The following is a 72,089-nucleotide window of genomic DNA, read 5'->3' as shown; positions in this document are numbered from 1 at the left end:
TGCATCAACTACTCCGGTTCCCAACAGAGCATGGGATTGAAGAAGTTAGAGGGGATCAACTACAAGCCAAAACTTGCTCCATGGCAGCAATAAAATCCACCTGTAGTATACGGGAGCCAAAGAAAGCAGAAGTTGAAGATGAGGACATGGAAGTCCTAGAAGACGTCGGGAAAGAACCAGCTGAGAAAAGCGAAGAGGCGCTAAAGAAAATCCTCGTCCAGGAGGGCGACGAAGAACGATTTTTTCTTCTCGGCTCAGGCTTAGCTAGAGAAGAGGAAAAAGAACTGGAAGATTTTTTAAGGGCAAACATAGAGGCGTTCGCCTAGACACCTTATGAAATGCCTGGCATTGACCCCGAGGTCACCTGCCACAGTCTGAATGTCGACAGATCGGCAAAGCCTGTGATTCAACGAGCCAGAAGGCCGACGTTGATGCACGTCGAAGCAGTAGAGGAAGAGGTAGACAGACTCCTTGAAGCCAGGGCCATCCGAGAAGTTCAGTACCCAACATGGCTGTCCAACACAGTAGTAGTAAAAAAGAAGAATGGCAAGTGGAGGGTTTGTGTAGACTTTACCAGCCTCAACAAAGCTTGCCCCAAAGACAGCTTTTCTCTGCCCAAAATCGACCAACTGGTAGACGCCACTTCGGGACATGAAAGGATGAATTTTTTAGATGCATACAGAGGGTACCACCAGATTGCTATGTACCCTCCAGATGAGGAGAAGACCGCGTTCATCACCCCGAAAGGCCTGTACTGTTACCAGGTAATGCCTTTTGGGCTGAAAAACGCAGGAGCGACCTATCAGAGGTTAGTGACAAAGATGTTTAAACACCTGATTGGCAAAACGGTAGAAGTTTACATCGATGACATGGTCGTAAAAACCAAGAAATCAGAAGGTCACCTTGCCGACCTAAAAGAGGTCTTTGACATACTCAAAAGATATCGGCTCCGACTCAACGCCTCAAAGTGTGCCTTTGGAGTTGGGTCAGGTAAATTTTTAGGATATCTGGTAACAAGAAAGGGCATTGAGGCCAGCCCAGACCAAATCAAGGCCATCCTAGAACTACAAAGTCCAACATCGGCAAAACAAGTTCAAGTGCTTACTGGAAGGGCCGCAGCCCTAAACAGATTCATCAGCAGAAGCTCAGACAAGTGCAGACCCTTCTTTAACCTGGTGAAAAAAGCCACAGACTTCCTATGGACAGAAGAATGTGAAGCTGCCTTAGCCGACCTAAAAAAGTACTTGACCACAAACCCGGTCCTTTCTAACCCAGTTCCAGGGGAGGAATTGTTTTTATACTTAGCAGTCTCTGAACACGCAGTTAGTGCAGTGCTAATCCGAGAGGAAAAAGGGGAGCAGAAGGCTGTCTATTATGTAAGTAAGACTTTGGCTGACGCAGAAACAAGATACCTACCACTGGAAAAATTAATGCTAGCCTTGGTAATGGCTTCAAAGAAATTGAGCCATTACTTTCAGGCACACAAGATTGTGGTCCTAACAGAGCACCCACTGAAGTCCTTGTTACATCAAGGAGACTTAACAGGAAGGATAGCAAAATGGGCAGTAACACTGGGCCAGTTTGACCTAGAATTTAGGCCGAGAACAGCAATAAAAGGCCAAGTTTTGGCCGACTTCGTCGCAGAACTCACACCTGAAGCCATCGCACATCGGGCTCCGCCGAGCCAAGATGAGCATTGTCCCAACAAGCAAAAAGAATCCCAGTCAAAGACAAAAAAGCAAGAGAAAGAAAAGCTCAGACCATGCAGCATCTACATCGGCGATTCATTCAGACTATTCGTCGATGGAAGTTCGAACCGCCAGGGAGCAGGAGCAGGAGTACTGCTGATATCTCCAGATGGAGAAATTGTAGAACAGTCCATCCGTCTGGGGTTCAAAGCCTCCAACAATGAAGCAGAATATGAAGCATTAATTGCAGGGCTAAAGCTAGCAGCAGCAGCAGAGGCAGACGAGGTAATTGTTTTTTGTGATTCACAACTCATTGTTAACCAGTCAATAGGAGAATTTGCAGCCAGAGACGAAAGAATGTCGGCATATGCAAAGGAAGTCGTCCGACTGGCAGCCCTATTTCAGAACTGCAGATTACTCCAAGTTAGCCGAGATGACAACACCCACGCCGACGCGTTGGCTAACCTGGCCAGTTCAATTCAAACTGGAAAAACAAGGGCAATTATGATCGATTACATGTCGGCCCCGAGCATAGACAAACAAAGCACCAAACAAGAAGCAATGTGCGTAGACTTGGGACCAAGCTGGATGGATGCAATCATTGCATTCCTAAAAGAGGGGAGGTTGCCAGAAGACCATAAAGAAGCACATAAAATTAGACTGAAATCGGCCAGATTCAGTCTAACAGCAGAAGGCCATCTCTACAGGAGGTCCTTCACTGGACCACTTTTAAGGTGCGTACACCCTTTGCAGGTTGAAGATTTTCTTTACGAGATTCATGAAGGAATTTGTGGAAGCCATGCTGGGGGCAGATCGTTAGCCCACAGGGCCATTACCCAGGGGTATTGGTGGCCCTACATGCAAAAGGATGCCGAAGCCTATGTAAAGAAGTGTGAACAATGTCAAAGATTTGCACCTTTGATACATCAGCCAGCTGCCGACCTAAACCCAGTATCCAGCCCTTGGCCGTTTGCCCAATGGGGCATGGATCTGGTTGGACAACTTCCCCAGGCAACTGGGCAGAGAAAATACTTGCTGGTAGCAACAGACTACTTTACAAAATGGATAGAGGCAGAACCTCTTGCCAAAATCCGAGATGTGGACGTCAAGAATTTTATATGGAGAAATATTATCACAAGATTTGGGATTCCAAGAGCAATAGTTGCCGACAACGGAACACAGTTCGACAGCAAACTTATCAAAAACTTCTGTGCAAAATTCAAGATCAAGAATTATTTCTCAACACCAAGTTTTCCTCAAAGCAATGGGCAAGCAGAGGCATCCAACAAAGTAATCCTGGATGGAATAAAGAAGAGGCTGCAGGCAGCAAAAGGAAAGTGGGTGGACGAGTTGCCCAACGTACTTTGGGCATATCGGACTACGCCGAGAAGATCAACGGGAGAATCCCCCTTTGCCATGGCCTATGGCACAGAAGCAGTCATCCCATTGGAGATCGGCATCCCAGGGATCAGAACCCAGGGAGTAGAGAATGGCACCAATGACATACTCTTAGCCCGACACCTGGATTTGTTGGAAGAATGAAGAGAGAAAGCTGCAATTCAGCTAGCAGTATACCAGCAACAGCTTGCCAGAGCTTACAACAAGAAGGTTAATCCAAGAGATTTTCAAGTTGGCGACCTAGTCCTAAGAAAAGTCGTCGGGAACAAGAAGGATCCCAGGGAGGGCAAGCTTGGCCCAAACTGGGAAGGACCCTACAGAATTACTTCAGTATTAGGCAATGGAGCTTATCGGCTTGAGGACAATGAGGGCAAAGCATTGCCCAGACCTTGGAATACTTGTAATTTGAAATTTTTCTATCATTAGAGATACATCATTGTTTGGCCGATATTATCAATAAAGTCTTTTCAGAATCCTTTCAACATGTATGAGTGATAAAGTTATGCATTGATGAGTATTGAAGACATAATTAATGTGAACCCAAGTCAAGCTCAGGCAAAATTAAGCCGAGATTATTCCTTAATTCACTTGTTGAAATTTGTAGCAATTTACAAGTTGGAATTAAGCTGATTCCTTATCTTCACTTGTTGAAATTTGTAGCAATTTACAAGTTGAAGTTAAGCCGAGATTATTCCTTAATTCACTTGTTGAAATTTGTAGCAATTTACAAGTTGGAATTAAGCTGATTCCTTATCTTCACTTGTTGAAATTTGTAGCGATTTACAAGTTGAAGTTAAGCCGAGATTATTCCTTAATTCACTTGTTGAAATTTGTAGCAATTTACAAGTTGGAATTAAGCTGATTCCTTATCTTCACTTGTTGAAATTTGTAGCAATTTACAAGTTGAAGTTAAGCTGAGATTATTCCTTAATTCACTTGTTGAAATTTGTAGCAATTTACAAGTTGGAATTAAGCTGATTCCTTATCTTCACTTGTTGAAATTTGTAGCAATTTACAAGTTGAAGTTAAGCTGAGATTATTCCTTAATTCACTTGTTGAAATTTGTAGCAATTTACAAGTTGGAATTAAGCTGATTCCTTATCTTCACTTGTTGAAATTTGTAGCAATTTACAAGTTGAAGTTAAGCCGAGATTATTCCTTAATTCACTTGTTGAAATTTGTAGCAATTTACAAGATAGAATTAAGCTGATTCCTTATCTTCACTTGTTGAAATTTGTAGCGATTTACAAGTTGAAGATACGCCGAGGTTATTGCTTAAGTTCTCATAGCAATGTGTGGGTTGCTTAAACCCTAGGGAGGATGCTTAACACTTGTTGAAATTTGTAGCAATTTACAAGTCTATGTTAAGCCGACATATGATCACCCGCTGAGGTATACAGAAATTTGCAGGTTGATATAAAGGCTAAGTATATTGTTTACTACTTGTTGAAAATTTGTAACAATTTACAAGTAAGATAGATCAAGATCACTGTTTGATACTTATTTGAGAAGAAACTTGCAAAATTTACATTCAAAAATATATGTTTTATACTTGTTGAAATTCATGAAAAGTTTGCAGGTCGGTATCTTGCCGAAGTTTGAGTTTTATAGTTATACCCGAGGTATGTCACCCCGAGAAGATTGCACAAAGGAAGCAACATGAAGAAGCATGCAAAGAACTTCTAAATACAAGACTATGCAGAAACCAGTCAACAGAACATCACAAGATTAAAACAACCATAGAAAAGAACAGTTGCAATTACATATTGAAAAAACCACGTCGGCCATAAGAAGAAGTTTTGCATTGACCAGAAATTAAGAAAAGTACAAAAGTGCAAAGTACAGAAAAAGAAGGAAAAAATACAAAAGGCCTTTTTCTCAAGCTTCTTCAATGTTCGCCACTGCAGGGACTGGGACCTCGGACGATTCTGGTGGAACCTCATCGGCCACTTTATCCGCTTGTATCTCAGCATCAATCTCTGCTAATGATTCCTCAACACTTCTTTCTATCAAGAGAAGATTGGACGATAGATGCCCAGTGGCAGTTTCCTTGGTTGCCTCCTTGGCCTCATCACCCTCCTCATCCAAAGTTAAGTCCATAACCTGCTCAGTAGGAGGAGGGGACTTGACTACGACGGCATCCTTGGGTTTTCTCACCAAGGCTTCTTCATTGGTTTCCTTATCTTCATCCTCGGCGTCAGCATCAGATTCTGATTCACCTTCAGGTGGAGGTGGGGGAAATGGCAAAGGGATGGCATCAGCATTCCGAAGGGGCGAGTCAACAGGGAGATCAAGCTTCTTTATCAGGGACATCCAACCTAGGGAAAATCCCCTGTTGCATGCCTGCCTGACTTGAAGCTTATAATCTTTTGCGACGTCAGCCATACCTTGGGCGTAGGCCTTTTCATCGGCCTCTTTGACTTCGGCCTCTTTCGTGGCCAGAGCTTGCTGGAGTTCTTTCTCCGCTTGGGCCTTCTGAGCCTTGGCCTCTCTTTTCTCGGCCTCAGCAACTTTTCTAACGGCCTCAGCAGCTTCGGCCTTCTCAAGAGCTAAAGTTTGAACTTTAGTTGCAGTCTCGGCTTGATCCTCCAGTTTTTTCATTTTTACTTCAAGGGACTTTATCTCTCTCTTCATGGAAGATGCTTCCCTTTTCATATCAACCAACCTTTGACGATTTTCAAAAGATTGCATTGAAAATGAATGGGCATGCTGAATGGCCTGCAGAAAAAACAGAAATGTGAGACAGTACTCTCAGTAAAGAACGGAAGAAAAAATCACAAGTACAAACAGAAATACTTACTTGAACGGAGTGTTGGAGCATGAGAGCGTAATTCTCATACTCACTAAGCTTAGCATTTCGTTCCAAGTCATTCCGAAGGAGAAGAGCAGTGCTGAAGGCGACACCAACGTTAATGTCGTCAGCACTTTCACTAGCCATAATAGGCCTATCCTCCAGGGATAGATTAGGGGCCTAGGGGACGTCGGGCTTCTTTGAAGCCGAGGTCGTCGCAGACGATGACCTTGGCCTCTTTGATTGAGTAGACCCTGAGGGTTGACCCTCAGCTGACCTCTTGGTGGAAACAGAGGTTGATTTTTTGCTTTCTACCAGCTTTGAAATAGGCACAGCATCCTCAACTTCGGCATCTGTAGCCTTAGCTTTAGGCTGAGCCTTTTTAACTCTCTTTGGTTTGGGTGGGAGCATTGATTGCGTTGGTGCGGCTTCGGCGTCAGTTGGAAGATCGGCGAGAAGGTCTTGAACGACAGGCCTTGGACGAACCATCTCGGCAGTCTTTACAAGCCTTCGTCGACGTTTACGTTCAGGAATTGGTATTAAGTAGGGGGCCGAAGTTGATGGAAGATCGGCTGGGTCAGATGTGGACTCTTGATCTGTTCGGGATGTAGAAGCAGTTAAGGTTGTGGCTGTGGGTAGAGAAAGACTCTTCTTCCTTTTTCTTGGGACGTCGGGTAAAGTGGATTTGTATGTAGGGATGAAGTTTAGTAACAGTGGGGCTTTTCGTTTATGGATTGGAAGGTTAAGAAGTGTTTTTAGATCTGTTCCTGGGAAGAAGGATTGACGAAAATTTTTCGGTGGCTGACGAAGATCCACAGGACAAAGAAACAGACGTCAGAAACCAAAAAAAATATATATATTAAAGACTTAAATAAAAACAACTAAGTGTTGACTCAGGGCTCTTACTCTTGCCCTCTGTAATTGTTCGAGGAAGAGGGTAGAGGTGGACATCTTCATCTGGGCCAAATTCCCAATTTCCAGAAGCAATGAGAAAATCATCTCCAGCCCCCTTGTTGGAGTCTGGGAGGTCGGCTACGATTTTGTACTGAGTAGATCTCGGTTTAAGGTAATAAACGAAACCCCTATCCTTCAGGTCAAGAGGGCACATGGTATAGCAGTATTGAAGGTCAGCCAGGGTAATTCTAAGGTTCTCTTGCCTAGCTAAAGCAATAATACCGTTAATTACCCTATAGGAATTGAGAGTAAGTTGCATAGGGTTCAGCCTATAGAAGTAAAGAACTTCGCGAAACAGGGGATCAAGTGGAAGCCGAAGTCCACATTCGGTAAAAGCTACTATAGGGAAAGGCATTGTATGATCTGTGGGCATGATGGTATCATTATCCCCGGCTAGTTTAAGATGAACATCGGCTGGGATAGAGAATTCCTGCCTAAAGTATTCTAGTTTTGTTAGGGTATTTACCCTATGCCTCCACATACCCATTATGTCGGCTTAAGCTAAGAGAAATATATTTCAGAAGATGGGCGTTTTTTGAGAAGGATTACAAGAACCTCGGCAAAGATCCAGGAAAGGACTGATAGGGCTTGTTTCAGTTTTCCCTAATTTGAAGGTTCTACGCACAAAACCCAAACCTAAGAACTATAAAAAACAAGATCGAAGGCACAGATCTGGGGCAGATACAAAAAAGAGAAAAAAAAAGACGAAGTTTCAGATTCAAGAACAGAGGTATAGTTCTCAGAAACAATAAAGATACAGAAAAAAAAGAAAATCAAGAATAGTGGCAAGAAGAATGGTGAAAAAAGTATAGAAGTTTAAGGTGTAGCCACAAATCCAAGATACAAATAAACCCAAGGCTTCGAACAAGATCAGTAATGGCAACAGGCAGACAAAAGCGCAGAAAGAGAAATTAACATTGAAGGGAATGAATCTTACCGGAACAAGTGAAGCCGGGGCAATGTTCGCCGAGCTCAGAAATTGGTTGCAACAGCAAAGAAGGCTTCGCAAGAATGAGGGATTAAGAGCAGTTCCAGAAGAAAGATTGAAGCGATGGCAAATTCGAAGAAGAAAGAGCTTTCAGAGAGAGAAAGAGCAAGAAGACAGAATGAAAGAGTAAGGGAAAAATAGAGGCAAAGGAAAAGTTTTGTCAAAAACGTGAAACGGCGGCAAAAATAGGGCAATTATTGCGCCTAGAGCAACGCACGCGTCAGACGGCGCAGACGAACGAACAGACAGCCTTCAGGCGCGTCCCTGACACGCTCCAATGAAGACAAAACACGTGAAAGGAACGGTTAGATATGCATGACGGCTCATGCGCATGGGAGAGTACGATCGAAGCCTTGTTCTCCGAAGAGAACACATCGGCTGAAAATGGATAATCTAGGCTAATCGGTTTTTGAACCATTACTCAGAAAAGAAGTGGCAAAATATCGGAATAGGTTCCATCACCTCAGAATTCTGAGGTAATAGAACCTAGGGGGCAGTTGTGGGGATGTATTTTCTGAATACCAACACGTGGCATGGTGACGCCGACGTGTCAGCCGAGGTGCCACGTGTCCTGGTCGTAACGCCGAAGTGATCTCGGCAAGGCCGAGGTTATCTCCGAAGATATCGGAATCCGAGATAAGCAGATAAGGGACAAGAGTCCTAAGGCAAAGAGGGGACTTAACCAAGATAAGGATAAAGCTCTTAAGGAGTTTTTATCTTTATCTCTTATAGAGTCTAGAGTAAGCAGTAAATTGGAGTTCATAGAAGTCATACTTCTAGTGGGACTTGGATTGAGTATATTATAAAAGAGAGGCACCCCCATGGGTCTAAGGTATGTAATTTATGTTTTGAGTATTCAGTTTAGCACTTGATTATCTTTGAGAGATATACTGACTTGATCGTCGGAGTGCCCCCGGGTGGAAGAACCACCGCCGGAGCTTTTTCTTTTTGTTACAAGTTGCTAAAGCCATCTATTCTGCCTGTGCTCTCCAGCTGATCACTAAACAGGCAGTGTGGCCAAATTTTTACCCACACAGTAACATAGAAATATGTAATATGGTATATATAGAAAATTATATATGTGAATACTCCTATTATTATTATCAAATAGGTAGAAATAAAATTCATTTAACCATGTTTTTTCATAAATTATCATATCCTATAAATGTTAATATAGAAGAAAAATATGAAAAATGGTTAAAAGAATTAGGAGATACCACAAGTGACACCTTGGGTCATAGAATTAAATATCTAAGAGAATGGATAGAGCAAGAATACATGAAAATGAAGCAAAGAAGAAAAATGAAAAAATAATATTTATATTGCTAGCAAACATCTAATTCATGGGGATGTGAGCCTTCAAGAAGAAAAACATATAATAAGATAAATTAAATATTTTATAAAAGAAAAAGTTTTAATAAGCAAAGAGGAGAAAAATATAAAAGAAAATATTATAAAAAAACCCTATAATTTCAACAAAAGAAGAAGGTTTTTTTAGAAAAAATAATTATTGTCCAGAAGGAAAAAAAGACCTGTAAATGTTAGACATGTGGAGAAATAGGCCACTTTGCTAATCGATGTAGAAATAAAAAGAATAACAAAATAATAGAAGTCTTAGGAAGTCTGGATTATGTGGAATTAGAAAAAGAAACAGCTTTAGAATTAGCTTTAGAAAATAATAAATGAATAACAGAATTAATTGAAGAAGAAATAGAAATAGAAGACGAAGGCTATAGCAACACCTAGGAAGCATCAAATTTTATGATGACAGAAAAAACAAGTATAGAAAATTTGAGATGAGAACAATTTGTCATAGAAAATTCTCAAGAAAAAGAAATAGAAAAAGATTAGATATTACCAATAATAAGAAAGGACGAAATATATCAGAAATCAATATTCAAATTAAAAAGTAAATATATATGTGAAAGGATGGAAGGAGATATTGAAATTAAGGACTGTGAATATGAGGTAGGAGAAATAAATTTAATAAATTATGAAAATATATTAAAGAATAATAAAGATAATAAATATAAATATATGCATATAGGGAGCGTACAAATACAAATAACACCGTTATTTAACAAAGGACAAGATATATATATATATATATATATATGCATTTTTGTGTGATATTAGACAACGAAATTTTGGAAGATCCATAATCAGTGGAATAAAAAGTAATCTATGTGGAGGACCATTAGGTTTTAATTGTAGACCAGGATATTATATTAACTTAAAAGATGGATTCATAAATAAATTTTTAACTCTAAAAATAAAAACCGTAGGAATCGATATGCATGAAACCACCTATCCATTAAGGATATTCTGGAAAATAATATACAAGTTAGATAATACCATAGATCCTAAAATGTAGCATAAAATTATAGAAACAGATAAATTTGCACCCACCAATGGAACACCAATAGATAGAATTACACCCAAAAGAATAAATCCTAATGAGATCAAATTAGAAAATCTATGGATAGCAAGTTTTAATAATCCTAAAAATATTAGAAAAAGAAAAAATATAATTAAAATCGATAATACTGGAAATATTAAAATAGAAACTTCTAACACAATAGAAAATAATGATGAAATGGATAACGTAAGTATATCGTCAGGAAGACGCTCTATAGATAATTCTAGTATACAATCTGGAAGGAGTTCAGTTAGCAAAAGAATAATAGGTTATAGAACTACCAGCGTACCAGTATATGAAAATGAGAAGAATCTTATGGCATGGACAAAAGACGATGAAGAAGAAGCACAAAAAGAATACAATACATTTGTAAAACGGTATAACAAAAAGAATAAAGAAAATAAAATGTCATTATCATTCACTAATGTTAATAGTATATATATATACCAATAAAAATACACATAGAAGGATTTAATACCTACGAACTATGTGCTTACTTAAATAGTGGATGCTCAGTATGTTTTGGGAAAAGAAAACTCTTTCCTAAATATATGTGGAAAAAGCAAAATCCACCATTAACAATTTGAATAGCTAACAATAGTACGATGATACATACTGATGCCATAGAAAATTTAGATATCCAAATTAATTCAGTTAACTTTATCATTCCTAAACTTTGGGCAACCGATCAACCATCACATAATGTAATTATAGGCAATAATTTTCAAAGATTATACAGCTCTTGCACACAAACGTTACACTCTGTTATATTTACAAATAATCATAAGCCAATTGAAGTCTTAAAACTAAAGCGGCTATTACACATCACAATATTGACTTCGTACGCAGCAAGTGTGGTGAGGAGCTAATCTCTCCAACTAGGCGCAAAACTACGCTAAGTATTAAAGAAATTAGTATTCAAGAAGAAATTCAAAAAGAACAAGAAGAAATATGTAAAAATTTATATAGTGAAGATCCATTAAAATTTTGGCATAAAGATAAAAGTATAGCTAAAATAGGCTTAATCGATCCTAATAAAATAATTAGAGTAAAACAAATGGTATATACTTATAATGATATAGAGGAATTCAGAAAAGAGATAGAAGATCTAAAGCGAAAAGGATTAATTAGAGATAGTAAAAGTCCACATAGTAGTCCAGCATTTATGGTTAGAAATCATACTGAGATTAAACAAGGAAATGCTAGAATGGTAATAAATTATAAAAAATTAAATGATAATACTAAAAGAGATGGTTATTTTATTCCGAATAAACAAGTCTTTCTCAACAGAATATAGGGCGCCTCCTGGTTCTCCAAAATGGACTGTAAAAGTAGATACTGGCAGATAAAAATGGATAAAGATAGCATCCCACTAACAGCCTTTAGTGCACCACAAAGACATTATGAATGGCTTGTAATATCATTCGGGTTAAAAAATGCACCTCAAATATTTCAAAGAAAAATGAATAACATCTTTAAAGAATTGAATAATATTTGTCTTGTATCTATAGATGATATTTTAATTTTTTCCAGATCCATAGAACAACATAGAATAGATATTAAAATAATAATAGAAAAATGTGAAAAACACGGAATAATATTAGGTGAAAAGAAATGCGTATATGTACAAAAAGAAAAAGAACATTTAGGACTTGAAATCAAAGGAGGAACAATAAAAATGCAAAGTCATGCTCTCGAAAAAATTAATAAATTTCTTGATAAAATCACGGATAGAAAACAATTAGAAAGATTTTTACGATGTTTAACATATGCCTCAGATTTTATAAAAGACTTAGCCAAAATAAGAAAACTTTTACAAAAGAAACTAAAAAAGGATGAGAGTTGGACTTGGAACTCAGCTGACTCCACCTTAGTAAAATTCTTAAAAGAAAAATGTAAAGATTTACCTACCCTCACTCTTCCTAATGAAAATGATGAGCTACTACTAGAAACTGATGCAAGTAACAATCACTGGAGCGCAGTTTTAAAAATAAAAGAAAATAATCAATTATGTAGATATTATAGTGGAAGTTTTAATCAAGCTAAATGTAACTATTCTACCATAGAAAGAGAATTATTAGCCATAGTAAAAGGAATATAAATTTTTTTAATATTTTTGGCACCAAAACCGTTTTTAATAAGAACTAACTACAAAGGCCTACTAGGTTTCATAAATAAGAATTTATCTAACATGAAAGCGCAAGGGAGGCTTTTACGATGGCAACTTTGGTTAAAACAATTTACTTTTGATATAGAACATATTAATGGTGATAAAAATAGTTTAGCAGATACTCTAACTCGAGAACTTGCAGATGGCATCCTCATCCGCAAGACTTACAACGCCAGAGAAAGAAACACTCCTGGTAGAAACTCAAGAAGTGATGGACTTGGTGACACAAGACAGTGCTGAAATTATCAGAAAAATGCAGGCTGCAGAAAAGAGCCATTCTGTGAACGAGCTTATTAGAACGACCCATTTGGTAGCAAAAACCTTTTTAAGACTAGAAGTATTATATTCGTTTCTTCAACTCCTCGCTGACCTCCAAGATAAAATTAAAAAAATGTACGTTTATCAAGTTATTTATGAAATGGTATAAAGAATGTGTCACCTATTTGGGAACTCAGTGGTGCTACTTCAACGGATGAACCACATTGTACAATTATAGAATGTAAAAGTTTCATTAAATCCAGACAAGGTCATTAGCCCAAATGATCTTTTGGTTCAAATATGGAAATTGGGAATAATCAATACATTCGAAGTTCCACCTCACCCACAGAGTACTATGTTCACTCAACTCACCAAATTCCAACAATTCATGTTCAAAAGAATTTATAAAGTCTTTGAAGAATATCCAAGCATGGCACCCATCACATTTACAATTGCCCAGACAGAGGTAAAGGATGAGCGTCTAAATGCAGCTCATTATCTGATAAAAGTCAAAGATAAGAAAGATGTAATTCCCTACAAATGTGATTGGGACGAACCTTTCATATTAGATCCAACAGAAGCAAGGGCGAGACGATTTTTCCTAATATCTCACGAAACTACAGAATTAGCAACGGTTGGATTCAAATTAGTTCATTATGAAAGAACTACGTTTGCCATAACACCATCCTTGGCAGAAAAATTAATTGTTCCCGGATTGCCTTATGAATCAGTATATGATTATTTGGAACAAGTAGAATCAGGGACATATTTATCTGAAAGAGGATGTAAAATTCTGGAGAAATATTTTATGGAACAAGATCTAGACGAATGTGATGAAATGTTTGAAGAATATGACAAGAACTATGATCTTAGTAATATCATGGGTGATGAAGGGGTGTGGAATCTAGACAATGCAATGGGTTGACAAAACCATGGGCAGTTTGGCAAACCATGGGCTGAAGACTACACTTCCATTTGACTACCTCACCAGGTGTCTCTTGTAACCATGCCACCTGCTTGTCTGTCTCTTATTTGTCTTCTAGTAACAATAAAATATTGTACAGAATAGATTGAAATCCGGACTTAGAAGTCCACAAGGTGCCTATATAAAGGCCTTGAGGGAGAGAAAAAGGGGACAAATTACATGGAGTATACTTGACACTAAGAAAGAAGTCTGGTTCTCAGGCCTTCTTAGAGCAGCAAACAATACTCTAGCAATCCAGCAGTCTACAGGCACCCCTTTCCTTGTAAATCTTTGTTTAATAAATAAAAAAAGTTTTTCATTTTTAGAGGAGAGTGTTATTACGGTATATCAAGTTGTTGATATACCAAAGAAGCAGTTTCTGAAGTTACGGTCTGAGGTAGGAAACGAAACAGATCTGTGCTGAGCCTAATCTAAGGAAGGAAAGGTTAAGGGTAGCTACCTCTGTAAACTAGAAGCTTGCCAACGCCAGAGCCCTACGCCAACTACGTTCAAGTAACGGTCAAAATCTTTAGATACTATTCTTATTTTGGAAGCATAGTGGGCCTATAATCAAAACACTTAAAACTTTTTCCTTTTTATGAGTCTTTATCACCATTTTTATATCCAAGACCTGTTGCTAGATCGTAATCAAGTAATAATATTAATAGTAAATTGTCACAAATGACGTAAATTTTTACAAAATCAACTAAGTACTGGTACTGTTAAAGATATAGAAATTACTAGAAAAAGAGTTGACAAAATATCTGAAGAAATCGTATATTATCAAGAACAACTAGGTTTAGTATAAATAAATAATAATAATAATAATAATAATAATAATAATAATAATAATAATAATAATAATAATAATAAAATCAAATAAATAAATAAATAAATTATAATAATAATAATTTTTCACATCATCGCTACATCATTTGAGCCAAGTTGAGCCACAAAAATTAGGACTACCTAACATCACCCATCGAAGCAAGAGGATCCAATCCCCCTTATTTTTTAGAGGGAATTACATATTAGTAGAATGACAAAAAATATTAAAGTAATAAATATTAGTAATTAAAATTATAAAAAAATTTACTATTTTTAAAAATATTTCTTGTCTTTTTCACTGATGTGTAATTCTTCCTATTTTTTTTATAAGACTTGCAAACGTTAGATTTTGTTCAAATAACTAATAAGTTGAGATTTATTTATTTTTTATGATCATACGCTTTCATTAGATTGAATTAATAACCAAAGCAAGCTAAATAAAATAAGTTAATTATTGGGAAACATGAGCAATGTTTTAACTTTTATATATATATATATATATATTTTTTTTTGATACTAAAAAATGGATATGCAGATAAGTTATTCCAATATATCCGTCAGGAAGTATTACCCCTTAGCACCTACAGCATATCTGCAGGAAATCCCACCGCACCTACGTCGGAGCCGAAGCTGAAGTTTTTTTTTTAACTTGTTAGAAGTTGAAACAAACATGCCATAGGTGTTTAAGGTTTGTTTTGTGTTTTGCGTTTTTTAAAAATACTGAAGAAGCAAAAAAATCTTGACACAATTTCAAAACAAGATTATTAAAGATAAAGAAAAAAAAATTAAAAAAAATATGACTTATTTAGAAATTCTCAAACAACCACACCATTTATTTGGTTGACAACTCAATTTTTGTTTTTAAAATACCGAAATAATGTTTGACAAATTATTTTTGAAAATTAATTTTATTTATTTATTTATTTTTACTAGGGAAATATTAAAAAAATAATGGGCAAATTACAAACACCCCCTCGAGATTTGGTGAAAATACAGATTCCCCCTGAGATTTGAGAAATTACATCCCGTCCCCTGAGATTTATATTTTCATAACAAATTGCCCCCTGAAGTTTTTATTTTTATACAGATTCCCCCTTAATTTCCCCTAATTTGTTATGAAAATTTGACCCTCAGGGGGCAATTTGTAATTTCTCAATCCTCGAGGGGAATCTGTATTTTTACCAAATCTCGAGGGGGTGTTTGTAATTTGCCCAAAAATAATTATAAACACATAAAAATGCAAATAATGTATATATTAAATTGTATAAATAAGTATTGTGCTTTTATAAATTTGTAATTATTTTTTTTACTTTTCATTTTTTTGATATTTCCCAGATCTTACGAGTTGTTTAGGATGATTTAAATAAGAATATTTTTTTAAAAATAAATAAATAATAATAATATAAATCAAAAAATAAAAAGATTAAAAAATCTATATAATGAGGCAAGAGGCTTTTTGAAAATGTCTTAAAATGTATGAGAGATACATTTTGAATCAAGAGCTGAGATGAGTTGTTTTTAACCATTGAGGGCTGAGATGTTTTGTAATATTTTCAATTCCCGCCCAAAACAATCCTCTCTCTCTCTCTCTCTCTCTCTCTCCATCCAACTTCTCAAGTCTCAAATTTTGTCCTTAGAGATCTCTTTCTTCCTCTCCCTTCTCTTCACTGTCGAATCGTCTCCACCATCGTACCGCTTCCGATCTCCTCTCCAACTTTTCAGGTCTCAAACTCTCTGTCCTCAGAGATCTCTCTCTTCCTCTCCCTCCTCTCCACTGCCGCTCCGCTTCCACTGTCGCGTCGCCTCCGATCTCCACCGACAGCAACTACGGCACATGAGTTGCAACTTGGAACATGAGTTGCAGTGAGAAGAACAGAGGAGGAGAAGAGGGGGAATATGAGAAACCAGTCCTACAAAAGTCGGTTGAGGATGACCCCAAGTTGGTTTCACAGAATGGATCAATTACTGCCCCACAGTTAACAATTGATGAGAGGTGAAATTTATTTATAATGTTGTGATTTGTGTTCAAGCTTTAACCTTTCTGGTTGCTAAATTATTGCTTTATAAACAGTTTTACTATGTTTTGATTAAAGATGTCTCAATTTTATTATTATATCTTTTGTACGATGTTTGAAAAAAGTTGTCGTGTTCATACAAATATTGTTGAATTGCGGATGTAACTAATAAAGTGTAGAAGTTAATGTTGGTAACCACTGGATTCCGTGACCAACTATAATCGTCTTTACGACCATGTGAGCAAACTTTATTGTATCCTTGCTGGGACAAAGTTATACAAAAGGTCAAAAGTTGATTGTTCCAAGATATTGTAGTTTGTGAAGTTATTAGAACTGTGGTCATTTATGAAATTATTTGAACTAGGTTCTAATTCTAATCATGTTAGATTGGGCTTGTTGATATTTGTAGTGTGCTTGGTTTAAAATTATATTTAAGCTTGCCAATCTCAAATTGATTAATAGAAAGAGCTGTACAATCCTGATATTTCTATGTCTATCTCTGTATTTATTTATTTGTGAGTTCCTCTCATTTGTGGTCATATGAACTTATGAAGGTGTTGGATTTTTAGCTTTCGAAGGTTACTTTTGTAATTATGAGCGTGCCAGCAAGGATCAATCAGTCCTTACAGAATTATAATCGCCAAACAATTATTCAGACGATTGTGTTATGGTTCTTTTGGCCTCAATAAAGAGGACTTTTACTAGTGGCTTACTAGTAACTTGACTTCAGAGAACTTGAGCATAAGAACAGTTAAATAAACTGAAGCATTTCATTAGTATGAAAAACTTACAATGATCTTAGTTCCGTAGAGAATTACAGCGGCAATATACTCAAAAACTACTCCTACAAATGAAGTGCAGCGCATGAACTTAAAGTACAGAAATATAAAGAACAGGAAATAACACTGGAATATGTAAAGTAATTCTTTAGATCTTTTTCCCCTTTTCTCTGAAGTCCTTCCTGCTATTTATACTTTCCGAAGATAACCATCGAATTGTACTTCAAACCGTCGAACTGCTCCTCCGTAATCGCTGATCATGCTACCTTGTAAGTAGTTCCACTACGCCTTCACTTGCAGTTAGGCTTCCCCCCTATATTCGAATTTGAATGTGAGCAACCGTTGAAGCCACGTCACCGTACGTCTCTTTGTTGATCCGCTACTACTCAGATCTTATAACAACCAATATTGATTGCCACGTGTATGATCAGGATCGAAGACCTACCTGGTCTCCCCATATTACCCTTACTTTGCCACGCGTCGAATTGTCACTGGCTAGCACAAAATGTGTAGCCAACATTACCCCCCGCACTAATATACCCAAGACTTGGTGATATTAGTGGATCAGAGTCCCTTTTCCCACGTCTTAGAACGTGCATGGGTTTTGCATCTTCCCAAAAATGCAACTGTCACACACCATCTGTATTAATACTCTCGTCTTGATCCTTTAAGTACTTTCACTGTCTTATTATTCGAACAGACTGATACATTTCATGGCCAAATTAATTCTTTCCTCCAGTGATGAAGCATACGAAGAGTCATATGTCGATGCTATTTCTCATCGAAAGCATGCATTTATTAGCCACATTTACCCACCTTTCTATATTCAGGTCATGGATGCCTTTACAAATTACCGACCTTTGGATTACGAACACATTGCTCTTAATCCTTCGATTCAGAAGGCTACAAACATAGACATAAGAATTTTCCCCTCTGACCTACCTTTACAGTTCGAACAATCTGCTCTCAAACCTTTGATTCGGAAAATTGCAAATATGGATTTGAGCAACTCTTCTTCGCAAATTTCTGCATGGGATAAAGCTGCAACTTCTTCCTCTTCTAGAGGTTCTGACTGGACAAGCTGGTCAGTACCTGAGACTTATGATTTGAATGAGCGAATCAACCACCATTTTGTTGAGTTCACTGACCCTTTAGAGTTTCCTTCCTATACTCGAAGTTCAGTTGTTTATCCTTATGTGCCCATTGACCATCGGCGTAGTCTGGAGGAGAATGTTCTTGTAGCATGGTATACATCTTCCATGCCTACAAAGATAGTGCACTCTGCCCCTCGCCCAGAAGAAGCACAAGGGTATAACCCATCATTCTTAGCCCAGAAGGCGAAGATCTGTTCTTCTGACTAGCTTGATTATATTAATGCCTTTGTTCCTTCTGTTCCCGTATCATCCTCGAAAACAGAAGCGTCCACACCTTCTTCTTCGTCTCCCGAAATTGAAATGTGCATACCTTCTCCCCTACCAATTCCTTCCTGGACAGAGAAACTGAAGATTGCCCTATCCATGGAGAATGTCTTTCCACCTTATAAACCTCTGCCTCCTCCTACCCCAGCTGAGCGGAAACAGGCTCAACTTCTGCTTGCAGCCTTCTCTCACTTGCCTTTTAATGTACTCGAGGACGAAGTCCCTCTCAAGAACCTTCGATGGGCTTGTGATATCATGACTAGGGGCCATGTCCTTAATCCCCTTGCTCAGGCAGAACTTCATATGTTTCTGGACCAACTTCCATTGCTCCTTTACTGGCATCGCAATTCTGTGGCTACTACACAATCTTTAGATCAACTTTCGTCCCTTCGAATTCATGCTCAGTACGAAGCAGAGAACTTTATTGAAGAATTCAATGATTTCAAGAATAAAGATTCTACGTATTGGGATGACTTAGACATTGATGAATTGGAACAAGGATTAAGAGAGGTGGCCTTCAAAATAAAGGCTGAAGAGCTCTACTATGAAGTGAGAGCACATCAACTTATGCAACCAATGCTAGAAAATTTAGAAGATAGAATAAGGAAAGAACAAAAGTTCATTGATCATTGTTGGACTAAATTTCATGATCTTGTTATTTATTCCATTCCTTATTTTTATGAGCTCGAGTTCATACCGAGATAGGGTCAGCTGATGTAATCGCTCTGATCTTAATATAAACAAAATTCTTTTTCATTTGTCTTTGTTTGACCCTGTCTTCACTTGTGTTTTCACTTGTGTTTTAAAAGTCAACTCAGAGCTTCGAACTTCGAACAATTTCATCCCTTGAATCTGGACTTAATTGTTTTAAATTAAACACTAAATGAGCCAATTGTAAACCTTTCCAATTTGTGGAATAAAGTTTTGGCTGACTTTCAATTGGAAACAGTGCTTCGAATCTAGCAATCTTACACTTAAAGCCTGTTTTGACCATAATCAACATCTAGTCGTTGTCATTATTGCTTTTGATGTTTCAAACACCAAATCCCATCCTTAAAGAATCTCAAGTTTTTCTTCGAAGGACATTACCTTTGTTAAAAAACCTAAAAACAGGTCTTTAAACTCTTTTAAGTGAAATAAACACTCGAGTATTTTTATTTTTTGGGTATGGCAACCTACTTCGAAGCTGGCTTCTCTGTTTCGAAGCCGTTTAACTCGGCTTCGAAGCAAAATATCTTACTTCGAAGCTAGTCTTAACAACTGGGCTTTGTTTTTCCCTCCAAAAGCATCAATATTGAAGGAAGCTTTTGTATTCGTACTTTTAATACTTAACAGCTCATGTAATATATTTTCAAAAGCGAGGACTTTAAAAACCCTTTTGTTTCGTGTTCTGAAATCACTTGCTCTTCTAATCGCACAAACCCCTATCATTACCGATCGTCGATTTCTCTCTACTTCCTTTCCTGGTTTCATTGTCGAGAAAAGCATACCGTCAATGGCTTCTCCTTCAGTATCAGTCGTAGAGCGTATGAGCCCATCTGTGGCCCTGAAGAGGATTATTGATGCAGAATGCGAAAAGTACAAAGCTGGGGAGAAAAGCGCTATTGATGGACGCATCTTTGTCCCTCGTCGCCATGTGCAGTTAGACTACGTGCTTGGGCCCATATTCAAAGAGGTCCATACTGAGCTCCCAGCCCTGTATCCCCGACTGGAAAACCAATGTCTTCTCTATGAAGGTGGTCTTGACTGGAGGAACTGGAGGATAAACCGCCCTCACCGATGCTGGCCCACAGTGAGACCAGAGTGGCAAGAATGGTATGATCGGGTTATTCCTGCTAGGACCCTGGACCTTCAAGAACTCTGCCTTCTCGATGCTCTCAGACTATCTAGGGTAACTATTTCAGAAGACCCTTTCCTTGTTCCTGCTGCCCTATGTTTTTGGAATCCTGTTTTTAACTTTTTTCAATTTAAATGTGGGATGATGGCCCCTACTGTTCTTGATATTTGCCATTTACTGGGACTATCTCCCATTGGCACCCCTTTTGGACCAGATTATCCTGATTTAGCAGTCCCTTTCTCTCTTCCCTCCCTTAACTCATCTTATAGTGATTTTGCGAGGGCTGAGAATAAAAGAGAGGGCCCTGTGACTGATAGGGAATTCTTTTCTTTCTTACTGTATTGGCTTTGCAAATTCCTCTTTTGCACTTCTTCTCAGAGAATTATGCCTGAATTTGCCCCTCTTGCCAAAGCCTTTGTTTTACAGAAAAATGTGGCCTTGGCCCCACATGTTCTAGGGCACGTATATAGAGTCTACTCCCTTTTCTGTGAGAAACCCTTAGATGCTAATCAAGGGGGGCCATTCTGGATCCTTCAGTTTTGGCTCTTTGCCTATTTTACTGAATTACAATCCAAATGCCTTAAATTTTCCGAGCCAAACCCTCTTACTCATGACATAAGGATGGCCAATGCTTCAATTTACCCTTCTACCTTTGCCTTTTACTTCTCTTTCTTTCACCAGCTTCCAGCCTCCCTTCCTACTTACCGCTTTCGTCCCTTCGAACCTTCCATTGGTCCAACTTGGTTGAGAAATTTTTTAAGTGACCAGTCCTGTACTTCACCTATTCACAAGGATATATGGGCTTCCATTCTGATTCCCAGAGAGTTATTTATCGGGACTTTGAACCCAAAGGCCTACAAATGCATTGCTGAACCTTACTGTCCAGCTCAATTTGCTAGACAATTTGGCCTCACACAAGGGGTCCCAATACCTCTCTGTAGCAACACAAACCTCAGCCTTACCAGAAGGGATCTGAAAGTCCGGAAATCCAGGCTAGAAGAGGCGACTTTGAAATTTGTAGATGACTTAGCCAACTTTGAGTACACCCCTTTCATTCCTCAAGGTACCGTGTTGAAGACGTACCAAAACTGGTGGGAGACTAACATGGAGATTTATTTGGCCATTTCACCTTTAAGCCTGCTAACGGTGTTAGATGTGACCAAGCCCAAAGAAACTAGGGTTGTCACTTCTTCCACTGCTTCAGCTATAGCACCTGCTGCTCTTGCTGCTTCAATTTCTCCCAGAGTCACTCGAGCTGCCTCGAAGAAAGGTATACCCTTGTCTCTTCTCCTTTTGTCTTTCATAATGTATTTTGCCTTATCTTTAATTCTTCTTTTGTGGAGGTGGTCAATTACAAAAGAAAATGAGGCTCTTTGAACTCGAGAAGGGAACATCCAATATTCAAAGGGAAGAAAAGGAAGAATCAGATGAAGAGGAAGAGTTATTTTTGAAAAGAAAGAAGAAGGTGATCGTCTTTTCAGCCGACTCGGTTAGGGATGAAGCAACTGCCAGAGAGTCAGAAGATGAATTCATCTCTTTGGAATCCAGATCGCAGCTTGAAGAACTTGAGGGAAAAGTTGAGAAAGAAATTGAGAAAAAGCAGACCCTGCCAATACAGAGGAAAAGGAAAAGAAAGGTGACTGTCTCTCCTTCCGATATGGTCGAAGATTCTGATTCTGAGACAATCGCCAATGTCATAGAGAAGAGAAAAAAGATGTCTGCTTCCGCTCCTGTCTCAGTCAAAGATACCACTCATGAAGCAGCCGTCAAGACAATAGAGCAAGAACATCCTAAAGCCATGATTGTCTTCGAGAGAGCTGAGAAGAGACGGCAGCAACAATTTCTGAGAGATGAATCTGCCACTGCTGACATACTACAAAGGGAAACTGTAAGAAGACAACAGACTGCCAGAGATTACACCCTTCGTAGTTCCCCCATTATCGCTGATACTTCTGGAGCAGGTAATATTTATGCTTCTGCGATTTTTCCTCTATTAGCCTTTGGTATCAAGGTTTAACATTGCCTTACATTTCTTCCTCTTGCAGCGGTAACTTCTGAGTTCATATTTCCGATAAGACCTCTCTCAGTTTCACTCGAGGTAGATCAGATGCAGGATGTAAGGACTACTCAGACCATACTTCCATTTTTAGGGTCTACATTTTCTACACTTTTCTTGAGGCCAAGCATTCCTGCACCTCTTCCTCTTGGTTTGACTCCCTATCTTTCTTACTTGACTCTTGACTTTCCTCAATTTACTTCTTTATCGAGTCTTGCCTCCCTTTCTCCTTCCAAGGAGATTCCAACTGCTACCTTGTCTTTGATGGGTGCTGACAGCTCTCCAATTCGTGACTTACCACCTTTACCTAGTTCCAGCCCTCCTTCTCTTGATTCATTGGTGACTACGACCATGGAGACCATTAAAGATGCTCCACCCATTTCTCCTATCGCTATGCAATCTTCTGTGTCTCCCATGGCAACTCTCTCTGCGCCCCTCATGTCTACTGATGAGATTGATATTTTTGAAGCAAGATTAGCTAGTCTTTTTGACATCACTTCTACTTCTCCGACATTCGATGAGGAGGCTAAGCCATTAGTTTTAGCTGATTCTTTGCTGGAAATTTTTGAGAGCTCTCCTTCCTCCAGCAGCCAACCTTCTGTGCCTTCGATAGACTTGGACACCTGTCTGGACCTGCTAATTTCTTTTTCGAGGATTCCTTTCGAGGCTCTACAAAGGCCTACAATTAAAAACGGGTTTCTTCAATGCTGCAAACTTGCTGAGCAGTCTGGTATGGATATCTCTAACCACCTATCTCAAGCAGCAGCTACCGTCGATTTTTACATCAGCATCTGTCATGCTGCCAAGGCCGCAGACGAGAAATTAGTTAGAGATCAAAGTTTTGTTTCTCAAGTGCATACTGAAGTATCGACGCTTAAGGAACAACACTCCTCTGCCTCTCTCTTCCGAACTCAACTGCTGAAGAGGAAAGCTCAACTCGAAGAGGAGCTTTCTGCAGTGAATCAAGCTTTACTCCGAACTGACCTCAAACTGCAAATCACCAATCAAGGACTGGCTGATCAAAAGAAAGATATGGCTGCAGCTATTCAACTGTTTTCGTCGTTTACCAATAGGAGATCTGTTGTACAAAAACAGCTAAAACATTGTAATGATTTTTGGGCCAACTTGTGGCATAATGTACTTGACTCTTTATAAAACATTCCCTTGTTTACTATCTTATGTTCTTGTACTCAGTGTTTATTTTATTCCCTGTGTTTCCCAAATAGTTGGAAAATAAGGTTTTAAATATCTGCCATTAATCTTTTTGGGATGCACATAACCACTCAAATCTTTCAAATGGTGTGCCCCAAAAGGCAAAACTCTATGAATTTGATATGGTCCTTCCCAGTTAGGTGACCATTTGCCAAATCTATGGCTTCTAATCCCTATTGGGAGTATTATCTTCCACACTAAATCACCTTCATCGAAGCCAATGTGTTTGACTTTCTTATTATAATTTTTGGCTGTTTTCTTCTTCTGAAAGAGAATGCTATTTAATGCCAAAATTCTAGCTTCATCCATATCTTCTAACTCCAAGCACATACTCTGATAGTACTGTTCAGGATCCAACTGGTCTTGGCATCTTACCCTTAAGGATTTAACATTGATCTCCACTGGTAACACGGCATCATGCCCATAAACTAAGGCATAAGGAGTGACTCCTGTGCTTGACGTTGGGGAAGTTCTATAAGCCCACAATACATCTAACAATAAGTTGTGCCAATCTCTCGGATTATCTTCCACAACCTTTTGTATTCCCTTTTTTAAGGACTTGTTAGATGACTAAGCTTGACCATTGGCTTATGCGTAATATGGAGTGGAATTCACAAGGCTAATCCCAAACTCAGCCACAAAAGACTTTACCATTTTCCCATCAAAAACAGTCCCATTATCGACCGTTATCGTTTGTGGGATACCAAATCTATGGATCAAATCTTTAATGAACCCAATAACCTCCGTCTGATCTACAGCTTTATATGGTTTGGCTTCGACCCATTTGGTGAAATAATCAGTGGCTACCAAAATAAAACAATGATGCTTCGAAGAGGGAGGGTGTATTTTCCCCATCATATCCATGGCCCATCCTCTGAATGGCCAAGGCTTTACTACTACATGTAGATCAGTTATGGGCACATGCCTTATTGTACCATGCTTTTGACATGCCTGGCAGCCCTTTGCATATTCTATGCAATCTTTAAGGATAGTCGGCCAATAATAGGAATGTCTTCGAAGCAGCCATCTCATTTTTACACCAGGCTGATGTGCACCACAGATACCTTCGTGAACTTCAGCCATAGCTATTAATGCTTCTTTTGGCCCTAAACATTCTAACAATAGACCATCTCCCCCTCTTTTGTAGAGATCATTGTTGTATATGATGTATTGCACAGATTGCAATTTAACTCTTCTGCTGGCTTTCGAGGATGGGCCAGCCAAGTATTGTATTATTGGATGTCTCCAATCCTGTTCCTGCAGATCATTATAATTGATTTCTAGGACCATGTTCCTCTTACTTAAAGGTGGTATAGGTTTTTGGTATGTCGTTTGGCTTACATCCCAATGGGTACCATCTTTACTCTTGAAATTCGAAGCTTTCTGTGCCACATCATTAGCTCTATTATTCAAGAATCTCGGAACATAAGTTACATTTACTATTTCAAATTGAGAGAGCAAATGTAATGCGACGACATAATATGGCAGCATACTTATACTTTGACACTTGAAAATCCCTTTTACTTGGTTAACGACCAATTGAGAATCTCCAAATATGTCAACTGCATGCACTTGTAATCCAATAAGAATTTCCAATCCCACTACTAAAGCTTTATATTCAGCTTGATTATTAGAACAAGCAGTTTCATCTATTCGGAAACCATGTGTGGTTTCTATTCCTTGTGGTGACTTGATTACTATACCAATTCCAATTAGGCCATTGGCTTTCGATCCATCGAACCACATTTGCCATGGCTCGACACTAGCCATACTGAGTTCCATTATTTCTTGACTCTCTGTTTGAGATGGATGGTCTGCCAAAAAATTGGCTAAAACTTGTCCTTTCACTGCCCTTTGGGGCACATATTCTAAGTGAAATTCTGACAAGACTAATACCCACTTGCCAATTCTTCCCCTCAACATTGGTCTAGATAACATGTATTTAACCAAATCTGTGGTTGCAATTACCAAGACAGTTGTAGGCAAAAGGTAATATCTTAATTTCATTACAGCAAAATACAGTGCAAGGCAAAGCTTTTCTACAGCTGAATATTTACATTCGCAAGAATTTAAAAACCTACTAAGGTAATAAACAGCTTGCTCCTTGCCTTCCTCATTGTCTTGGGCCAAGAAAGCTCCCAATGAATCTTCTGTTGCGGCTATGTACAACTTCAAAGGCTTAACGCCATTTGGTGGCATCAGTACTGGAGGATTGGCCAAGTAGGCTTTGATTCCATCGAAAGCACTTTGATGCTCCGTTGTCCACACAAATTCCTCTTCATCTTTCAGCCTTAATAAAGGAGAAAAAATTTTACTTTTCCCTGCAGTATTAGAAATGAATCTTCGAAGAAAATTAACCTGTCCAAGGAACTTTTGTAATTCTTTCTTACTTGATGGAGGTCTGGCTTCAATGATGGCTTTGGCTTTATTCTGGTCGATCTGTATTCCTTTCTTGTGTACTACATAGCCCAAGAAATTTCCAGATGATACGCCAAAAGCACACTTAAGAGGATTAAGTTTCAATTTGAACCTTCTCATTCTTTCAAAGGTTGCCTCTAGGTGAAACAAATGTTCCTCCATGGATTGGGATTTAACCACAATGTCGTCAATATAACATTCTAAATACCCACCAATAAGGTCATGAAAGATAGTGTTCATAGCCCTCTGATATGTGGCCCCGGCATTCTTTAGGCCAAACGGCATTTTAACCCATTCGAATTCCCAGGGCATCTAAATGCTGTCTTGTGAACATCTTCCTCCGCAATGCAGATTTGGTTATAGCCTGAGTGCCCATCCATCATTGATAAAATGTGATGTCCTGCCGAGCTATCCACTAGCAGATCTACTATAGGCATAGGATATTCATCTTTTGGAGTTGCCAGATTTAGGTTTCTAAAATCAATGCATACCCTCATTTTGCCATTTTTCTTGACCACAGGTACAATATTAGATAGCCACTCAACATACCTGGCTGTTCTGATAAAGCCTGCTTTGAGTAGTCTAAGAATTTCTTCCTTGACTTTCTGGATCACCTCTGAACCCATTCTTCTTGGTTTTTGTTTGTATGGCTTGAAGTTAGGCTTCATGGGAAGCCTATGTTCCATTAATGACCTATCCAATCCTGGTAGTTCATTGTATGACCATGCAAAACAATCTTTATATCTTCTCAGAATAACCAATAACTGGTCCCTATCAAGAGAACTCAACCAAGCACTTATATAAATGGGTTGTTGTACAGAATCTTCCCCTAAATTTATTTCTTCTAAGGGGTCTTGTATCTGAGTACTTACTGGAACTCCTTCTTTGATCTTCTCTGACTTCACAGAAATCTTCTTACTGTGTTCTGCTTCCAAGCTCTTTGATTCCTCCTCTTTATTCTCTTCCTTATAAACAAAATCTGTCCACAAGGTTTCTTCTTCCTGTATTTCTTGGACTTTTGTTTCTATGTCCAATGCACAGTATTTATCAAGGGTCAAAACTCTGGCTTGTTGCTGCTCCCGCTTGTAGCCAATCGTCATGACTTCTTTCTCTTGCTCTCGAACTTTCTGGACTATTGACTTTATATCCAATATTGAAAACTTGATCAAAGCCAAAGATCTGGCTTCTGGTGCTTCATCTTGCTGCCTATAACCAGGCATCATTGTCATCTTTAACCACTAGCTCTTTACCAGCACTCTCCTGGACTAAATGCTTCAGGTGTGCTACTTCCTTATCAGCCGTTACTTCGGCTGAGCCATCGAATTCCATCAGTATACTGAGCGGTGCCACACCATCAATATACAACTTGGCTTCTGCGAAATCTGCACAGGCTATGAAAGGTTGAGGATCTGCATTAATTTCCTCCGTCCTCCCATTGCCTAGAGCCATTATCATTTTCTGATGCAAAGAGGAAGGCACACATTTATTAGTGTGGATCCAATCTGTACCAAGTAAAGCATTGTACTTCGCATTGCTATCGATGACGAAAAATGCCGTCATGCAGTCCTTGGTTCCAACACTCAGGTTGATGGGTAGAATTCCCTAGGCCATCTGCTTGTCTCCAGCAAAACCAGCGATGGTTATACTGGTTGGGATTAACCTGGGATTCCTCTTCCCTAATTTCTTCAAGGAGGATTTTGGTAATAAGTTCACCGCCGCTCCATTATCCACCAAGACTCGGTTTAACTGAACCCCATCGAAGAAGGCCTTAATGTACAAAGGCTTAACATGCTGCGTCATGGAATTCGAGGGATATTCGAATGGATACGAGAGGTTAATGCTTACCACTTCCTCGCTCTCATATTCAGCTTCTATTGGGATAACCATTTCGAAATTATCTTGTACCATACTCGCTTGTGAATCTTCACTAGAGATCGGAATTGGATCAGCTTCCTGCCCCTCTTGATTCTCATCTCCAGCTTGGAATTCCTATGGCAGTATGTGTACCATGTTCACTGATACCGGGGGAAACGAGCCAAACTGGATGGCTGGCTGTACCTGTTTCCCCTCTTGGTCACCTTGGTCAATTACCTCAGAAACATCCTGCATAATGCATTCTGGTATTTCATTGCTAACGGGTCCCTTCGAATGATTTTCCTCGGCTGGTTCCAACCAGAAATGTTTGCTCGGCCATGAAAGCTTCGAACATTTCTTCTTCCACCATTTCTTTCTTCTGGCTTACGCCAATATCTTCTTCCGTTTCGCTACCACTCTCCATCAGAGCTTTCTCCAACCCTGCTAGACTTTCCTTCTCTCTAACTTTTGGTTCAGAATGAACCTTGGCCAACTGTTCTCTGCTGCGATCCACCTCATTTTGTGTAACTAGCTTTGAATTATGGTCTGACTTTCGATTCTTCTTTTCTCCAGTCTGGATCATTGAAGAACTCTCTCCACTTTCTTTCAGGTCTTTCTGGTATTGGGTGTACCTACGCTGAATTTTCCTCCTTTGTGATCTGGAAATAACAGGGACCATATCTGGTTCCCTCGTTCTTGGGTGTTTTAGCAATACCCAGTTGTTGGGGGTCACCAAAGGAGGCTTAACCATCCTACTTTGATTTCCAAAATTCCTTTGGGTAGGCATTTCTCTAGGTTTGTTTTGCATCACAAACCAATCTGGGACTCCAGGTACCCACGAACTTACTGACCCAGACGTTGAACTGCCTCTTTCTTCTTTCGAGGTCACCTTCGAGGCTGGCTGTGAAGACAATTGTTTGGCCCTATCTCTAAGCTTTGAGCCTGATTCAGGTTCTTGATGATGGTGATCATTTTCCGTCCTTCGTGAAGCTGGCCCAAGGGGCCAATTCCTGGCTTTGATCCCAAAACCTGAACTCTTCTCCAGTCTTCTGTCCAACCTGTAATAGTTAGGTGATCTGGACTCATATAAGGGCCTCTTGCCTTTAGCATGCATTCTATCAACTGCAGGCTCAACCACCAATGGCTGCCGCCTAACATTAGCCGGATACGGCCTTTTATTATAAGCATTGGTTGGTTCGGGATGCCTCTGCACATCCCTGTAATACTGCTTCCCATCGACTGGAAGGCCTTTCAACCACTTATAACTCAGTCTGCACCTGGGACACATTCGTTGCATTACGGCTGCCTCTAAGGAGTCATCATCCAGTGCTTCTTCATCAGAGTCTTTCCTCTGATGTGAGAAATCTCGTCCCATAGCTGGTGGACTTCTAAGGTCTTTTTTGGTTGCTGTCTGGTTGGCCACATGCATCTGTACATTGACTTCCTCTAATTCTTTCAAAGACAGGTTCTGAAAGTCTGACATAATGACATTGGCTGCCACCTCTCCAATTTCTGGAAATGGATTGCTATCGATCCCCATGGCTTTTTCAGCTTTGGCTGGGAACTTCAAACTCCCTTTCCGAATTTGTTCTTGGATCCTGTCTCGAAAAACAACACAGTTTTTAGTCGAGTGAGACCAAGAATTATGCCATTTACAATATATTTTTCCTTTAAGTTCATCAAGAGATGAAATTTTAACACCTTTTGGTAACTTAAGGAAGTTGGCCGCAAGCAAATGATCAAAAATGTTATCTGCCTTAGTTAAATCGAAAAAATATTTCCTGTGGAGATCTTTCTTTTTAAACTGCTGGTCAATTGTCGTATCTTTATGAACTAATGCTTCACAGATCATAGGCTCTTTTCCCACAATCTCTGCTGCATCAATCTCATAATTAGGATCTTTGTAGTATGTCCTATATGATGCATTATTTCGATCTTGTTCCTCTTCTAGTAATGCTTCATATCTAGATACTTTATAAGTCAGTTCCACTAAATCCCTAAACTCTGTTGAATCAAACTTCTTTCGAAGCCTGAACTCTAGGCCATTTTGAGCCAATCTTACGAATTTCGTTTCTGGCAAGATTACTCTACATTTATTTCGAGCCCTCTTAAATCTAGAAATAAACTGAGTAGCTTTCTCTTCAGGCCTTTGACTCAATCTTGCCAAGTCTGCCATGGAAACTTCTGGCTCAGATTGGAAGAATTGGGCATGAAATGCCTCTTCCATTTGCTGCCAAGTCTGGATGGAGCCAGGTGGAAGATTAACGTACCATACAAACGCCCCCCCAGTTAAAGAATTCGGGAATAGTCTCAATTTCATATAGTCATGATTGGTGAATTCACCACATTGAGCGGCAAACCTAGCAATATGCTCTACTGTTGATTGGTTTCCGTTCCCATGAAAGAGGACAAAATCTGGGACCCTGAAACCTTTTGGATATTCATGTACCCTATCGACCCATTCTGGGTATGGTTTTCTATACACAGGAGTTTGGACCCCCTGTAACAAGCCCGCGGGGGGACCTCGCTACAGCTCGGACTCGACTTTTCGTAGTCACGGTTCTAAGTCTGAACCAAAGAGTCCAAATCCGGCAAATCGTTTTGAGAAAACAGATTTTTGAAAGAAGTGCCAAACATGGACTGCTTTTCCAGATACAGAGTTGCCACCTAAATATTTTATTTTGGGAAATTTAGGAAACCCTGACTCGGTGCCAAAAGGCCACGTGTCCGTCATCACCAAAGTTGCCTCGGCTCGGGAACTTGGGTACGATTGGGGAAGGTCACTTCGTGAGCACCCCCGCTCGCCCGGTCATAGACCGGCCTCTACTAACCATGATATCAATTTTTGAAAACATTGTGAGTTCTTATTCCGGTTATTAGCCTAGGTTACTATGTGATGCTCACAGCATATAAGTATAGACTGGATCGCCTGAATTGGAACAAAACATTTCATGCTTGTTTTTTAAAATGGTTTGCTACCCGCAGGTAGGCTTAAAACATTTGATGATTCATTCCAATTCAGATAACCCAACCTTCACCCACAGGCATTCAGGCAGTTATATCATATAAGCACATAGCCTCATGGTAAGCATGCTATTCATGGCAGTCACTCACACGCATGCAAGGATGCTAAAGCGTAAAACTCACCGAGTACTCCAAGCTAAAAAAAAAGAAGTTTATTAGAAATCATGCATGATCCTAAATATACAGAAATGCCTAATGCAACACATGCAAAAATGCAACTATAGCAGGCTCGGCTATTTTAAACATGGCGTATGGAATGCTACAGCTATCATGTATTCAATTTTGGAATTGAAAGTACAATGCAGTTAGTATGATGCGCCGAGCCCGGTGCATGCAAAACAAATGAATGATGCAAACATGCTGTCATACTTTATGCTAATTGAAATATGCCTTAATCTAACCATCATAAGCTGGTAAATAAAAGGGAGAAAGACGTGGGGTTGGAAGACATACATCACACTCACGCACACTTATTACAGTTGTGCCCTCACTCGGAGGGTCCGAATAAATAATACAGTCCGAATATTACAGTCCCCAAAATAAAAGAATATTACAGTCCAAAATATTTACAGAATTCTAATTAATTAATGAATTAACTAGAAAGCAAATAAACTGGCGTGCAAGCCAGGGACTGCCTTGCTTCTGGTGGATGATGCATGTCCGGACTGTCTTGCGCGGAAATCCACCGGAATGCCCCAATTAGCCTCTGTTTACACCTGTTATTGAAATGCGTGCCAAGCCCCAAAAAGTTGCTGATTCCTGATTTTGCTGCAACAGAGAGCAGGAAAGGGGCATAGCAATGTATTTGCACAGATATATGCATGTCTCGATCCTCGTGCCACCAATCACGCAAACCGAGGCATGATGGCCGAGGAGTCGAAATGCACAACTCAATATAGGATGAATGCACATGAAACTACAGCTAAAACCTAACTCCATCATGGATAATCCGGAGTGTCGGTGACTGGGGAATTGAGACACATTCCGTCACTCGGAGTACGAAATGTACCTCGCTTCCCGTGCCCGGGCTAACTCCTATTCCGGACATGATGCAATATGCATGATATGCATGAAATGCAACTAAGATACAATCCTAACATACTCAAAGCTATGAAAATGAGATGCCTCGAAATGCGTGCACACGGGCACGCAAACCGAGAAAATGATAGAATACTATGAAAATGAAATGCCTCGGAGTGCGTGAACACGGGCACGCAAACCGAGAAAATGATATGTGTCTCGAAATGCGTGCACACGGGCACGCAAACCGAGGCGATGGTATGTGTCTCGAAATGCGTGCACGCGGGCACGCGAACCGAGGCGATGGTATGTGTCTCGAAATTCGTGCACGCGGGCACGCAAACCGAGGCGATGATATGTGTCTCGAAATGCGTGCGCGCGGACACGCAAACCGAGGCAATGATATGTGTCTCGAAATGCGTGCACGCGGGCATGCAAACCGAGGCGATGATATGTGTCTCGAAATGCGTGCACGCGGGCACGCAAACCGAGGCGATGATATGTGTCTCGAAATGCGTGCGCGCGGGCACGCAAACCGAGGCGATGACATGTGTCTCGAAATGCGTGCACGCGGGCACGCAAACCGAGGCGATGGCGGAATGCAATGTAATGACATGGAAATGACAAGTGGGCTTATACCAACGTGAGTGAGCCTCAGCCACACTCACATCGGATGCCGGCGGATAAAAATGGAGTGCCTCGAAATGCGTGCACGCGGGCACGCAAACCGAGGCAATGATAAAATGTGATGAAATGACAAATGGGCTTATACCAATATGAGTGAGCCTCAGCCACACTCACATCGGATGCCGATAGCAGAAAATGAGGTGCCTCGAAATGCGTGCACACGGGCACGCAAACCGAGGCGATGATAGAATGATATGAAAATGACATGGAAATGACAAATGGGCTTATACCAACATGAGAGAGCCTCAGCCACACTCACATCGGATGCCGACGGATAAAAATGGAGTGCCTCGAAATGCGTGCACACGGGCACGCAAACCGAGGCGATGCTAAAATGTGATGAAATGTGGCAAAAATGATATGCAAGCATACTAATGGAATTTCAGCACTAAAATATGGGGGAAAACAGTCCCGAAATGAAACGAAATGACATGAAATGCAAGGAAACGTCCCGAAATGCAACATTAGGCACCCGAAATGGCCTATAGCTATGTCAAACATGCACAATATGGACATGTAATGCAAAGACAGAAGCTAGACAGTCCCAAAAGATGCACTTTCACAGTTATAAACATGGCCAAACAGCAAATATAGGTAGGGGAAAAATAGTATGCAAGAATACGGTATTTTCAAGAGGTAATGAAGCAAGTGATATAAACAAAACCCAAACTGGAAAATTTCCTTCTACAACACTGAATATGGACCAAAAATATGAACATTTATAGTATATGGAAGCCTCAAAATCAGTATACAAATATGCTAAAAATATGATGCAAAACAAGGCTCAAACGGTGCCATAACATGAAGTATGCAAAATAATCACCAAACAGCCAAAGACCCTTGATAAACTATGTAGAATGGACCAAAATAAGAACTTTTTCAGAACTGTAAAATGGCCAAAAACCTAAGCATGGTAGGCTAACAAAACATGCGAGAAAACGAACCGAAAGTGAGATATAACATGAAGTGGCTTATGGAGGTCCCAAAACATGAAAGACCCTAAACAAAACATGAAGAATGGACCAAAACAAGGACCTTTTCAGAACTGTAAAATGGCCAAAAACCTAAGCATGGTAGGCTGCCATTGCATGTAAGAAAGGGGAAGAAAAGAGGGGTATAACTACAAGTGACACATGGAGTCACCAAACAATGTTGAGCCCTTCTCCAATATTGAAGAGGGGCTCAAAATAAGCCTTATATCAGTTTATAACATGCTCAAAAACAGATTTCTCATGGGCCAAAAATAGCATGCAAAAACATGACATACAAGATGATCAATGAAGCAAGTATATTACGGAGGGCTCAAACAAGGTTGAGCCCTTAATGAGAAGTGAAGATGAGCTCAAAATATGGCCCTTTTCAGTTAGGGCCGGAGCTTGAAACCCAAAATAAGTGGGGTTTAGAAATAGATCAAGAAAAAGGTTCAAAAGGTTAAAAGTGTAACTTACCCTTGAAGATTCAAGCTTTTGTTGCTTCTTGGATGGATTTGCAGCTTCTTTAGCCTTCAAGAATCCCTCCTTGTTGCTGGAAATGAGATGGTGGTGGTAGGGCTTGGTGGTGTAGAAGGAATGATGGTTAGTGACTTAGGGTTTTTTGAAGAATTGAGAAGGAAGAAGATAGTGTTGGCTATGGAGCTTTGAAGAGTAAATTTTCTAACCCTTACAAAGAAGGCCACCAGCTGGTTATAAGGGTTCAAAATGGGGTGTAAAGGTGGGGGAGAAGGAGGGCAAAACTCCCCCACAAAATATCCTCCGGATACAGAAAATATCTGGGGGACAATGCCCCACAGCTGTAAAGTGTACAGTGCAAAGAACACGGCCGGCCCATTACTTTTACTGGAGGTGGCCGGCCGGCCACACCCCCTAGCCGGCCGGCTAGGGGTCAAAAGGGTCAAGGTGATTTTCTGGCCGGCCAGCTATTGAGGAGGTAGTCCTATGTGTGTACAACACAACCATGTAGTTGAAATTCCAAGAAAGTGGGCCCAAGGGGTTCAACAATGGCTCGGAAAGAGGGGGTCAAAAGGGTCAAGTTGACTTACTGGCCGGCCATGAACTTTTAGGGGTCTCTCAGGTGTGTACATCACAGATATGTGGTTGAAAGTTGGCAACACTAGCTCCAAGGTATTCAACATTAGCCCGGAAGTGCGAAAAACGGGCGCCGGGAGGCTCCGGAAGAGAAATAACTGGTTGCTGCAACAATTGCTGGCCTCCCACCCTTCAGTGACCTTCCCTGTGATAAAACAGAGGTACCTGCCAAAAATGAACGAAAACCGTTGCAAAACGAACGTTCCGGGGCCAAAACACGCAGTTCGGGGTCCCGAAAATGGGCTGTTAAACACCGAAAGTGGCGTTCGGCCACGAAGTGGGTTTCTCAGCCCCCCAGTGTCCCTCAAAGGGATGAAATAAGATGTATGCCAAAAATCAGAGCAATAGGAGATGGTTAAGCGGTCCCGAACCGAGGCACACGGCCTGACGGCTCCGAAAACCGGGAACCGGACTCCGAAATGGGCAAAATGGCCTACGGCCACCAAATGTAGCCTACGGACATTTGAGAGACTGTCTACGGGACCTCTCCCTTCCCTCGGGAAAAGAAACAGAGAAAACCGAGTCTGGCTCGCAAACCGAGACAAGGCACAGAAAAGGGTTCGGAAGTCCGGAGGCAGGGCTCACGGCCGCAACTCTAAAACTTCTGAACAAGCACATTATGCAATATCACCAAGCGCTCAATCGGTGACGTTTGAGTCTTAAGGTCGGTCAAAAATGGGGTGTCTACACCCCCCGAGCCATTGGCCCACACAACTCCCTAACTATCTCAGTAATTTGGTCCCTAGGGACCATATTTTGTGCCTGCTGAACCACTACTGGGGGAACAAACACAGGATTTGGCGGACAAACTTGTGCTTGTTGTCCCTTTGGTCCATAAGGTGGTACATTCGGGGCTGGCTGTCCCTGTGGTACAGGCTGCTGTTGGGGGTGTAAGTAACCTCTTTGAGCCTGTCCTACGAAAGGACCCACGAAAGGTGCTGGAACAAGTATTGTATCCCTTCCACTTGTAGGGAAACCTTCCAACCCCCCATGTATAAATTCGAATAAGGGATTATTGTACCCCCTAGTACCAGGTAGGGCTTCGAATGTTGGATTTGGAACCATTCTTATGCCATTTTCTTGTACTGGGCCAGATCCACCAATTTGCATGGCTTCACTGTTAAATATTGAGGCATTCTGGCCTGCCGCAGGCCTCGAAATGGGTTCGTACCAAGACTGAGGTGGTAATCTTTCATGAGTCTGATTACTGGTTTGACCATTGGAATGTCCATTAGCTTGCATAGGCTGTCTAGCCAATCTTTGTTGAGGGACATTTACTTCCTCCATGTGTCTTACATTTGTTGGTTGGTGGTTATTCATTCGATCCAAAAAGGATACTGCCCACCTTTCCATTGTGTTTATTAATTGCTGTCCCATAGCATCTACTAAGCCGCCCCACGGGTTGATCGGCTGGGTAGATGGGACACTAGATGGTCCAATCCCTTGGTCTCGTCCACTATTACGAACAAATGGTATTTGCTCTGAAGTATTGGTCTGTTCGACCATGGGTTCTGATAAAATAGGAGTCTCCACAGGATGTGTTATCACATTATCCTCTGGATTAGATGTCTCCACTTCTCCTTCCACGCCTTCTTCCAATCGTTCGTTCTCTCCTTGTCTCCTACGTCTAGCCATTTTTTAAAGTGTCCCACCGGGCGTGCCAAAAATATATGTTGGCTTTTTGGCTTTCGAAGGTTACTTTTGTAATTATGAGCGTGCCAGTAAGGATCAATCAGTCCTTACAGAATTATAATCGCCAAACAATTATTCAGACGATTGTGTTATGGTTCTTTTGGCCTCAATAAAGAGGACTTTTACTGGTGGCTTACTGGTAACTTGAGTTCAGAGAACTTGAGCATAAGAACAGTTAAATAAACTGAAGCATTTCATTAGTATGAAAAACTTACAATGATCTTAGTTCCGTAGAGAATTACAGCGGCAATATACTCGAAAACTACTCCTACAAATGAAGTGCGGCGCAGGAACTTAAAGTACAGAAGTATAAAGGACAGGAAATAACACTGGAATATGTAAAGTAATTCTTTAGATCTTTTTCCCCTTTTCTCTGAAGTCCTTCCTACTATTTATACTTTCCGAAGATAACCATCGAATTGTACTTCAAACCGTCGAACTGCTCCTCCGTAATCGCTGATCATGCTACCTTATAAGTAGTTCCACTACGCCTTCACTTGCAGTTAGGCTTCCCCCCTATATTCGAATTTGAATGTGAGCAACCGTTGAAGCCACGTCACCATACGTCTCTTTGTTGATCCGCTACTACTCAGATCTTATAACAACCAATATTGATTGTCACGTGTATGATCAGGATCGAAGACCTACCTGGTCTCTCCATATTACCCTTACTTTGCCACGCGTCGAATTGTCACTGGCTCGCACAAAATGTGCAGCCAACAGAAGGTTAAGTTGCATTTGTTGCATGCTAATTCTTATTTGGGCATAATCTGATCTCCACCGTCGCGTCGCCTCTGATCTCAACCCACTACGGCACCTCCGTCCTCCATCGCAGAGAACCTGTAAATCATCTATACCCATCTCTGATTTTTATATTTTTTTAATAAGGGAGAACAGTTTTTTTTTTTTTTCTTCTTCTTCTTCCATTAATTTATTATTAGGTTGGATGCTCTGTATTACTTTGGACAAATATATGAACAAAATTCAAATATTGGATGCTCTATATTACTTTGGACAAATATTGGGTTTGCTCACTCTGTATTATTCACTAAAACTGGCTTCTATTATTATTTTAATAGTTGGGTTTTGATTGTTGTGAAATAGGATGATGAGTGACTATAAGGTGGAGAAGTTCTCTGTGGATTTTCATGGACCCAAAGACAGTAAATCATCTATACCCATCTCTGATTTTATTTATTTATTTTTGAATAAGGGAGAATGGTTCTTTTTTTATTTTTAATTTTACATTTTGTTTGAATGGCTGAGATTTTTTAATTTTTTATTTTATATTTTTTGAATACGGGAGAATGGTTTTTTTTTTTAATTTATTTGCATTGGCTTTACATGGATTATTCTTAGCTATATCACTTGGTTGCGTCATGACTTTCAAAGTTGATAAAAAAAATATTTTTTCTTTGCTTTCCATGTCAGAGAATTTCCTGTTCGATTGGAGAACCCTCATGTTATATTAGCAAATCAGATATGGGCTGGAGTTATACCAGCTGATCCATCTGGTTACTCTTTCAACTCTTCATATCGGAGTTGTGATTCCATAGAATACAAGCTGGAGCTTGGTAATGTTATTGGTACATAATTAGGTACTGATAATGATGGTTTTAGGTGTTGGGTATCACAAGTACTATCAGTGGATCAATGATTTGCATACCATGCACAATGGTAGTTACAGGGGGTGTTAAATTCTTTGAACCCCCTTGGTTTAGCCAGAATGTGAGCTTTTTTAGATATGATCTTGTTTTCCTGATAAAGGGAAATTTGGGCTTTTCAGTGCACTTGATAAAGATGTCATTAACATTCTTAGCTAGGGAAATTGCAAATGAACCTTTGATTAAATTAGTCTTCTATTTGATATCAATAGTCTCATTGCCATAATAACTACTTCATAAATTATTTGTTCCTTAAATTTGATGCTGCAGTCAATTTTGCATTATTTAATAAATTATTTTGTATAAGCATTATTTGACAATTTTCCATTTTCCATTATTTTGCAGTCAATTTTCCATTTTTATAAACATTATTTGAATTTTCCTGTTTAAGTCATTTTATATTTGAATTTTACATTTTATATTTTCTCTTATTATATAAATTCAAAAACCCTCTTCACTTACTTGACAATATGTTAAACACGTTTTTATTTTATTTTATTTTACTGTTTTTGTTGAATTTTCTTTCTTTTGGGTCAAAAAATAAGTTTTTGTTAAAGCTTTCATTGCCTAAGTTGCAATACATTTGCATAAGTTTTTTCCTGAATGACCTTATCTTATTTTTTTCTTTCTTTTTTTTTGGGTCCATGATTTTATTATTGGTATTTATTACAGAGGTGCAATTTTTTAATGGGCTTATTTTGAATGAAGTAACTTTCCATACATTTTAGTGATTTTTTTATTATAGAGCCAATGCAAATAATGCTTATTTTGAATTTTGTCTGGGAACATTTTGTTTTGCTCTGAAGTTTATTGTGTAGTGTTCTGCTTTGCTTAATTTGATGGAAGGGTTGTGATGGTGAGATAGTGGCAAATGGTTGTGTTCAAGAAATACTGTATGAAGTTCTGACACAGTTGATTCTTATGCTATGAATGAGAAGAATATACATATGAAGCATATTTTTGTATGCATATTTTTGTACATGGTGCAGCTCAATTCTACAATATTTCGTGTATGTAGAACTAGAAAGACAGGCCCGAATAGTCGTCCTGAAAAATGTATTAGGTCCGAGAGAAGGTTGAGAATTAGAAGAAGTAGAAAGTGATTAAGCATAATATTATATTGTGAATTCAATAGTTTTAAACTGCACTTATCGTCAAATGATTTTCTGTGAGAGCTGTCATAGGGGCATCCGTCAATGGCAAAGCCCCGAAAGTGACTTATAAACGGTGCATGAGCCCAAATGATTTTAGTTTTTCCACCATTCGTGGCCCAACTATCTTCGTCCCATATAGTTGCCATTAGTTGCATTGGTTGTGTTGGGAAGCCAACTTCATCGCATCTGTTGTTCTTGAAAACTCGAATGGGATATTCATCACAAAATAACTATTGGGGGGGAAAGGCGATTAACAAAATAAGTTAGAACTCTAACAGATTGTGATTTAAGGAGTGTGATATCATTTTCAATTTCGATGTTTTTGTGTTTTCAAATCATATATGGATTCTCTGCTCTCTACTCCCTTTTCCTTTTAAAAAGACATTCGTCTGGACTCTGATGGGCTTCTCTTTTCTGTTGCCCAAGAACTCAAAATCCAATTCACTATCTTCCGATTTCAACTGCCAAAAGAAAGAAAAAAAAAATGATTTACATTATGTTATCAGTGACACCTTTTTAGCAGGAGTTTCTTGCACTGTAAATGTGAACTTACATAGAAGGCTGTTACGACTCCTCCGGAGTCATTGGCTGAGCTTAATTCCAGATCCTGGTTGGTGAACAAACATCATTGTCACAAAGAATAAATCTTGGCTCTATATATTATAGCTTGGTTAACAGTTAAAATTTGAACACACTTTCGAAATGTGCTATGAACTAAGACACAATCTATTTGAAACAAGTTGATGAGCTTTACTCTTCCATTATTTGTTTGTTTGTTTTTCTTGCGCATTTTAATTACAACATGGAATATTTTGGTGATTGTATACTTAGAAAAGCTTGAAAATAGATGTGTTATTCTATAATTTTTCTTTTTGGATGATTATTCAGTAGTCCTGGAGTATTCTATAATTTTCCATTTTTTTGATAGAATGTATATTTGGGGAAAGAAATGGAGATTATGAATGAGATAAATGGAAAGTGAAAAATTTAGTAAATTCAGTTTACATGGCACCTGATATGTAATTTCAATAATAAGGAAATACCGCTATGTAATGGGTTGGACTTATCAGATAATTTTAACGAGTGACAAAAAGTGGGGTAAGAGACGACCACTGGATTCACCGAGAGAGAGCCCAATTTCTCTGCCTTGATGAAATGGCAAGATATGTTGAGCCCGATTTCTCTGCCTTGATACATGTATAAGACTTGATCTATGCAAAATAAATTTTTGTAGCTAAAATTTGTACATATAAAAGGCTCTGATCTATCCAAATTGATGATCATGATGAAGAGATTGAAGAGTGTGGCAAAGAGGTCGAAGAAGTACTTGGAAGAGGCATATACAACTCTGTTTTATTTTTAATTTTTTGATGTTTTTTTTTTTTTTGTGATGATGATGAACGGATAGGATTTGGTGATTATGTTGTTAATGAAGAAATAGGATTAGATACGTATAGTATGGTATACAAACTAATCCTTGGGTTTGAAATAATAATTGATCCTCATGAAATGGTTTTTAAATGGTTTTTAAGATATTCTTAAGTGATTTTTCAAATGGTTTTCAATGTTTCATTGTGTTGGATTTGTGTTATTATTATTATTTTTTATATATATTTTTGTTGATTAGGCTGTGTTTCTAAGATTTCGATTTCGATTTGTGTTTGTGTTTCTAAGATTTCTGTTTGGTTTTGTGTGATTAGGTATGCATTCAATTGAACCACAGAAAAAGTTAGAAACAAAGCTTAAGAGACACAAAGCATTAGAACAGAGCATTGAAAATCATTATGTTTCTTTTCAATCAAAGGAAAAGAGGCCCATCAATTTGGGTTTGTGTTTCTAAGATTTGGATTTGTATTTGTTTTTCTAAACCTTAAACTGTTGTGTTTGTGTTGGATTTGTGTTTTTAAACCTTAAATTGATATGTATTTGATTTCTCTTTCTTTTTTTGTGTTCTGTTTCTTTTTTCATTTTTTTATTTATGCATCTTTCAATTTATATGGATTGGTGTTAAGTTATGTTATGTATTTGGGTTGGTGTTTCTAAACCTTAAACTGATATATATTTGTTTTTCTTTTTTGTGTTGCCAGGCGAGGGTCTTGACATTAGTTTGTGGGGTTGACATTGGTTAGGGTCTCAACATTTTCTTATTTATTTTTTTTTTCTTCAACCCGTATGTCTTTCATGGGTCATTATTTTTGTTTCATTTTATTTTATTTCTATAATCCAATTTAAATTTTCACTCATAATTCATGGACTATTTCTTCATCCCTGTTGATATGGTGAAAGACTAAGAAAAGAGATAGTGGTCGGTTTTCTTAATTGTGTTGCGCATTCAAATGCTTGATTACTATCACATCTTTATTTATTTTGTGTGCTATTCAAATTGTGTTGATATATTATTTTATTTTTTTTCAATAGGAATGCAAAATGTGTTGATATATTATTATTTTTTTCAATAGGAACGCAAAAAAATACGTGAAAGACAGACCCCGCAAAAGACTGATGGCTACTTCTTCCTACCGACAAATTGTCTTTCAACACAATTTTTTTCTTCCTAAAGATAGACCCCACATGAATATATTAAATTTTAAGTTTTTTTTTTTTGTGGTTAATTTTTCCTAAATTTTAATGATGCCTACAATTATTCAAACAAAACTGACTTATGTGTGGTAGCAGCATACTATTTCTAATGTATTCATGTTCCCCATTATTAAATAAATGTTGAAAATGCATTAAATTAATTAATTAATTGACATTATTTATACTAAATATTATAACTACATTTTAATTCCAACATTATTTATACCAAACATTATTTATGCCGGGCATTCACATATGCTAGTATATTAATATCAAAGATGCCAACAACCTTAATTTATTTTTTAAATATTTTGTATAGAAAAAGCAGAAATATTCTCCTCACCAGTATATATATAATCCTAGAGCCACAAACGAAACACTCCTCCTCACCAGTATATTGAATATTCTCTCTCTCTCTCTCTCTAGGGTTTCATACAGTCTACCCTAAAATGTCTAGCAACAACAAAGATGAGCTCGACTTGTCCGATCTCGGCGACTCCCTCCCTGCCGCCGCCGCCGGTAATTTCATACCTACAGCCCTAACTCTCTCAATCTCTCTCTCAGTTTCTCTTTCTATATATATATATGATGCTGCTTAATTGAAGTTGAAATCTATTTACGTTTTTGTTATTGTTGTAGCTCTTAGTGCAGAAGATCGTGCTGGTCTTGTTAATGCCTTAAAGGTAGGTTTTTGATGTGATGATGATATAGAAACCAGGGTTTTGTTTTGTTTTGTTTTTTATTTTATTGATTGATTGGGGTTGGGGTTTTTTGCAGAATAAGCTTCAGAATTTAGCCGGGCAGCAATCCGATGTTCTCGAGACTCTGCCGCCGAAGATTCGGAAGCGAGTTGATGTTCTCAGAGAGCTTCAGGTTTGCTCTCAGTAAATGATCTTGCTGATAGGATTCAAAATTGATGCTTTATTTTGTTTTACAAATGTTTTCTAGCTTTTACAATTTTAATTCCTCAGAAAATGAAAAATTATAACTTCTAACATTGATGAGAGAGGAAATTATATATATATATATATATATATTTTTTTTTTTCTAAATCCTATTCAATTTCTAGTACATTATACATAATTTATAAGAACTTATCTAGGAATATTAAATAATATATGTGTGTCCATAATGATCCCCGTATCCGGACCTATATCCAATTTTGGATACATATCCCAATATCTTAAGATGAAGGTGTGACGGTTGGACATGCATCCGTACCCGATACTCATACCCGAAATAGCTTCCTGAAGGTGCTGAGTCATTTTTGCTAAGGATGCTAGGTGTGGTGCTGGGAGATTGGCCAAGTGAGGAAAGTAAGGATTACTTTGTTCAGTTTCTAAAACAATGTTTCATGGCTGGTTAAATTTAGATATCAAAAGGAAACATCACTGCCATTTTGTTTCATAAAAATTGAAGTTGATTTGGGTACTGGTTTTATGAAGCTTCCTATGAATAATGGATTTTGGACACAGGATTGTTAAAAATGAACCTCTGTGTTTGTTATTTTCTTGCCTATAATTATCGTTTTCATTTTATTAACATGAAAATTTATTTTTACACATTTCTCAAAAAATAAATAAATTGTTTTTACACTTTTTTATTTTGCTCTTTATGCAGAATGCCTGTATCTTTTTTTTTTTTAAAGTATTGCGATAATAATACATGCATGGGGGTGTAATTCTGAAAGCATCATATGCAGTTAAGATGGTGTTCTCAATAACAATGATCATTTTAGCTTAGTTTCTGTTCACGAACATATGCCAACGATGTTGAATTGCTGATTATATGGGTATTACGGAAATGTCCTCGTTGGGTCTAGTGCCATATTGTGGCCTTGACTCTCTTGAACATTTGATATGAAACGGTTGCAAAATGTTTGTATGTAGATTTCTTGGGTGTGTTGAAGTGTAATCTTTGCTTGACCATTGCAGAGCCAACATGATGAGTTGGAGGCAAAGTTTTTTGAGGAGAGAGCAGCCCTTGAAGCTAAATACCAGAAGCTTTATGGACCACTGTACGATAAGGTATGGAGAATATCACTCATTACGTGGTATTACCTGTATATTGTATTTCAGCATTGCTAGCTTTTTTAAATGATTTTCTCGTGTATGTTATAATTTCTTGTAGTCAAAAGTTTAAATTTATGTGCATTGCTGATTTGTTTGATCAACATAGTTATTCTTTGTTGGTTGACTTGTAATGTGATCGGACATGTTGCAGAGGTGTGAAATTGTAAATGGTGTTGTAGCAGTCGAAGGAAGTGAAGCCACAATGGACCTTGAGGATGATAAGTCTACAGAAGGTAGCTCACTTTTTTGGAAATTGCCGAATTCTTCTCTCTTTTGTTGGGAAACTATACACATACAAGCCTAATGTTTTTCTTTAACTGACATTTCTAAAGCTGAGAAAGGTGTTCCTGCTTTTTGGCTCAATGCAATGAAGAATAACGAAGTATTGGCTGAGGAGGTAAGAGATTGAATAATCCACTACACTTTCCCTGTCCCAATCCCCATGCCCCATCTTTTTTCTTCTCTTTTTGGGTATTAATCGGAGTTGGTGTGATTTGTTGCCTCTTGTTTAGATCTCAGAGCGTGATGAAGAGGCCCTCAAATATCTTAAAGATATCAAGTGGTGTAGGATTGATAATCCCAAGGGCTTTAAGCTTGAGTTCTTCTTTGATACCAACCCTTTTTTCAAGAACTTGGTTTTGACAAAAATATATCACATGATTGATGATGATGAACCTATTTTAGAGAAAGCAATAGGGTGAGCTTCTATTTCCTTGTCGTTGTGGTAAAACTTTTTAGTTGCTCTTAAATTTCACATTTATGTTTGGTACTTTGTAGAACGGAGATTGAATGGTATCCAGGTAAATGCTTGACTCAGAAGATCCTTAAGAGGAAGCCGAAGAAGGGGTCTAAGAATGCAAAACCTATTACAAAGACTGAAAAATGTGAAAGTTTCTTCAACTTCTTCAGCCCTCCCGAGGTTCCTGAGGATGAAGATGATATTGATGAAGATATTGTACGTTTGTCAACTTTATACACGCCAAAATACTGTTGAAGCCGTTATAATTCATAATCTGGTTTGTCCTCTAATCCATTCACATGATTGATTAACAGGCTGAAGAACTTCAGAACCAAATGGAGCAAGACTATGACATCGGGTGAGTCACCCATTCTATTTTCACTTTTTAGTTCTGGATATTGCATACAAGGATTGAATGTGTGCCCCCTTATTTTTAAGAATTTGTGATAAATTGGTAATTAGTTTTTAAGAATTGGGAAGCCATACGAAGTAGTACTCGATTTTATAAAGAATGTGGTCATGCGAACTCACATCTAATTGCTTTTTCTTCTTTGGTATGTGCATGGAGGGGGATTCATGCCTAATTTTTGTCTTCAAATTTAACTTCCTGAGGATCCTTCTACTTTTCTCTATAATGGAGAATGTTAATGGGAAATTTGTAAAATTTGGTTTCTTGAAAAGATCAATTGATATATAAAAGATTAGGGACACTTTTTCATGACTTATGCTAAGTAATGTAATGTGATGTGTGGGTTCATATATGCAGTTCAACCATTCGGGACAAAATTATCCCCCATGCTGTCTCGTGGTTTACGGGGGAGGCTGTTGAGGGGGATGACCTTGAAGACATAGATGACGACGATGATGAAGATGATAATGATGATGAAGAAGATGACGATGAAGAAGATGAAGATGAGGACGAAGATGAGGATGCTGACGAAGATGAAAATAAAGCCAAATTACTCGCGAAGAAGGTAACATGTACAAAATTCTAAACAAAAGCCGAAGTCTCTTCCTTCCCACTGTTGGTTTTCAATTTCTGAACATACTAATACTTTATTTCCCTGTTTCTCGTGGGCTCTTTGATTGGGATTTTCATGCAGTCATCTGGACCAAAGGTGAGAGATGCTATAACTACGTAATTTGTTTTTTACTGTGTACAAAATGTAAATATTTTGAACGGTGTGTGCTTTTGGATAACATCTGTTTTACTGTGAATTACAGAAGAGTATGCGAGCACTAGCTAAGGAAGGTCAGCAGGGTGAGCGTCCACCAGAATGCAAGCAACAGTAGTAGTGTTATCAGATTGCAGACCAGAATGCAAGCAACAGTAGTAGTGTTATCAGATTGCAGACATATTCGCTTGGGAACACAGTGTGGGGTGATGTCCTGAGTTTTTGAGAGTTTTGGGTAGGGTGCGGTGATGTCCAGAGTTTTTGAGAGTTTTGGGTCTTTGATTTCTCCATTTTCTATTGAAGTTGTTTGGTTCTCTCTCTCTCTCTCTCGATATTTTTTCTTGAGAGGAACATTCATATTTTGTTTTTTTGGAAAGTATTTATATTCCGTTGGGTATCTTGGGCTTCATGGGTTGGGATTGTTGTGAATTTTAATCAGAAATTGAATTTTAATCAGAAACTAGTGGAGCATGTCTATTATTTGGTATACAATGATTTTTAGCAATGTTTTTTAGCTTTTATGCTTCTTTTTTGTTTACTTTCTTGAGTTATAGTAGACAGAATGGAACACACTTGCCTGATAGGGTCGGGGCAAGCTCATTGATGATGTAGTTGTTGTTTTTGAACTTTTTGTTAATTTTTGTTTTTAAAGACAAAATACAATAACAAAAATGATGCACAAAAAATGTTGTTGTGTTGCTTCTGGAGAATGTCTTTCAAGAGAATAATGTATTTTGAAAAAAAAAAAAAAAGAAGAGAAAGTAGTAGACACATTTGTTTATTTAATTTATGCAATGACAGACAAGATCATCATAATTTATTATTCGGGTGAATCAATATATGTAGATCCTCAAGTTGTTCATGCAAATTCTCAAATCTTAAATCTGTCTCTTTGTTTCACATGATGTGAGCTTTTTTCATGTTCCAAACACTCACTTTTGAGGTTCTTACTCTCCTTTTCCATTATTGATGGCATAAAGTGAGCCCAATCACAAATAGCCAATGTGGGTGGAAGGATCTAGTGATGTTGAATGAACCCATACTATGTTCCCCCAATCTGCTGAATGAACCCAAACTATGTTCCCCCAATCTGCTGCAACATTTGGGTTGTACTAATAGAATAGATGGTATATCCCTTTGTATATCATTGGCCCTACAACAAATTAACAGAAAGATGAGCTTAAAAAAAAAAAAGAATAACATTTCTTGCAATCCATATTAAGGGCCTGTTTATTTTCAGAGTTAGGTTGGATAAGATTATTAGTGTCGAACTCGTTAGTGAGAAGATTATTAGTGTGGTGGAATTAAGTGAAAGAATTAAGAAAAATTGTTTGTTTGATGACCACGGACTAGTAAAAATTCTTATTTGTTTTGTCATTCTATGATGGAATTAATCCTTGATGTTTTTGACAAATTTTAATATTATAACAATTATATATATTTTTTGGTACTATATTATTTTAATATGTCAGTTTTTTGTTGATATATATATATATATATATTTTGTATAAATATATTATGAGTGAAGTATCAATAAATCCCAAAATATAATCTTATAAATTGTTTAGTCCTTCAATTTTTCTTATGAACCCAAAAGTCTCATTAAAGTGAAAATTCCACAACATGTTTGAATTTAATTTTTGCGGGACAAAAGTGGATTTCTAAATGTAAAATTACACATTTGGACAATCCACATTATAGAGGTTTTGGATTTTCCCTCATTATTGAACAAATTTCACATTATGAATAAAAACGTAACATTCTAATAACATAACACTTCAATATAACACACTAAAACACTCCTTCATGTATTTTTTTCAAACGTAATAACGTAACACTTCAAAAAAACTCCTTAGTTTATTTTTTCCAAACGTAACACTTCAATCAATGTAATCTCAAACATAACACTCCAATGTAATACACACAAAAACACTAAAAAAAATCTTTAGTGTTCTTTTTCCAAACGTAATACTCACAGTTTAAAATTATACATTTGTTGAAAATTTACTAAGGAATTTTTGTACTTCTTTTAGAATGGTTTGAAGAATCCCACATCCTTTTTTTGAAGTGTTACATTGGAGTGTTATATTCAAAAAAAGTATATTGAGGAATTTTTTTAGAGTGTTATATTGGAGTTTTAGGTTTGGGAATAGTACACTAACAAGTTTTTTTTTGGAAGTGTTATGTTTGAAAATTATATTGGAGTGTTAGAGTTTGAAATTATATATTTGCCCAAAGTTTACTAAGGAGTTTTTGTACTTTTTTTGAAATATTTGAAGAATTCTATATCTTTTTAGAATGTTTGAAGAATCTCCTATTTTAAGTCATTTTTGTACTCCTTTTGAAATGTTTAAAAATTTTCACATTTCAAGTCATTTCAAATAAAAAAAAGATTCTCATATAAAAATTCATGCCAAGTTTGATTATCATATGTTGTGTGTGTCTTACTTTGCTAGCCAAAAAAAAAAAAACAACAGAAGAAAGAAATATAATAGAAATAAGGGTATCGTAAATCTAATTTTCAAATAATATATTAAATCTATCTTTCCAAAATCAACAAGACTAATTGGTCTGTAAAAAAAATCCTTGGAACTAAACGGATTACCCTTTTCTTAAGATTGGATTTATAGGTAAATTTTTCATATATTATTATACTATTGTATTTTAATATTAAAACTTATTTTTATAAAATGAGAGAAAAAACAATCATTTCGTCTCTAATCTCATGAAATTAGATTTGAATACTATCTCCCTCATGGCCAATTTTTCAAACAAACATGATTCTCATGAATTTCTTCTCACTACTAATTCCATACCATCAATGATTACTAATCCAATCTTAAGCTCTATCACTTAAAACAAACAAGCCTAAAACAATTCGAGTTGATCCAAGTTTTTAAAATTAAGCGGCACTAAAGAAGGTGAAGATTTTAAATATTGTACCATGTGGTTTCGTCTTATGTTGCCATATACACGAATAGCATCAAAATGGGCTGTAGGAAATAAAGAAGTTAGTACAACAGATTACAATGCCATGGTGAACCAACTTAATCATGTATAATTTGTGAGATACTTAAATTTGGAGACATAATTGTTGAAAATAATTGAAACATACAAATGGAATAGACAAAACATCCGTAACTCTTTTTTCAATCCCAGGCTTGTCTCTCATCTCACTACGATTGGATATTGAGGAGAGAAAAATAAAATGATTTGTTAAGTTGAAAAGAAAAGAATAACATAAAATAAATAGTGGTTTCTCTACAATTTTGTTTGGATAAACTACATAAAAAAAAAAAAAAAAAACTCTTGCAAGCTATATTAGGAAAATAGCCTTTTATGATCTTATTTCTTTTGTTGGTAGATGAACAATTTTGGTAATATACAAAATTAATATTTTTCCAATTTCTTCTCTCCCTATCTGTCCAATTTGAGAGATTCAAAAAGTGGTTTATGAGAAAAAAAAATCAAAAAAGGTCTAACCACAAAGGGGTGACCTTTGGGGTTAGACCCGAAGGAGCAAAGGCCCCAAAGTTCACTCTTAGGTGGTACTACCTAAAAGGATCATTCAACCATGTACTGGTAAGCCGCGAACTCGTACACAGCCGGGGATTCAAATCTACACTTTCAACACTAGGTATGATCCGCCTAGGTTTGAAAAATTCGTTCTACCAACTATATGTGTTGTCGCTTGGGTGACTGGTCCCAGAGAGAGTGAAACCTAGGACCTCAAGACTTATACCTCAAGATCTTACCAAGTTACCAAACCCCCTTGGGTTAAATAAATAAATTTCTCTTCATTTATTTCAATTTTCTTATATTTAAGTAATCCAAACAAGTGATTAAGATTAGAGAGATTGACTTCCATTTTTTTCTCTCTAAATCACTCAATCCAAACGAGGTATAAATGAAAACGTTGACAAAATAACTTATCGAGCATTTGTGGATAGGACCCCATCTACGCCCAAGTGTCATTGAGTAGCTTGTAAATGTTTTTTATCTCTATGTTTTGATATTCCTTTGGTAACTAGGAGATTGGTGAGTTGATTTAATCATATATCTTCTTCGTTCAAAGGTCAAAGCTAATGGCCTTACAAAAAGAAGGTAGTGCATACCAAACAATGAGGCCTATGCTATATTTTGAATTTTCATCCTTACAAAAAGAAGGTAGCGAATACCAAACAATGAAGCCTATGCTATACTTTAATCTTGAATTTTCATCCAAAAATCTTTTTTTTTTTCCTTTTTTTTTTTTTTTTCTTTCCCTTCACAAATATCTGTACAAATTTATGATCCAAATGTAATCATACAATTGTTAACAAAACCAAGAAACCTAAATAGAGATTTTTAAGATTTGATCAAAACTCTCTTGCAATAAAATTTTAATACATCAAGAACGAGTATGAAAAAAAAAAGTTTAAAAAATCCAACACATGCTACTATTATCAAAATATTAAATTTTATAATAATAAATTTTTTTATATAAATATCAATTTTTAATAAAATTAATATTTTTAAAATCCTCTCGACAAAATCTATTAGATAAGATCCATTTTAACTATAAAATTCTTTAAAAAAAATGACAATATTATTCAAGAAAAAAATGTTTTACTTTTTGTTCTTACTTAATTATGTATTTCCTCCTTGTGAATTTTATGAAGCAAAATAAATTAAACTGTTATTTTCACCAAAGAAAAATTTTGACTAAATTTTCCAATTTTTAACGAAAGGTTAGGCTTATCTCTTGATAGATGTCTGGTCCAAAATTATGTAAGCAGTTACTGGGTCCCCCACAATCTTGCATTGAACTTCAATCCAAATGAAAAGTGAATTCGCTTTCAAATTTCAGCTTAATATCCATTCACAATCACAAATGCTTGAGACCCTACAAATATTACTAAAAATTATACACAATACACTCCTCGTCTTGTCCTGATTCTCTCAGGCAACTGTTCCATTCTGTCCCCTAATAACTCATGAAAGTATACAAAAAAAGAAACATAAAAACTAAAATTCACTGTAGACCAAATCATAGACATGCTCAGCTAGTTTCCAATTAAAATTCACAACAATCCCAACCCATGAAATACCAAGATACCCAACAAAATATAAATGTTCCTCACAAGAAAAAATATGAGAGAGAGAGAAACAATTTCAATAAACAGGGGGGCAAATCAAAGACCCAAAACTCTCAAAACATCACCCCACCCTGTGTTCCCAAGCGAAGATGTCTGCAATCTGATTACTACTGTTGCTTGCATTCTGGTGGACGCTCACCTTGCTGACCTTCCTTAGCTAGAGCTCGCATACTCTTCTGTAATTCACATCAAAACAGATGTTATCCTAAAGCACAGATCATTGAAAATCTTTACATTTTGTACTGAGTAAAAAATAAATTATGTAGTTACATCATCTCTCACCTTTGATCCAGACGACTGCTTGAAAACCACAATCAAGCGGCCCATGGGAAAACGGGGAATAAAGTATTAGTATGTTCAGAAATTGTAAATCAACTGTGGGAAGGAAGAGACTTTGGCTTTTGTTAATAGTTTTGTAAGTGTTACCTTCTTTGTGCTGGTTTTGACCTTCTCTTCATCTTCGTCTGCATCCTCATCATTGTCCTCATCTTCTTCATCTTCATCCTCATCTTCTTCATCATCATTATCATCTTCATCCTCATCCTCGTCATCTATGTCTTCAAGGTCATCCCCTTGAACAGCCTCCCCCGTAAACCACGAGACAGCATGGGGGATAATTTTATCCCGAATGGTTGAACTGCAAATATCAACACACACATTGTATTACTTTGCTTCACAAAAGTTGCGAAAAAGTGTCTCCATAATCCTTTATATATCAATTGATCTTTTCAAGAAGCCAGATTTTACAAATTCCCATTGCCATTAGTCAAAAGTAAAAGGACCCTCTTTAAAAGATTAATCTTAAAGAAAAAAGTTAGGCATGATTCCCTCTCCACGCACATACAAATGGAGCAAAAGCAAATAGGAGTCCGTTCACATAACTGTGTTCCTCAAAAAATCTAGTACTAATTAGTCCTACTTCCCAATTTTTAAAAACAAAATCGCATTCAATCTCTGTAAGCAAAATCCAGAACTGAAAAGCAAAATTAGAATGGGTGACTCACACTCACCCAATGTCATAGTCTTGCTCCATTTGGTTCTGAAGTTCTTCCGCCTGGTAATCAATCATGTGAATGGATTAAAGGAGAAACCAGATTATGAATTATAATGGCTTCAACAAGTATTTTGGTGCATATAAAATTGATAAACGTACAGTATCTTCATCAATATCATCTTCATCCTCAGGAACCTCGGGAGGGCTGAAGAAGTTGAAGAAACTTTCACATTTTTCAGTCTTTGTAATAGGTTTTGCACTCTTAGACCCCTTCTTCGGCTTCTTCTTAAGGATCTTCTGAGTCAAGCATTTACTTGGATACCATTCAATCTCCGTTCTACAAAGTACCAAACATAAATGTGAAATTTAAGAAGAACTAAAAAGTTTTACCACAAGGACAAGGAAATAGAAGCTTACCCTATTGCTTTCTCTAAAATAGGTTCATCATCATCAATCATGTGATATGTTTTTGTCAAAACCAAGTTCTTGAAAAAATGATTGGTATCAAAGAAGAACTCGAGCTTAAATCCCTTGGGATTATCAATCCTACACCACTTGATATCTTTAAGATATTTGAGGGCCTCTTCATCGCGCTCTGAGATCTAAACAAGGGTCAACAAATCACAGTCAACTCAGATTAATACCCAAAAAGAGAAGAAAAAGGTTGGGCATGGGGATGGGGAGGGGAAAAGATTGGTGTATTGTTCTCTCTCTTACCTCCTCAGCCAATACTTCATTATTCTTCATTGCATTGAGCCAAAAATCGGGAACACCTTTCTCGGCTTTAGACACGTCAGTCAAAGAAAACATCAGACTTGTACGTGTATAGTTTCCCAACAAAAGAATGAGAAGAAGAATTCAGCAATTTCCAGATAAGCGACCTACCTTCTGTAGACTTATCATCCTCGAGGTCCATTGTGGCTTCACTTGTAACTCCTTCAACTTCTACAACACCATTTACAATTTCACACCTCTGCAACATGCCCAATTACATTACAAGCCAACCAACAAAGAATTACTATTTTGACCAAACAAATCAGCAATTGACATAAATTTGAACTTTTGACTACAAGAAATTATGACACACCCGAGGAAATCATTAAAAAAGCAAGCAATGCAGCACTTAATGAGTGACATTCTCCATACCTTATCGTACAGTGGTCCGTAAAGCTTCTGGTATTTAGCTTCAAGGGCTGCTCTCTCCTCGAAAAACTTCGCCTCCAACTCATCATGTTGGCTCTGCAATGATACAGCAAAGCATTACACTTGAACACACCCAAGAAATCAAATGTTGAAGAGAATCAAGGACACAATATGAGACACAAGAACCAACAAGGACATTCCCAAAAATAACCACATAATCAAGCAATTCAACATCACTGAAGCATGTTAGCATGTTCATGAATAGAAACTAAGCTATACAGCATGAATTTTCAGTCCTATTAGTAAAGATCACATATTGAAAGCAAACCTGAATCTCTCTGAGAACATCAACTCGCTTCCGAATCTTCGGGGGCAGAGTCTCAAGAACATCGGAGTGTTGCCCAGCCAAATTCTGAAGCTTATTCTGCAACGAAAAAAAAACACCCCAATCAATCAATAAACAAAACAAAACAAAAACCCTAATTTCTAAATAAACCCATCACAAACAAACCTTTAGGGCATTGACAAGACCAGCACGATCCTCTGCGCTAAGAGCTACAAACAATAACAAAAATGAAAATAAATTACAACTTCGATTAAACACAATCACATATATATATATATATAAAGAGAGAGAGATAGGGTGGTAGGTATGAAATTACCGGCGGCTGCCGCGGGGAGGGCGTCGCCGAGATCGGACAAGTCGAGCTCATCTTTGTTGTTGCTACTCATCTTAGGATGGACTCTCTATGAAACCCTAGATAGAGACAGAGAGAGAAAACCCTAGTGAACGCAGTTGAAGAGAAAATGAGGGAAATGAGAGGAGAGGGTGTGTGCACGTGTTGGGTTTTGGTTTTGTGATAGATATGGGCTAATTTGCCTACTCCCTTATACCATCTCCAACGGTTCATCAAACCTGATATTAAATTTAAAATTTGATAAAAAAATCACTTTTTTTAGTTTCAATAGTTTCACCAAATCGATATCAAATCTAAAATTCAGCAAATTTTATATCAAATGAGAACAGGCGAAGCATTTTACCATATCACTGTTCCTAACCGTTTGGAGAGACCAACCGGTCAACCAGCCGGTTGACCAACCGGTCGACCGCCTAAAGGTTCAAACAGTAAAAAAAAAAAAAAAAAATTTGCCTAACCGGTCGACCAGCCGATTGACCAGCCGGTCTACCACTAAAAAGTTCAAAAAGTTCAAAAAAAAATAAAAAATAAAAAATTTCGCTTAACCGGTCGACCAACCGGTTGTCCCCGGCACAAATTTGATGAAAGTGCACCGAGCGGGTGGTATCAAATTGGTAAAATGAGTCATTTTTTACTCAAATTTGATAAAAAATCTGATTCACCGTTGGAGATGCTCTTAAAAGTTAAATTTTCACTTTTAATCAATTTTGGATTATAACCTTGTTGAGTTTTGGTTTTCAAAAAAATAATTTTTAAAAAAATTTATTTTTTTATTTTTCTTATTTTCATATTTTTAATGAATTTTTTTAATATTTTAAATAATTTTTTTAATTTTTAGATACACCTAATATAAATATACTTAAATAATATAATATTTGTGAAAAAAATTAAAAAATATACTAATTATCAAAAAATACAAAAAAATATATATGAAAATTTAATACATTTTATTGTATTTTTGTGTATTTAATTTTTTAAAATATTTTTTCATAAATATTTTATTATTTAGATACATCTAAATAAAATGTATCTTAAAAAGTAAAAAAAAAAATTACTTAAAATTTTAAAAATATTAAAAATAAAAATAAAAAAACAAAAAATAAAAAATAAAAAATAAAAAATTTAATTATTAAAAAACTAAAACCAAACACACTATTTATTTTTTATTTTTTTTACTTATTTTTTTTTTAAACAAAGTCAAAAATAATAAAAATAATTTTTAATCAACTTCCTTAAAAAGTGGCTCTGGGTATAAATATATATACGGCTGAGGAGATAATATATATATTTCTTCTTTTATTAAGAAATATATATATTTCTTTTTTGTTTTTTTTTTTTTTGAAAAAAAAAAAAAAGATGTTCTGAGATATTATCACTATATCCGTAGATTTACATCTTAAGGTAGCCAGTTGCCAGCCTGATTTAACCCAATCCAAATGAAGAGACCCGCCACCAAACCACCAATGGAGCTCAACCATTACCGTTTCAAGGATATGGAACTTATGCCACAAATGAGCCCAATTGAGCTTAATTACACGCCACAGATAAACCCAAATTTCGAGGAGATTAAACTCAACCACACATTACAGACGAGCCTAACTTTTGAGAGGAATATAAATAAAGTCTCTGAAGAGAACCAGTTGAAAAGCAACGGAACAGAATTCATCCCTTCCAAAAATCAAATCTAGGTCACTGCTGTAGAGAGAGATACCCTATCTACTAGGCCACCACCCCCATATTATTTATTTTTTTATGTTTTTTGGGTTTAGTTTTCAATAAAATGCATATAATACCAAACGTAGAAGGTAACACGTTTATCTCTCAAAAGGTAAGTATTATGTGTGGGTTTCATATTACGTGGTATTACGTATATAATGTGGGTCTCATCTTTTATGAAACGTTTGTGTTTACTTTCTGTATTTTTAGTATTATTGTTTTGTTTTTATTTTTTATTTTTTTATATTTTAAATATGGGTTATTTTTAACAATAAAAAATAAAAAATAATCAAATTTCAAAAAATAATTTGTTTTGTATAGTTTTTCTAACAAACTAAAATATGATAATAAAAAAACGTAAATTAAAAGTATCGCTTCTGTTTTCTAATGATTAATTTTTTTTAAAAAAAAAATTATTTAACTTAGTTTTTGCCGATTAAGTTGTAAGTAAAATTTAAAGTTGATACTATAAAATAAATTTTCAAAATAAATATATATCGTACATAAGAAGCAATTTCATAAGCTGCTCTAAAGAATTTCGATGTGAATAAGTATTGGAATACATATTGGTTACTGACACGTAATTGATATTGATGGATATATTTTTTCAAAGGTGAAGCTCGATAAACACATAATGCATGATGGGCATGGCCTAGGAAGAGTTATCTTAGGTTACCCAAACAGTCACTCAGTTGAAACCCGACAGAGTAAGCCCAACACTAAGCCTAGTAGAAAATTCACAATGGTCAAGTCCAAGTACCGGATAGACATGTGTTAGATAGGGAGTTAGCTATGTGGTAGATAAAGATTTTGGAGAGTTATTGAACCCACGCACCAAGCATTAAATGCAACAAGTCCTCTGTGTTCTGGGACACGGGAAAACCACCATGGCTGACGACAAGTAGATGGCAGGCTTTCAGCCAATGGGACAGCGTGAATAAATAAGGATATGATTAATAAGCGATATAAGGAAGCCTCCAAATAACGTTTTTTAGTAACAAGTAATACTCCCTCTTTTCCTTCTCTCTCACCCCTCAGTTTTTCTTTATCTCTCTTTCTCGACCACTTCAAGTCTAACTTAATCATCCGAGAGTCTACGGGGAGGAACCAATCCAGTCTTGGTACCTTTTCATTGGATCTTTTGCAGGCTTACACAAGGAAGACGAAGGTCAACAGACTCGCTAGGTTAGTCCGACCCATGCCTCGCTGATTGTATTGCGTCAAGGCATATCTTGTTAACTCATGTTTTGTGCTTTTTTTGTCTGTATAGTTTCTATATTTATAGCATAATTCGATGGAAAAATTATACAACAAAAGGCATGTGACAATGACGAGGTTGTAGTACTCCACTTATGAGGATGGAAAAATTATACGACAAAAGGCATTATGGGGATATATTTTCTGAGTACCAACACGTGGCAAGGTGACGCCGACGTGTCAGTCGAGGTGCCACGTGTCCTGGTTGTGACGCCGAGGTAATCTTGGCAAGGCCGAGGTAATCTTGGCAAGGCCGAGGTTATCTCCGAAGATATCGGAATCCGAGATAAGCGGATAAAGGACAAGAGTCCTAGAATAAAGAGGGAACTCAACCTAGATATGGACAAGAGTCCTAGATTGGGAGAAGACTTCAGTTTGTATTAAGATAAGACTCTTAGAGAGTTTATCCTAATCTTACTGGCACCCCCATGGGTCTAAGGTATGCTTTTGATACTCAAGCTTGTGAGTTTTAGCACTTGATTTATCTTTGAGAGATATACTGGCTTGATCGTCGGAATGCCCCCGGGTGGACAAACCACCGCCGGAATCTTCTCTTTCTATTACAGGTCAGCCAGGTGCTATCTATTCTGCCGGTACTCTCCAGCTGGTTACTAAGCGGACAGTGTGGTCAGAAAATCACCCACACAATTTGGCGCCGTCTGTGGGAATGAAAGAAGAATAGATGGCCAATGACGGACAGAAGGATCAGATTAGAGACAGCGCTCCTGCTGGGAGTCGGAGACCTATCGATCTCGACGTTGAATGGGACAATAGCAACACAGAGACTCGTGACCAGAGTCACGGAGTGAAAAATGCCAGCCAGGAAGGTGACGCACCAAAGACAACAGATTGAAGCAGATACTACAACGAAGATGACCTCTAGGTATGGAAGGATAGATACCTGCGGAGGAACGAAGACCCTTCCAGAAGGGATGCAAAGACAGGGGACATGAGCGCTCCTAAGGAGATAACATTCAAGTATAGAAGAACTCATCCTGAGTGAGCAGATCCCGGATTCCAGATCCTGGATCCCGGATCCGAGAAGACATGATCTCAGCCTAGACAAGTAGGCCCGAGAAGACGAGAGCTCAACCTAAGTGAGCAGATCCCGAATTCCAAATCCCAGATCCTAGGAGACATGATCTCGGCCTAGATAAGTAGGTCCGAGAAGAGAAGAGCTCAACCTGAGTGAGCAGATCCAAGATTCTAACAGACAAGATCTCGGCACTTAAGTCCGAAAAGAGAAGAGCACAATGAGCAGATCTCAGATCCTAGAAGATAAAAAGGAAACACACAAGATCAGACTAAAGTTGGCCAGAATTTAGAAGTATGCTAGGGCCGAGGAGGACATGTCGGGAACAAAGACGTCAAAACAAGAAAAGAGAAACGGCTCGTCGATGTGAGGCCGAAAATCAAACTCAGGTTGGAGCCAAGTAAGATCAATAGAGAAACCAAGGCCGACAACCTCGGTTTGAATTCAACCTCGGCGACAAGGTCAAAGCTACATGTATGATGAGAACCCAAGTGGATTTTAAGTTCACACTGGGGGGCAGAGAAAAGAAGAATGCGTTTACCACTTGTTGAAATTTGTAGCAATTTACAAGTTGGTTAAACCAATGTGATGCTTAACGCTTGTTGAAATTTGTAGCAATTTACAAGTTGAAGTTAAACCGAGATAATTGTTTACCTTCACTTGTTGAAATTTGTAGCAATTTACAAGTTGAAGTTAAACCGAAGTAATGCTTAACACTTGTTGAAATTTGTAGCAATTTACGAGTTAAAGTTAAGCCGAGATAATTGTTTATCTTCACTTGTTGAATTTGTAGCAATTTACAAGTTGAAGTTAAACTGAAGTAATGCTTAACGCTTGTTGAAATTTGTAGCAATTTACAAGTTGAAGTTAAGCCGAGATAATTGTTTATCTTCACTTGTTGAAATTTGTAGCAATTTACAAGTTGAAGTTAAACCGAAGTAATGCTTAACGCTTGTTGAAATTTGTAGCAATTTACAAGTTGAAGTTAAGCCGAGATAATTGTTTATCTTCACTTGTTGAAATTTGTAGCAATTTACAAGTTAAAGTTAGACCGAAGTAATGCTTAATACTTGTTGAAATTTGTAGCAATTTACAAGTTGAAGTTAAGCCGAGATAATTGTTTACCTTCACTTGTTGAAATTTGTAGCAATTTACAAGTTGAAGTTAAGTCGAGATCATTGTTTATCTTCACTTGTTGAAATTTGTAGCAATTTACAAGTTGAAGTTAAGTCGAGATAATTGTTTACCTTCACTCGTTGAAATTTGTAACAATTTACAAGTTGAAGTTAAGCCGATATATATTGTTTAACACTTGTGGAAAATTGTAGTAATTTACAAGTAGATCATTGTTTAGCACTTGTTATAACTTAAGAAAAGTTTACGAATTGAGATTAAACTAGTATATGTTTATCCTTGTTGAAATTTGTAAGCAATTTACAAGACAAGTACTTGCCGAAGTAAAACGTCAGGTGGCATAACCGAGGTGTGTCACCCCGAGAAGATTGAACAAAGAAGGAAAAGTACATAAGATATGCAAAATATTCTAAGTATAGAATCATGCGAGAGCAGTTAGAAGAAGATCAAAACAGAATTCATGGTAATTGACACGCTGTAGACACCCCATTTTTGACCGACCTTGAGACTCAGACGTCACCAATTGAGCACTTGGTGATATTGCATAATGTGCTCATTCAGAAGTTTCAGAGTCTTGGCTGCGAGCCCTGCCTCCGGACTTCCGAACCCTCTTCTGTGCCTTGCCTCGGTTTGCGAACCAGACTTGATTTTCTCTGTTTCTTTTCCTGAGGGACGGGAGAGGTCCCGTAGACCATCTCTCAGTGGCCGTGGGCTACATTTTGTGGCTGTAGGCCATTTTTCCCATTTCGGAGTCCGATTTCCGGTTTTTCGGGACCGTTGGCCGTGTGCCTCGGTTCGGGACCACCTAACCATCTCCGTTTGTTCTGATTTCTGGCATACTTCCTTTCTACTCCCTTTTGAGGGACACTGGGGTCTGAGAAACCCACTTCGTGCCCGAATGCCACTTTCGGTGCTTAGCAGCCCATTTTCGGGGCCCCGAACTGCGTGTTTTGGCCCCCGAGCATTTGTTTTGCATCGGTTTTTGTACATTTTTGGTAGGAACCTCTGTTTTATCACCAGGAAGACCGTAGAAGGGTGGGAGGCTAGCAATTGTCTCAACAACCAGTTTTTACTTCTCCGACGCCCTCCGATGCCCGTTTTTCACACTTCCGAGCTAATGTTGAACACCTTGGAGCCATTTTCTTCAAACCCAAACCACGTATTTGTGATGTACACACATGGGAGGACCCTAAAAGTTCATGGCCGGCCACTAATGTTTCTTGACCCTTTTGAACCCCTCCTTCCGAGCCAATGTTGAACACCCTTGGGCCACTTTCTTGAACTTTGAACCATATATTTGTGTTGTACACACATGGGAGGACCCTAAAAGTTTATGGCCGGCCATTAATTCCATTTGAACCTTTTGAACCCCTCCTAAAAATGGCTTGTTCTCTCTCCTGTTTTAGAGTTTCCAAATTCGAACCACAGGGTTGTGAAGAGGAGACTTGGGAGGCCACCAATATGTGGTGGCCGGCCACTAAAGCCACTTGGCCTTTTTGACCCTTGGTCGGCCGGGTAGGGGGGGTGGCCGGCTGGCCACATCCAAGTCCAATAATGGGCCGGCCATGTTCCTCTCTCTGCACACTTTACAGCTGTATAGCTGTTTCCCTCAGAAAATATCTCAATCCGGGGGATATTTTGTGAGGGAAAGCTTGCCTCCTTTTTCCCCCACCTTTACACCCTCTTTTTGTTCCATATAGCCAGCTGCCAACACTTGTATGAGGGGTTGGAACAAAATTGCTTTGAAGCTTTACATACAACTCTCCCTCTATCTCTCTCATTTTCTCAAAAATATCCAAGTTCTACACCTCATTTCTTCATCATCATCAAGCTCTACCACCACCTCTCCATTCCAGAAGCAAGGGGAGGAATTCCAGCAGCTTAAAGTCATCAAAGTTGGTCCAAGAAGCAACAAAAGCATTGGTCTTCAAGGGTGAGTAGCATTTCCCCATTTTTGGTCAATTTCTTGCACCTTTTGTAAGCCATACATTTTTATTGATTTGAGCTCCGACCAAAACTGAAAAGGTCATTTTTTTGAGCTCATTTTCTTGTTTCATTAAGGGCTCAACCCGGTTTGAGCCCTCCATATTGCACTTGCTTCAATATCCTCCTTGAATGCCATATTCTTGCATGCTTTGGCAGCCTATCATGCTTCTGTTTTTGGTATTTTTACAAGCCTAGAAATAGTCTTATTTTGACCTTCTTAACATGTTTCATTAAGGGTCTTTGGCTGTTTGGTGAATATTTTGTATACTTTGTGTTATAGCCACTTTTGAGCCTCATTTTGCATTGCATTTCTAGCATGTTTGTATACTGTTTTGGAGTTTTTATAGTTCTGTAAATATGCTTATTTTTGGTCCCTCTTCAATGTTGTAGAAGGGAATTTTTCAGTTTGGGCTTTTCATATACCACTTGCCTCTTTGGCCACCTTTTGGCCCTTTTTCTTGCATGGGAGTGCAGCCATACCTGTGTTTGTTTTTGGGGTTTTTACAGTTCTGGAAAACATCATATTTTGGGCCCCTCTTCAACTTTGTTGAAGGGCCCTAACCTGTTTGAGGACAGCAGCTGTGAGTTGCTTCTTAATCCCATGTTTAGGGCCATTTCTTGCATGCTAGTTTTGCACTGTTTTTGCTTGCTGTTTGGCCATGATTTGTACTGTAAAAATGATTATTTTGAGGCTTCCTTGCTTCTTTCTTTTCATCTTGTGTACCAATTATACATGCTTTGTATAGCTGTAGTTCATTCTATGCGCCTAATTTGCATTTCGGGAGAGATTCCATGCATCGGGTGTGTTTTCGCCTCATTTCGGGGCTGTTTTCCCCCACATTTCATTGCTGAAAATCTATTAGCATGTTTGCATATCATTTTCCATGCCATATTGCATTGCATATGCCATTGCCTCGATTTGTGTGCCCGTGTGCACGCATTTCGAGACACTTCATTTTCATTCACATGCCTCTTATGTGAGTGTGGCTGAGGCTCTCTCATGTTAGTGTAAGTCCATGTTGCATTCTATATGCCATTTTAGCCATATTGCATTGCGTATGCCATTGCCTCGATTTGTGTGCCCGTGTGCACGCGTTTCGAGGCACTTCATTTTCATCCACCGGCATCCTATGTGAGTGTGGCTGAGGCTCTCTCATGTTGGTATAAGCCCATATCATATTTTCATGTCATTTGCATTGCGTATGTCATTGCCTCAGTTTGCGTGCCCGTGTGCACGCGTTTCGAGGCACTTCATTTTTATCCACCGGCATCTTATGTGAGTGTGGCTGAGGCTCTCTCATGTTGGTATAAGCCCATATCATATTTCCATGTCATTTGCATTGCGTGTCATTTTCTCAGTTTGCGTGCCCGTGTGCACGCATTTCGAGACATCTCATTTTCATAGCATTGTGCATACTAGGCTGTATCTTAGTTGCATTCATGCATACCATGTATATTGCGTCGTGTTCGGGATAGGAGTTAGCCCGGGCACGGGAAACGAGGTGCGTTTCGTACTCCGAGTGACGGAACGTGTCTCAATTCCAAGTCACCGACACTCCGGATCATCCATGATGGAGCTAGGTTCTTGTTGCGTTTATACGTGCATTTATTCTATATTGAGTTGCACATTTCGACTCCTCTGCCATCATGCATCGGTATGCTTGATTGGTGGCACGAGGATCGAGGCATGCATATATCTGTGAAAATACATTGCCATGCCCCTTTCCTGCTCTCTGTTGCAGCAAATGAAGAATCAACAAACTTTCGGAGTTTGGCACGCTTTCCAAGAATAACTGCTAAACAGAGGCTAATTGGGGCATCCCGGTGGATTTCCGCGCAAGACAACCCGGACATGCATCATCCATCAAAAGCAAGGCAGTCCCTGACTTGCATGCCAGTTTTATTTATTTTCTTAGTTAATTTGTTAATTAATTAGGAATTTGTATATTATTTGGACTGTAATATTTGGACTGTAATATTCTTTTATTCGGAACTGTATTATTTATTCGGACCCTCTGCGTGAGGGCATAATTGTAATAAGTGTGCGTGTGTGTATTGTATGTCTTCCAACCCCACGTCCTTCTTCCTTTTTTATTTACCAACTTATGATGGTTAGATTAGGGCATATTTAAATTAGCATACAGTATGACAGCATGTTTGCATCATTCATCTATATTGCATGCACCGGGCTCGGCGCATCATACTAACTGCATTGTACTTTTAATTCCAAATTGAATACATGATAGTTGTAGCATTTCATATGCCATCTTAGAATAGCCGAGCCTGCTATAGTTGCATTTTGCATGTGTTGCATTAGGCATTTTTGTATACTTAGGATCATGCATGATTTCTAATGTAGTTTCTATTTTGGCTTGGAGTACTCGGTAAGTTTTATGCTTTAGCATCCTTGCATGCGTGTGAGCGAATGCCGTGATAGCATGCTTACCATGAGGCAATATGCTTATGTGATATAACTGCCTGAATGCCTGTGGGTGAAGGTTGGGTTATTTGAATTGGAATAATTCATCAAATGTTTGTTTTAAGCCTACTAGATAGTGGCAAAACCATCTTTTCTAAGCCCACCTGCGGGTGGCAAAATCTGCATTTTAAGCCTACTTGCGAGTAGCAAACCATCTTTCAAATAAACAAGCATGAAATGTTTTGTTCCAATTCGGGCGACCCAGTCTATACTTATATGCTGTGTGCATCACATAGTAACCTAGGCTAATAACCGGAATAAGAACACACAAAGTTTTCAAAAATAGATATCACGGTTAGTAGAGGCCGATCTTTGATCGGGCGAGCGGGGGTGCTCACGAAGTGACCTTCCCCAATCGTACCCAAGTTCCCGAGCCGAGGCAACTTTGGTGATGACGGACACATGGCCTTTGGCACCGAGTCAGGGTTTCCTAAATTTCCCATTAAAAAAACATTTAGGTGGCGACTCTGTATCTGGCAAAGCAGTCCATGTTTGGCACTTCTTTCAAAAATATGTTTTTCTCAAAATGATTTGCCGGATTTGGACTCTTTGGTTCAGACTTAGAACCGTGACAAATTTGAGAGTCTTGAGCTGTAGTGACCCCAATATGAACAGAACGGGAGCTCGTTCCTCCCGGGGCGTTCGGGGACGTCTACAGTTTCTGGCGACTCTGCTGGGGATTTAGAGAACTTGACTTGAACTCGTGATATCTAGTTTTGACTACACTTGTGTGTTTTTTTTTGCATTGCATTTGCATTGGTGCGCCTAGGACACCGTGTTTGCCATCTGCTATTCCTGAGCGGTTTTGCCAGAGGCTTGTCTTGTCAAGGCATGTCCATAAGGCTTGCCGGTTACGGGCTCTGCCAGTATGGGAACACAAACCCCGGTTTTATCGGGGCACCCTTTTTGACCATTCGACCTAGTGCATATTCGGATCCATAGTGACCATTCCAAACTAGGACAGGTTGCTTACCCGTTTATAGGTTGTTTGAAACCGCTGCGTGCGTAGTAAAACCCTAGCTCCTGACAAAATAGGACAGGGAAACCTTACCCCAACATAGGGGTGTTTTGGCTCTCACTTATCTGTTATGTTCTTTAGAGTGCGTCTCTACAGGAATGCATGTATCAGTCTACAAGTTTGGGCATCAGGCCTGCGGGCATCAGTATTTGGAAGAATTAGTTTTACCTGAGGGTATCAGTTTTCCGGCAGAATTTTGGGGCAGAATTTAGTAGAGGGCACACTCATTCAACTATGCTCGTATCTGTTCAGATGGAATCAGGCTAAGATGCTGTCTGTTTTCTCTTTTGCTAGGGTAGTCTTGGAACTATAGCTTCAGAAGGCTCCGATATCCCCCAAGGTTCATCGAACTTGTGCTGATAGACTTTGTCAGGTCAGAGACTCAGTTCAAGGGGAATCAGTGTTCCTTTGCCAGAGGCAGGTTAAAAGGGCCAGTCAGGCACAAATCACCAGTTCAGCAGTTACCAGATCAGTGGCCCTTATCCACCCCACCAGTGAACAGTCAGGTTGAGGTCTCAGTTCTACTGTAGGGATAGATACCAGTCAGTTAGATGGATCAGCAGAACACATCAGAGATGGAGGCAATGATGCGCCAGATGCAAGAAAGTATGAAACTCATGCAGCAAGACGCTGTCCGCCAAGCTGAATTCGCCAAACAGCAGGCTGCGATCATGGCCCAACAGGCAGAGCTAATCACCAGATTGCAACAGCAAAGCGGTGCGTCCGCTTCACAACAAGTTCCTCCCCCAGCAGGAGCTCCAGCACCTGGGGAGACGCCAAACGTTCAGGATGATATGGACATTCCAGGCGGGCCGGCTCCGCCCCCAATTTTACCTCAACTATCCAAAACACCTACCAATCTACCGGACTCTCCCTCTGAGTTCGAGGTCGACCCCACAGCGTTGAAGTTGAGCAAGCTCGAAAAGCTGTTCAAGAAATCCCAGGGGGTAAAGTCCATCCCGAACATTGAGGACGGGTACACCGACGCAGCTGTGACACTGCCGGACAGGTTCAAGATGCCTCACATCGACCGTTTTGACGGGTCAGGAGATCCCATGGTCCACCTGAGTTTGTTTTCAGATGTTCTGCGCCCGATGGGCTTGACAAGATTATAGAAGCTCTCCCTTTTTGGCAGGACCCTATCGGGTATTGCAGTCACCTGGTATGCCAAATTGGAAGATTCAGTGAAACGAAGCTGGGAGGAGATGGCCGAGGCCTTCGTTGCACAATATTCATACAATACCCAACTCGAGATTACGACCCGTGATCTTGAGACGACGAGACAAGAGCCTAAAGAGAACTTCTCAGAATTCGTGGCCCGCTGGAGAGCCAAAGCCTCAATGATGACCATTAGGCCAACGGATAAGGATCAAATACGGATGGTTGTGCGCAACCTCCAGCCCAAACTAATGCAGAAAATGATCGTGCTCCCCTTCCCTACCTTTTCAGATTTGCATGAGATGGGAGTACAGATCGAGGACGCTATGAAGCAGGGCCTTTTTGACCAGGAGAAGGAGCAGCCCAGGAGGGCGCTGTCTCGCAGTTCGAATGCGACCACCAGTGGTGATGCAGCTGCAAGATCTTCTGATGTGGGCATGGTTACTACCACCGTATCAAAAATAGCTACCCCATTCACCGATGCATCCGGAAGTAGCCCACAAAGAACCAAGTACCCACCTCGAGTCAAGAGGGTTTTCACCCCACTTCATATGCCTTTGTCAAAGGCCCTAGAGGTCTTAATCCGGAAAAGACATCTGAAACCATTGGAACAACGGCCTTTACCTGATCCTATCCCTGCAAAGCATGATCAGACTAAATACTGCACCTACCATCAACAAACCGGTCATGACACTGACAGTTGCTTTCGTCTGCGCCATGATGGACAAGATCTGTTTGACAACGGGGTCATTCCCGCGCCAGTCCAGCAAAGTCTATCGGCACTCGATCAGTGAATTTGTGGGGGGATAATGTGATATGATCAGAGATTAAACCGGCTACGGGTGGCACTCGATTTACTCCAGATGGGGGAAGGACAGGCACTGTTTTGAGCATTTGCGAATGCTAGTTTCTGACTTGGGTATTGGGTCATTCTTGTTGTTTTATTTCGAGTCTGTCTTTTTGCTTTGAGTCAGTCTCTTTTTGTTTTGGGTCTATCTTGTTGTATCGAGTCAATCCTGTTGTATAGGAGTCGGGTGATTCCGGGGGGTGTTACCACAGGCATCACCATTTTGTTTTATGTCTGTCTTTTTCATTTTGTTTTGAGTCTGTTTCTGCCGAGGAGCCAGTAACACCAAAAGATTTGAATGAAACAGCAGTAATTTTTGCACTTCTGTGTTCGCTTCTGCCATGTGCCAATTGTGCCAGAAAGTTTGAATGAAATGGCAGTGCATTCCACCTGCTCTCTTGTGCCCCAGAATCATTGCATCGACCTAAGTTTTCCAAAACTTTTTGAACACTGCAGTGAAAACGAAGAGGAAGGAATTCCTCGGGATTTGCAAAACTTTGATCATTTGACAGAAAGAGAGGCGTGCTAAGCCCTTAATGAATGAAATCATGCTTGTTAGCGTGAGTACTGAGAAGGACCCTGGCTTGATCCAGACTGGTTTCACACTATCTTCAGCACGAGTGATTTGTCGCTTTCTTAAAAACTTTCAAAAACAAAATGTTTTGCGCGGTCCTGCGAAGACCTGTGTGGAATCACTCTTGAGATTGTGCAGCCTAGGATCGCTCTCAGCCTCGAGACTCAACCCCTTCGCTTCCAAACCTTGAAACTTGAAATCAGAAGGTTCAACGGTCAACTATGATGTGAGGCCTGTGTGGCCGGATTTGAAGCAGCCCTCGAACAAGAGGCCAGGAAAGTCAGGTCAAGAAGATCAGATCTCATCAGAAGAAGCTTACAAAGCAAAACAACAGTCATTCTCCTGGATTCAGATGACTTCAAGATCTCAAAACCATTTGACATGGACAAAGCTACACTTTTACCCTTGAGAGGCTCGCTGGGCCGAAAACCCGGAAGGGCGACCCAGGCAAAAGTTAGAGCAAGAGAAAAATACAAAAAAAAAAAGAGAAGCAAAAAAATGCAAAGAAAAGAACAAAAAAAATCAAAAAAGAAAAGAAATGAAAAGAATTAAAAAGAAAAGAAAAACAAAGCTCGCAAGGTCGAAAACCCGCAACAGGCGCCTTGGCAAAAGTTAGAGCATAAAAAGGAGAGGTTAATACCCGAGTGTACCTTAACCCCGAACTACGTAAGGCTTGATTCCCATCTTTGGGATACGTAGGCAACTTCATTCTGAAGTCCAGCCGTAAAATAATTCGATTATGTCCATGCGATGGTTCTGGTCATCTTTGTCTTTTCTGTATCCGGGAGTTCGGTTGCAATCATCGCTCTGAGGGATGATTACAATACACTACGGTGCCATTCAGACAAGGGGCAACTTTCCATTGCCATTCAATGCACCGCGGTGTCATTCAAACAAGGGGCAACTTTCCGTTGCCATTCAATGCGCTGCGGTGCTATTCAAACAAGGGGCAACTTTCCGTTGCCATTCAACGCACCGCGGTGCCGTTCAAACAAGGGGCAACTTTCCGTTGCCATGCAGTTCCCCTCAAGTAAGGGGCAATTTTCCATCGAATCCGAGGTTGTGCATCTCAAGAGTAGGTTCCGTGCTCGTTGAGCAGTGGTCGTTCGCAAAAATAGTTTTTAAGAATTTTTACTAAGGTTGACTAATCTTCTCGAAAAGTACTCCATTTTTCAAAACTGGACCATTTCTTGGACCCCAAAAAGGAAAAATTTTCAGTGCTCACAGCCTAACTTGCATGATTTCAAATCAGAAAATCGAACAAGCACGTTAATCTAACTCTCATTTTGATCAAAATTATTTTAGAAAACCAAAACAAAAAATGGTCAAATTGATGAACCAGGGGCACAGTTGAGTTAGGCTTCCTGTCTTTTCCTCGTTGTCAATGCATTTGCCAGAAAGGGCACTCTACTTGCCAGAAAGGGCACTTTACTTGCCAGAACGGGCACCGTATTCGCCAGAAAAGGGCACAACAAAGGGCAGAAAGCTCTCACATCCTCCAAGCAACGAGATATCAGGCAAAATGCGACGCATGAACTAGAATGGGGCAAGATATTCCACTCCATCATCTGGACAGATCTTATCACGTCCAAACTCCCCAGCAAAGCATCATCAACTGATGTTAGCTGCAGACTTGCTACACACCCAGTTGTAGCGCAACCTTTCCGTGGGAGGAATTCACTAGCTGTGAGTGGAAGAAATAAAATCTAGTAGAATGCTAGGGGCACGAGCCCATAATTTGCTGTTTATCCATCAACCACCCAGGGGAGGGATGAAAAATGAGAGATTGAAGAATAGAGAGATGTGCGATGAGAGAAAAAGTGAGAAAAAGGTTTTTTCAGAAAAATAGAGCTTGAGGGCCGAGTGACGTAAGGGTCACAAATGAGAGAGGGTGGGGAACAATACCCGGTGAAACAGGCTCCCGGTGAACGTCTGTGTGTCGTGTCTTTTGTTTTGTGTCTCGATTCTTGCTTTGAGTCGTTTCGAGTGTTACTCGATGTGTCTAGGTTGTGTGCCTTTCATTTCCTTGTTGAGTCGTTTTGCTGTGTTCAGTCATAGGCTCAATACTTGGTCGAAAGCTCATCTTCGAATTTCAAAAATAAAATCGTTTTGTGCTCCGAGTGCCATGCCATTCTCCACATTTATACAAAACAAGATTCGTTCTTTCATAAAACCGCAGGGTTCAACCCAGGTCATGTCAGAACAATAAAATCAGGACCTATTTGAAGCTATATGGGTTCCAGACTGCAAAGCAAAAGAAAAGAGGAAATGTCGGGTGTCTGAGTTTGTTTCAACTTCAGTAAGTTCCGAGACTACATTCCGTGATGTACCTCTTCAAGTCTTGCCAAAACTCCGAAGTATGAGTGTGCCTCTACCTTAAGCTCAAGCTCAAGATCAAGTCTGCTTCAAGCCAAAATGGCGATCAAAGGTGCTCTCCCTGAGTACCATTCCCTGCTAGAGGCATCTTGGCTGTGTTCGCAATGAGTTCCTAGGAGACCAACTGCGACGGTGGAAACTAGAGTTCGAATGGCTGATGCCTAGAACGTAAAGGTTCGGGATTTCCGGGACTAAAGTCTGGTTTAAATACCCAGAGGCGTGTCCTCGGCTTGAAATCTGTATGGAAGCCCCATAGGTTGAGATAGCGTGTATGCACCTCAATTCTGGATACTGAACCATCCTAGTCTGTCACCCCGTTGGAGAATAGGGAAAGTTGTGAATATGATCAGGAAGAAAGGCAACGTCCAAAGTGTTCTACATGAAGAACCCTTATTAGTATTTCAGAGCCTTTGTACTGTAAGTTGAAGGTGAGTGTTCGAAGAGCACCGGGGAAGATCCCTATCGGAGCAGAGCGGTTCACTGCCACTCACCTCATGAGGTGCTTTCTAAAACGCTGTTTTGTCTATTTATTGCTTTTCTTAAGTATCATGTATTGTATTGCCTTGTACCTATCAAGTTTCTTTATCATTCATACACGATATTGTATGTACGGTTCATTCAAAGAAGTTCCGTTTAAGATCATTCATTTAGTGTATCAGTCACACTTCTTTCATTTTGTGTATCCATCACATACATTCGCATTCAGTATATCAATCATACTTTGCTCACATTGTGCATCTATCACACTTTGTGTTCACTTTCAGTATATCAATCATACTTTGCTCACATTGTGCATCTATCACACTTTGTGTTCACTTTTAGTATATCAATCATACTTTGCTCACATTGTGCATCTATCACACTTCGTGTTCACATTTGGTATATCAATCATACTTTGCTCACATTATGCATCTATCACACTTTGTGTTCATTTTCAGTATATCAATCATACTTTGCTCACATTGTGCATCTATCACACTTTGTGTTCACTTTTGGTATATCAATCACACCTGTTCACATAGTGCATCTATCACACTTTGTGTTCACATTCAGTATATCAATCATACCTTGTTCACATAGTGCATCTATCACACTTCGTGTTCACATTTAGTATATCAATCATACTCTGTTCACTAAGTGCATCTATCACACTTCGTGTTTATTTAGTATATCAATCACACCTGTTCACATAGTGCATCTATCACACTTTGTGTTCATTTTCAGTATATCAATCATACTCAGTTCACTAAGTGCATCTATCACACTTTGTGTTCACTTTTAGTATATCCATCATACTCTGTTCACATAGTGTATCTATCACACTTTGTGTTCACTTTTAGTATATCCATCATACTCTGTTCACATAGTGCATCTATCACACTTTATGTTCACATTCAGTATATCAATCATACCTTGTTCACATAGTGCATCTATCACACTTCGTCTTCACATTTAGTGTATCAATCATACTCTGTTCACTAAGTGCATCTATCACACTTCGTGTTTATTTAGTATATCAATCACACCTGTTCACATGGTGCATTTATCACACTTTGTGTTCATTTTCAGTATATCAATCATACTCAGTTCACTAAGTGCATCTATCACACTTTGTGTTCACTTTTAGTATATCCATCATACTCTGTTCACATAGTGCATCTATCACACTTTGTGTTCACTTTTAGTATATCCATCATACTCTGTTCACAATCACACTTTGTGTTCACATTCAGTATATCAATCATACCTTGTTCACATAGTGCATCTATCACACTTCGTGTTCACATTTAGTATATCAATCATACTCTGTTCACTAAGTGCATCTATCACACTTCGTGCTCACATTTAGTATATCAATCATACTCTGTTCACTAAGTGCATCTATCACACTTTGTGTTCACATTTAGTATATCAATCATACTTTGTTCACTTCACCCTTTGTATATCAATTACACTTTGCTCAAATAGTGTATCTATCACACACTCGCTTTGCCCACTTTGTGTATCAATCACACACGCTCATACTATGCCTACTTTGTGTATCAATCACACGCGTTCGCTCTATGTATCAATCGCACACACCCGCTTTGTGTATCTATCATACTTGTTCACTTAGTGCATCTATCACACTTTGTGCTCACCTTTTGTGTATCAATCACATGTTCACTCTGTGTATCTATCACACATGCACACTGTATTTGCAGTGAGAATTCCATAATTTTCTTACATCCTTTCTGCACGAGGTGTAGTTTGGCTTGAGTTTACTTGCTTGCCTAGCATTCGCTTAAAATGTTGCATTGATTTCGCATAATTGCTTCATTACAGCTCTCTTTGCATGATCATGAGTGATAACCGGCTTCGCGTAGCGTATAAGTCCAACTTTCAAAACCGGCCTCGCGTAGCGTATAAGTCCAATCTTCAAAATCTTCTTGCATATCATTTGCATTTTGCCCCTGCCTGCGGGCACATCTTTGTCTATCTTGTCTGCTTTGTCTAAGTCTTCGGCCTTGTCAAAAATGGGTCGTCTCTGGGCTTTGACATTCACTCCCGTCATCCTTATGACTTCCGAGTTCTGTCAAAGAGGGGCAACTGTAGACACC

The 72,089-nt window shown here is 38.7% G+C and overlaps 2 protein-coding genes and 1 pseudogene across 3 annotated transcripts; 1 reads left to right on the top strand and 2 right to left on the bottom strand.

Moving 5' to 3' along the window:
- Window positions 1–16,091: 16,091 nt before the first annotated feature.
- On the bottom strand, window positions 16,092–40,162 carry LOC145812806 (putative xyloglucan endotransglucosylase/hydrolase 1; annotated as a pseudogene).
- Window positions 40,163–42,213: 2,051 nt separating this feature from the next.
- LOC114262122 (nucleosome assembly protein 1;2) lies at window positions 42,214–46,425 on the top strand. The gene is made up of 12 exons (XM_082909386.1): window positions 42,214–42,471; window positions 42,592–42,635; window positions 42,730–42,825; window positions 43,887–43,979; window positions 44,176–44,257; window positions 44,357–44,421; window positions 44,537–44,721; window positions 44,802–44,979; window positions 45,078–45,121; window positions 45,530–45,737; window positions 45,867–45,881; window positions 45,988–46,425. Exons 1-12 carry the CDS (start codon window positions 42,402–42,404, stop codon window positions 46,054–46,056), a joined length of 1,149 nt encoding a protein of 382 aa, XP_082765512.1. The 5' UTR covers window positions 42,214–42,401; the 3' UTR covers window positions 46,057–46,425.
- A 4,344-nt stretch (window positions 46,426–50,769) lies between these two features.
- LOC114262121 (nucleosome assembly protein 1;2) lies at window positions 50,770–54,106 on the bottom strand. Of its 2 annotated transcripts, none has more exons than XM_028202474.2 (12): window positions 53,876–54,106; window positions 53,725–53,768; window positions 53,542–53,637; window positions 53,217–53,309; window positions 52,956–53,043; window positions 52,788–52,852; window positions 52,488–52,672; window positions 52,230–52,407; window positions 52,087–52,130; window positions 51,503–51,713; window positions 51,359–51,376; window positions 50,770–51,252 (listed from the first exon to the last, which is right to left on the bottom strand). In XM_028202474.2, the coding sequence occupies exons 1-12, from the start codon at window positions 53,943–53,945 to the stop codon at window positions 51,184–51,186; spliced, it is 1,161 nt and encodes a 386-aa protein (XP_028058275.1). In that variant the 5' UTR covers window positions 53,946–54,106; the 3' UTR covers window positions 50,770–51,183. The 2 variants fall into 2 exon arrangements, with proteins under 2 accessions (XP_028058275.1, XP_028058276.1); XM_028202475.2 differs by having other exon boundaries at window positions 51,359–51,373.
- Window positions 54,107–72,089: the final 17,983 nt, after the last annotated feature.

The sequence above is a fragment of the Camellia sinensis genome, chromosome 15, assembly GCF_055761805.1.
Source record: "Camellia sinensis isolate YWXY chromosome 15, ASM5576180v1, whole genome shotgun sequence".
Lineage (NCBI taxonomy): Eukaryota > Viridiplantae > Streptophyta > Magnoliopsida > Ericales > Theaceae > Camellia > Camellia sinensis.
This window is presented reverse-complemented; position numbering and strand designations above follow the sequence as displayed.

What these genes read in the sequence shown, in the direction of transcription:
- LOC114262121 (XM_028202474.2), bottom strand. Translation starts at nt 53,945, where the DNA reads ATGAGTAGCAACAACAAAGATGAGCTCGACTTGTCCGATCTCGGCGAC. An exon ending in GGATGATAAGTCTACAGAAG is followed by an intron (nt 52,853 to 52,955) that starts GTAGGTCGCTTA and finishes ACGTGTCTAAAG; the next exon opens with CCGAGAAAGGTGTTCCCGAT. An exon ending in GAGCAAGACTATGACATTGG is followed by an intron (nt 51,714 to 52,086) that starts GTGAGTGTGAGT and finishes TGATATTTGCAG; the next exon opens with TTCAACCATTCGGGATAAAA.
- LOC114262122 (XM_082909386.1), top strand. Translation starts at nt 42,402, where the DNA reads ATGTCTAGCAACAACAAAGATGAGCTCGACTTGTCCGATCTCGGCGAC. An exon ending in GTCTTGTTAATGCCTTAAAG is followed by an intron (nt 42,636 to 42,729) that starts GTAGGTTTTTGA and finishes GGTTTTTTGCAG; the next exon opens with AATAAGCTTCAGAATTTAGC. An exon ending in GGATGATAAGTCTACAGAAG is followed by an intron (nt 44,258 to 44,356) that starts GTAGCTCACTTT and finishes ACATTTCTAAAG; the next exon opens with CTGAGAAAGGTGTTCCTGCT.